The sequence below is a fragment of the Chenopodium album genome, chromosome 5 (genome assembly GCF_948465745.1).
Source record: "Chenopodium album chromosome 5, dcCheAlbu1.1, whole genome shotgun sequence".
Lineage (NCBI taxonomy): Eukaryota > Viridiplantae > Streptophyta > Magnoliopsida > Caryophyllales > Amaranthaceae > Chenopodium > Chenopodium album.
In genome coordinates, this window is record NC_137838.1 from 45,824,825 (window position 1) to 45,896,913 (window position 72,089).

A 72,089-nucleotide genomic window follows, 5' to 3' on the forward strand; every position below is an offset into this window, starting at 1 on the left:
TAATTATCGTTTTCGAAACTTGCGTTTCTCCAAACTCAGTCAAAGTGGGGGCTTCTGTAGACACCTATTTGTGTCTCCTCAAAACCAAACCCAGTGATGAATATCTTTCATGTCATTTGATTATCGAACAAAGCGAAAGTGTGAAAATCCTAGTGATGAGGATGTTTTTATTACCTTATTTCTGTTTTTGAAAATATTTCTTTTCTTACCTTATTTATGAAAAACGTGCATTCCAGTTTAGTTTGGTCCATAATAAGGGTCCAATAATAGTGTATTTGGATGGGGCTTGAAAAGAACTTTCTAACGATATATTATAAGCCCAATTGCAAAGAATAATGAGGAAGTTATGGCCAAAATACTAAACTGGGCCCGGTTTGGTTTTTATATGCTGCCCAATGATCTAGAGGAGGGCCTATTACTAATTATCATTCCTAAAGCTATTAGGATTGATTATAGTCTTCTAGAATATTCTAGAAGGTTCTTTTAAATCCTAATGGAGTTAGGATTGATAATTATGTTTCAAAGAGTTTGAAATTAAATAAAACTACTCCTTTTCAGAATCCTTGTTTTGTACGAAGTGGAATATATTCAGATTTTATTTTTGTGCTGCATAATATTTATCCAAATTTTATATGGTTGGATAGATCTTGAAATTATATTTCCAATGATATATTATAATATTAAATCCGAGCTATAACGAAAAAGATATGAATTAGATATGAAACTCTATCCAAAACTGACACCCTTCCACTATTTCGACCATATCTTTTTATCTACAATAGATTATTATCTGATTTTAATTGCGTTGGAAATAAGATTTTCATAGCTTTTCAACGCCATATTATATGCCTTATTTGGACTTCCGGATCAAAAGATATGATAAAAACAAAAACGCGTGAAACTGATTATAAGCGCCTGGTGCTAAGGCGTGGCGCCTGGCGCTAACCTTCAGCGCTTGGCGCTAAGGTCCAGCGTCTGGGGCTAATCGAGTTTTATTCTCGTTGAAACTCTGATTCGTTTTTTATCCATTCGACTAATTTTCTCTATAAATAGCCTCCTAAAACCTCCGTTTTCAATCATCAATTTTCATCAATTATCATCAATTCTTCTCATCAACTCTCATCATGAATTTCTTGATTTTCTCTCTCTCTTTCTAGCCAACCCTTTTACAAAAACAATTCCTCATACATTAGCACGAGACATACCTAGCCAAGTTCAAAGTTGCCTTCGCCCTAGACGTTAAAGGTTTAATTTCTGAGGGTTTGGTCCCAAATCTCTCTTTCAATTATTTAATTTAATTGTTTTGTTTATTATTTTCCTTGAAGTTACTAACGCGTGTATTTTGTTATTAGAAAGAGATACGAGGCATCCAAGTAAGTTCTTTAATTGTTTACATTTTTATTATGATATAGAAATCATGTCTAGGTTGTTATTATGATTCCTAGTGTCATGTTAGGGCGTTTTGAACTTCCTAGTATCATGTTTAGGGTAATAACTATAATTTCTAATATCAAATATGACAATTATGATTGTTATGATGCTTCCTATTTTCTTTCCTAATATTCATGTTAGTATCATGTTAGGGTTAAAGCTTTGATTTTTATTGCTTAGTGACATGCTAGGGTTTGTTATTAATATTGTTAGTATCATACCTAGGATCTTGCTATTATTATGCTTTAACATGATTATGATGATTATAGTTATTATTATGTTGCTTGATTATAATTATTTGTTATTGCTTGATCACGCCTTTTATGCATGTTTAAAGGGAATTGGTACTTGTAATCACACTTAATAAGATAATTGATAATCTTATTTAGGGTTAATTTGATTATAATTCAAGTGATCGCCAATAATAGTTTTATTTATGCATTAATATTCAACCAACATAGATGAACAGGTTTAGTGTTAAACCTATTGATTGCATGTTAGTCAGAAAGCGCACATGAATACGATCAGAATAAAGTAGAGGCCTATTTTTAGGGCAGGTTCAATCTCTTTTAGGTTGGATTTGTACCTTCATCCCCGAACTACTAGTCATGGTTCCAGACCTATTGGAGTTGACAATCTCCTGGATCGTTAAGGGGTGTAACCTTCACCTCGTGAATGGTTTACAAGTTCCTAAAACTTGTTGGCGACTCTTTTGCTTTATCTTCTTTCCCTTTGGACGCCACCGTACTTTAGTGTATGATCACAGTGTGGTTCAAGCTAGGGATAATGCTTGAAATATTCCCTACAGTACCGACTTTCTCCCGAAAAATAAAGACACAAAAGGAAGAAGTTTTTTGATGGTGCATTTTGAATGAGTTTAGTCAGATGTTGTTTTATATTATCTCTCAAGGTGCAAGGATTAATTCATCCTAGGCTATCTCTATTGTTGACTCAATGATGAAAGTATTTGGGTAACTTAGGCACGGAGGCTAAGCACTTCATACTTTGTGATGCAATGATGAGTGATGAGTGATTTTATTATGACAAGTATGCTTCAACGTTGTGTTAAGATTTCATGACAAAGGGTTCCTAAGGGAAGTATATTTGGTCATGTATCTGTGATGTGTGTGAAAGTGATATATTGAAAAGAGTCAAATGGTAGTGACTCTTAGGCTGGGTAGGCTAATAATGTAGGGATTAATCCCCCAAGTCTAGCTCTAAGTATATAGGGATGAACATTGGAGATCCCTTGATATGATCATGATGAATATAAATATGAATGAATGAATGCATTTTTATTACGACCGCACCCCTTTGTGAGGTTACATACGTATCCGTTAGGAATTGGGCCAAACGTAGCTCTAGCCGAACCTCGCACAAGTGTGTATACATGTAAGGAGGGTGTTCCCATCGTAAGGAGATCCTTCCTTAGATGCCCATTAACCCTTTAAAAGCCTATGACTTTACACTTGTTAGGGTGTATTAGGATTTGAATTCCTGACTGTTTGGGGGACCTTGAATTAGAATTGATCTTGTCATCACGCTTTTTTACAAGAAACAAGTAGGGAGTCGCCAATGAGTTTAAGGAAAACTCATAAACCTAGTTCACGCCTTTCTCCCATGTGGAGTTCATGGGATAATTAGCACGAATCGTAAGTTTACCCATGCCCAAATTGGTCTACATAAACCAGAAATGAGTTCGGGAGCGAGGGTACTAAAATAACGTTCCTTTTAGGGAGGAATCGCTATTCTAGCCCTAGTACGACCTCTACTAGCTCTTCCTTTTTCTCAATTTCATCACCAAACAATATTTGCAACGCGATACCAAAAACTAAGTTAGTTGATTTTATTTACACGCATTAATCATGTAGGAATTACATTGCAAAAATCGTTATTCTTATTTAATCAATATTCGTGAAAGAACAATAAATAAACAATATTCGCCTTGTCTTAAGTGATAAAACAACAATTAATTATTCAAATTCTAGTCTTGATTAACGAAAGAGTACAATGTGAATTAGTTAATTAAAAGTTTGTTTAAAGTGATCAAACAACACTAATTAATCAATTAAAGTTATTTAAACAATAAAGGAAAAGTGATTTATCTACGTGCTCAGGAAACTAACCGTTTTTCTTTTATATTAAATCTCCGTTTAATGTGTTTATGGACTTTGTTTCTTCTTCGTACCTCCAAGGAATTCAATGGATTCAATTAGGGTTGGAAAGTATTTGGGAAGAGAGAATAAAAAGTAGTATGATAGTAAGAGAAGTTGAGAGATTAGGGTTTTGAGAATACTAGGGTTTTAATTTTGAATTTTCGATCCTCATAATGCTGAATGAAGACCCCTATTTATCGGTGTAGAGATATAGGTTTAGGGTTTTAGAGCCGCACCGTCAAGTGAAGCGCGCAACTTTCCGAGTCGCGTTGCGGTTTGCCTTATACGAAAGCGCGTTTTTAAAACTTCCATAACTTTTGATTGCGGAGTTGTATTAAGGAATGTGAGATATCATTGGAAAGCTCTGAATTTATAATTTCCAATTCCATTAGAATTATGTTAAAATACATTATTGATCAAAAGTTATGGCCGTTAGAGTGCAAGGGTGTCGGTTTTAGGGCCCTGTTTAGTGTTTTGATCAAAACTTCTTCGTTTTGGCTCGGAATTGGGATTATAATATATCGTTGGAAATCTCTTTGAAAGGGCTGTACATTTGTATAGGCCTTTCATGGGAATTTGATATTCAGTTCATCTATTTGGCTCAATTTTTCAAAAATGTAGGTTCCATTGGATCCAACTATTGTATTTGACGCATTTGGGTCCGTTATTAATCAAGTTTAAACATGTATAACATTTTTTAGGCTTAATTAGTAATCGGACAAGGCTCTAAGATAAATTGGTCTCAAATATGGGTTTTAACTTACTTCATAGTGCTTTTCGTACTCCATAAACACTTCAACTTTGATCTAGCATGAAGACCGAGTTTTTGTAACATCATCGCACTTCCTTTTCGGGACAAGAGGCCAAAAGTAGGTGTCTACAGTTAGCCCCCACTTTGATCGAGTCTAGAAAAGACGATGATCAAAGTAGTCAAGGAAATAAATCCAAGACTCATTCTGCGAAGTTCTCTCAGGATAGAGAATCTTTCAGTAATGTTAAGGATGTCGAAACGATCCTTGCACTACAAGAAAATCTCTTTTTGTAGCGATTATTTCGTAGCGATTGTACATTTGCTACAATATGCAAGTATATTTGTGAAATAATTAAGGATGTCGTATCATTTTTACAATCGCCATGGTTTTCCCATATAAAATCTATACGGAAAATATAATAATACATATTAACACTATTTTTACACATTTATATAATTTTGAGAAATCGTAACATTTACAATCGCCACTAAATCCTAAAAATCGATACGAAAAACCTTTTCAACACTAGATATATAAATATTGTTTGACAAAGAATACAAAAAATATGTCATAGATTATTGGTGAAACATTTAATATAAGAGTTTGAGGTTGCATGTTCGAATCTTGTAAAGATCATACGCATGTTTTTTTTTTTTTTTTTTTTTTTGAAGAAAATGAGTTAAACATTTATAGCGATTGTAATCGCTACAATAATCAACACGATTGGATGTAGTTTTTCGTATCGATTATTGAGGCCAACCCCAGCGATATTGAAAACCACTACTAAAGGCTAAGGCAACGGGGGATATTGTATCGAATGACCATTCGTTGTGAAAGCTTTTTGTTGCAATTACAATCGATACTAAAGGTTAAAATAATCACTACGAAAAGGTTATTTTCTTGTAGTGTTGGTTTGCTAAGTGTTTGAAACAAGTAGCTATTAAGGCTACAAAAGTTTATTATAGTCTTAACGCACTAAAGAATCTAGATTGATCATTTGCAATTGTAGAACGCTTTTACAAGTAAAGGTGTTCTGGGTGATGTCAGGTCATGAGAAGAGATTGGTTTTAAAAAAAAAGATAAAAGGGGATGATTTCCTCTCAATCGTGTCATCGTTGGTCTAAAGTCCCTCGATATGTCATTGAAACTTTAGCCTGACTTTAACAAAGTAAAAAGATGAAAAAGGTGTTTTCGGTATTCGAGCCGAAATGGTCCGGTATTCGAGCCGGATGTCCAGCAGATAGAAATACATGTCTCAGGACGATTGGAGGCATATATCCAAATCCAGTGAGAGGGAAGAAATTCAACAACTCTCTCAGCAGTTTTGTCCACAAGATGAGTACACGTGTCTCAGGACTGGGGGCACGTGACTACATAGGCGTGACATCATCTCGTCGCTTCTGTATACAGGGGGTGGACGGACACCCTAACTGTCCAGTAAGCTAGTAAGCTCACTAACTACCGTATTTGCTTCCAATCAAGAAGTGTCTGTTCCTAATGGTTCGGTGCGCCTGTCGACTCGTGAACTAACGCCTAAAGTAATCCTCTACCTTTTAGTTCCGAGAGGTAGATCTCGCAAAGCTTGGGCTGAAGTGAAATTTTACGCAACACTTACGCCGTACAATTTTGCGTCGTACGATACGCCTTTTGCATTTTTACGGTGCATGACAACGCCTTCCTTTTTGCTTCGGACGTGAAAAAAGATGAAAAGCCGGACATTTATCACGTCAGTACAGTAAAATGTCAAACCTGTCTATAGGTGATTTTACGTAAAGCACCACCACGGAACGTCTTAAGACACTCTTACGAGAAAACGTTCAAAACGTATGCTTAGGGAAGGCACAAAGCACGGTGTGCATGCAAAATGATGCAAAAAACTATCAAAGAAGAAAAGAAACTTCTGGATGCAAAGCAATTTTAAAAGATTTTGATAATTCGCGCATTATTACGTCTAACAACGTACAAAATCGTTGAGAAAGATTCAAAACGGATCGAAATCTGAGTACTGGTTTTTTTTAAGTGACCAGTGTCTACGCACAACTCAGTAGGTCGCGCTGGCCAAGCGCGCGCAAGAAATTGGGTTGCGCTGGGATGCCACACGCAACTTAATGAGTTGCGCGCAACATTTAAATTAGTAAAAGATTTGGAGAAGCGCGATCTGCAGCTCACTTTCTTCTTCTTATTTGAAGCTAAGGAAAGTAAATCTTTTTCCTTTTATTCTACCAGACTTTGATCTTGGTCAATAAAATGGAGAAATCGAATGAAGAATCCTAACAAAATTTGGGGTTTTCGATTCGATTTGTTGTCATGAATTTGTTTGTTTGTTGTTGTGACATGTTTAAGCAATATATTGCAACAAATTTCATGTGAAGTGATAAAGTATTGATCTTGTATGAGCATGTCAAGCATATATGTGTTTTTTTCTTGTTCATTCTTATTTTGACTTTGTGCTTTATCTTTATTTCTCTCTTTTTTTGCTCACATAGACTACACTTGTTAATTTTAATGTATATTGAAGTGTTTAGAACAACAATTATGCATTAAAATTATAAATGGAATTTTGAACTTTTATAATAACATGAATTTGTTCTTGAGACTCATTATATATATATATATATATATATATATATATATATATATATATATATATATATATATATATATATATATATATATATATAGCCCCCATTTTACATTTTCGAATGTTGTAGCCCCCAGTGTTGGGTGACTTTGATGATTTGCTTGTTGTCAATAATTAGACCCTTCCATGTTACTTAAAAATGGGTTTATAAATCCCGTGTTTCGTCTTATTATGATAACAACTAGGATCTTGGAAACAATTAAACTAGTGTGTTTAAATCGTTTTTTGACCGTTCATAGTTTTAACAGAGAAACTTTCTAAGTCTAGTAATATTGGTCATTCATTAGAACAAGTAAGGGGAAAAATGAAATGTTGTTCAAAATTTTCGTCTATTCTTGCTACTTTTGAATTCTTTCTTTTGAGTTCAAATTTTGTCACTATTTTGAAGCTCAAGAAAGTAGATGTTATCCCCCTTGCAAAATTCCAATGTGTGCGACAATGGAGAATAATTTAGAATGAAGACTCCTTAATTTCAAATTTAGGAGTCTTTTGTTTACATTCTAACTCATGAAATTGTTTGTCTTATGTTAATAATGTGTCTTGATACAATTTTCATGATGAATTATTGAGTACTAAACTTTCGTATGAGCAAGTATCATGATTTTGTTGCTCTATACTAGTCATACTCTCTAATCTCTAGAGTAAATTGAAGTATTGAAACAACAATTATGCACTAAGATTAGTTCTTGAAGTTGAACTTGAAAATGGCTCGAATATGTAACTTGTTTCATGGCCAAGTTCAGTTGAAAACTTAGTTTTCAAAGGAACAAAATGATTATTAAATCATTGTAATGCATTTGAAAATTGTAAGGCTCGAGATCTACGTAAACCATTTGTAGCTTAGGCGATTCTCGAAAGTAGCTCGAATGACATGAATGTCTCATTTTGTTTTATGTTGATATTAGAGCCCCCATGTGTTGGGTTATGCGCAGTCTTGCTATTTCTTAAGTCTTGGAGCCCCCAATTTGGGGTAGTTCTAATGACTTGCTATTGTTTAGGCCATTCATATAATCATGATATTGAGATGGACCTATGTATATGTATTATTTTTGTTTTGAGATATTTAGGACAATGACATGGCTTTCACATTTTAGTTAAAGTCATGTTCAAGAAAGCAAGTTACTTCTTTGCTTGTTTATAAACCAAAACAATTGTGTTTAAGGTTTATTATATCATACCTAATGTCTAAACGTTTGTAAAGATCATTGTGGTGATTTTATTCTCAAAGTTGATTTAGAACATCAAATATTTTACTTGTTCTTATCAATCATTGATTTTGGTCTTGCAGGTGGTTTGTTTACCATCCCTAAGCCAATGAGAACAAGTTCTAGCCCAGAAGTCGAATCTTAGTTTACGTGTTTTCGAAAGCAAGGATAATTGACTTAATATTTAAATCATCGTGTTGACTTAGCAGTGAGGTATACATGTGATAGCGATAACGATCATTTTTTTCATGTAGCAATCATGGTTAATCAATGTTCCTCGCTTAGAGAAAATGGAGATATCCCACGCAGGCGGACATATTAGTTTCTCATGATAAGTGAGAAGACCAATGTTCAAGAGTTGTAAAAAGACATCTAAAGTTAACGTCAAGGCTGTCGATACATCAAATCAGTTTATTGTGTTAACTCTTTTTCTTTCTAGGCAATGTATATAGAACCTGAATTACCTTGGTAATAAATAGTCCTATTATTAAAAGAAATTAGATGATTTTTTTTAAAGTGATAATCATCTCATTTTTCTTTGGCAAAAGATATGGAAAACGTCGAATTTAGTTTGATTCGATTGATTTACTAACATGATGTAATCAAGCCAATGGCTATCAAATTATCCAAATCATTTGAATTTTTTTATATGATCTTGAAATCATAACTCAACAATTTATGCATTTTATATATGGGCATGACTACTCAATAGTTGGTCCATATGTGCAAAGGCCTAAGATTGGATATATTTTCATGGAATGATGATTATATGGTTATGGTCTACCTCAAGGAGGGCCTTTCCAAGGTTGCTAGGCTTGGGGTTATGAACAATGGACAGGCTCAAGTATACTCTCAAAATCCCTTACTTTTGGTGCTTCTCAAATTTAAACCTTTCTTCTTTGTGTAGCAACTTCCTACATTAGGTGCCTTTTCCTTGTCATCTCTCCTTTGTTTTTTTTTCTTTTTTTTTTGACAAGTTTTTATTTGGGTTTGGAACGATTTTTTGATCTTTTCTTTTGGGTTTAGACTAACTTTGTGTCCTCCTCTTATGTTTCGTTCCCCCAATTTCCTATTTATATCTTTGCACCATTCCCATCCTAAGGTATGGAATAATGTAGGTTGAATAACTAAGGCTCAATTGACGAGGCTCAAAAGGGCTGCCAAAAAGATGGATTTTCTCTAAGGTTAAGAACATGGGATTATATTTTTGGAGTTTCAAGTTGCCTCATGTGTTGATGAAATCATCATATCCTTTCTTTGTGGGCCTAAGATGGGCCTCTTTTCATTCAATACATCTTGTAAGCCAAAGCTCATCAAGATTCTTAAAGTGTTGAGTATGTATGCCTTTTGATATTTCCTGTTTGTATGTATGCCTTTTGATATTTCCTGTTTGTATGTATACGTTTTATTTAATTCAAGTCAATAACAATAAAGAGATTGAAAAGAGAACAAGATAGACGTACTTGAAAATATATTTTTTATTCATTAATTAATGAGAGTACAAAATAAGTAGATTCGACAGCATGAATCTCTTAGTCTATCATAAAAAAAAAAAAAACAAAGGAAAGAAACAAAACAAGACCTAGGGTGCTACATTTTGAATTGTTGACAACTTCTTGAGATTGCGTCTTCGAGCTTTGTGTGTTTCCGACATAGGTGAAATCCTCTCTAAAAATCAAGTCCATCTATATGATTCATGGTTTCATTTATCAAGTCCCTTTCAATTAATATTCCCACAGTATAGACTTTTTGAAATGTGTCTAAACCAAGGTATTGTAAATGGTACTTGTATGGTGGAGACATATTGTCTATGAACTTAGGGACAAGTTCATGGTCCGGAGGTCTTTGTGGAATAAGAGCAATATTTTATCGCCACCTAGTAAAGAAGTCAATGAAGCCTTCTTCTTCCCCTTGCTTAAGCAATTCGAGATCGCGTAAGGTAGTTGTGAGCTCGATGTTATCTCCATATTGGGTTAAGAACGCTTTTACAACGTCACTCCAAGTGGAAGTTTGTTTTGCATCGAGGTTATAAAACCATGATCTAGCAGTTGGGTCCAATGAAAGAGGAAAAGTACATGCATATAGGCTTAGATCAACCCCTTTCAATGCTATAATTCCAATAAAGCTCATTAAGTGAGTCCTAGGATTGTCTGTAACCTTAAAGGTTGGAAAATCCGTAGTCAAGAACTTTTCTGGGAGAGTCTTGCCACTAGGTTGTGGTGAAAGCTCATAATTGAAGTACTTATTCCTTGAGTTATCTCGAAGGACAAGTTTCTCCAAGGCATCTACTCTTTCGGCTCTTGCTTTTTCTTGCAGAATGTTTTCTTTTTCTTTTTCTGCTTTTATTTAAGCCCTTTCTGCTTTTTTATGAGCCTTCATTTGGGCTTCTTCTTTTTGTAGGGCCTTTAGGTTTTGGAGTTCCTCTCTAAGTTTCTCCAATTCTGCTTTGTCACCCATGATTGGACTAGTATGCGAATGTGGAAGATGATCTAGTAATGTGTATCACGAGAAATTGAGCGCGTTCACTTAAACCTTTTCTGCCAAGCATTCAAACAATGAACCAAAGTCAAAATGATTGTTTTATTTCTTTTTTTTAATCCTTGTAATACGAATTCACTTTAAGCAAGTTTGTTGATGGAGAATGTCAAAAAATTTACAAACAATCATTAATGGAATGTCGTGATTTGTGTTGACTTGAACAAGGTAATCATCTAAGGATTTTACTGTAAATGAATTGTTTTGAAAAAAGGTAGAAGAGAAAGACAAGAAGGTTGGATTGAAAATGCTCATCAAATTTTAGGAATATTAATCAACCCGAACATACTCTTTAAAATGATCAAATATACTATGGTAATTGTTGATCACTTAGATTGCAATAGAGATATATACATTTTTTTTCAATTATGATTCTCATATTGCTCACCTTTAAAGGATAATATTTTACTATTTACTTAAAAAGAATGATGGACTCCGAATGTAAAATCCAAGAAATAATTAAATCATTTGCTCGGTTTTATCATTCATTATCTTTTTTTTTTTGACAATTAATTTTTTTTTTAAGAACAATTTTTTTTGGTTCTATTTCTCTCTCTTTTCTTTTGTGTGAGGCAAACATCCCAAGTAAGGTTCTCGGGATTTTCTTTTTAAGCCATAGAAGATGTAAATAAATTATACTCTTAAATCAAGGTTGATCAATTACAACTAAAACATGATGAACACGATATAGGCACATTTAAGAATAAACATATTGATGACGTCCTATTAAGGGACGCGAACTTCTAATGACGAACCTCATATGAAGTAATGTCATTAGTTTGATTATAAAGTACGTAAACGAATCATTATAATAAAAAATAATATCGCGCGCAATTTTCCGTCTTGCGCTAAGGTGGAAAGTGCATCTTCAAGAGTAGCATCTACCACATGCATTTTTTTTCCCAAAACACAAAAAGAACGATAAAAAAACATTTTTTTTTTGCGAAAATGTAAAAAGAACGATAAAAACATTTTTTTTTGTGAAAACACAAAAAGAACGATAAAAAAAACATGTTTTTGGATTTAAAAAAAAACGAAAAAGATGATCATAGTAAAAGTTAGACAACGTTGTTTGCCAAAGAGATATTTTTAGCACCTACTTAATGATTAACCTTGAAGATATCGAATCGTTTTCTCCGTATGATATTGCTCGTAACAAGTCAAAGTCAACGTTGAAAAGTGGGCGCGCGCAAGACACAGTGTTGCGCGGAGGTGCGGCGCGCAACTTTTGAACTTGCGCTAGGAAGGCGCGCACAACTTTGACAGTTGCGCGTGCCACCTGGTAGGTACGACATTTTTTTTTCCGAAAAAGCAATAAGAACGATAATTTATTTATATATATATATATATATATATATATATATATATATATATTTGGTTTGAACCATAATTTTTGCGAATTTTTTTTTATTACATCTCTAGGTAACAAGTTTGGAATTAGTTAGATTAGACACGAAGCACATATTCATGTAGTCACATAAGCACATAAAAGGAACTGCCAAAGCATACAATGTCATTCTAAGATCAAGGCTTGGGTGTCCAAAGGTACCATATCTTAAGGGACGATGCATGAATCAATCACTCAACGTGTTGACCCACGACATAGCCTTCCCAACATTTTGTTGGCGATATGGGTGGGATGATTGTTATTGATTTTGGGATAGAAGCCTAGTGTTGGCAACCCCTAGTCAATGAGCTAATCCCCAATGGTTAAATTGTGCTATGATTATGCATGATGCAATGTTGCTTGTTTGATTTTTACTTTTGTGAAAAAGGAAGATATTATGGGTTCGAGTCTCGCTCTCTAACTAGAGATTATCCAAGTTAGTTCTCATTACAATCCATAGGCAACCTAGTGTTGGAAACCTTGAACCATAACTACGAACTAATCTTGTAACCTCTTAGTCCCTAGTGAAGTCGCCACTCTGAGGAGGGTGTTCCCATCGTAAGGGGATCCTTAGATGCCCATTGGCCCTTTAAAATTCTAGGACTTTACACTTGTTAGGGTATATTAGGATTTGAATTCCTGACTGTTTGGGGGACCTTGAATTAGAATTGATCTTGTCATCACGCTTTTTTATAAGAAATAAGTAGGGAGTCGCCAATGAGTTTTAGGAAAAATCATAAACCTCGTTGATGCGGTTCCAAGGCATCAATATTGTTATTATAATTATTTTTATTGTTATTTTTAGTTTATTATTAGATGACCGAATTTATTAGGATATTTTTGTTAGTTTAATTCGGTTAGTATAAGATAAGCTTAACTTTAAAGATCATATTTGCAAAATATTATCTTTACAAGTTAGAGTTAGTTTCCTAGTTAGATTAGAATTTGTTTTACCGATTTTTAGGCTAATTATTTAGCTTATAAATACGTGATGGTGTTTAACGAAAAGTATGATTGATTGATTTGAAATTTATAAAGTTTTATGTAAGCTTGTGCTTGTGTATTCTTGGCCTAGTTTAGGTTTTAAGCTCGTGTTGCTTAGCGTTTCTTGACCGAGACTCAAGATTCCAAACCTTTCAACTGCGATTGAAGGTTATATCAATCAAAATTCATATCACTCGTTCTTGACTTTCTCTCATGTGGAGTTCATGGGATAATTAGCACAAATTGTAAGTTTACCCATGCCCAAATTGGTCTACATTAACCAGAAATGAGTTCGAGAGCGAGGGTACTAAAATAAAAACTAGGGGGGAATCGCTATTAGGGAGGAATTGCTATTTTAGCCCTAGTACGGCCTCTACTAGCTCTTCCTTTATCACAATTTCATCAGCAAACAATATATGCAATGCGATACCTAAAACTAAGTTAGTTGATTTTATTTACACGCATTAATCATGTAGGAATTATGTTTCAAAAATCGTTATTCTTATTTAATCAATAATCGTGAAAGAACAATAAATAAACAATATTCGCCTTGTCTTAAGTGATAAAACAACAATTAATTATTCAAATTCTAGTCTTGATTAACGAAAGAGTAATATGTGAATTAATTAATTAAAAGTTTGTTTAAAGTGATCAAACAACACTAATTAATCAATTAAAGTTATTTAAACAATAAAGGAAAGTGATTTATCTACGTGCTCAGGAAACTAACCGTTCTTCTTTTATGTTAAATCTCCGTTTAAAGTGTTTATGGACTTTCTTTCTTCTTCGTACCTCCAAGGAATTCAATGGATTCAATTAGGGTTGGAAAGTATTTGGGAAGAGAGAAGAAAAAGTAGTATGATAGTAAGAGAAGGTGAGAGATTAGGGTTTTGAGAATACTAGTGTTTTAATTCTGAATTTTCGGTACTCGTAATGCTAAACTAAGACCCCTATTTATAGGCGTAGGGATCTAGGTTTAAGGTTTTAGAGCCGCGCCGTCAGGTGGCGCGCACAACTCTCCGAGTCGCGCTGGGTGCCGCGCGCATCTCAATGTGGCGCGCGCAACTGATTGAGTTGCGCTGGTTTGCGGTTTGCCTTATACAAAAGTGCATTTTTAAAACTTCCATAAATTTTGATTGCGGAGTCGTATTAAGGTGTGTGAGATATCATTGGAAAGATCTGAATGTATAATTTCCAATGCCTTTAAAATTAGGTTAAAATACGTTATGGATCAAAAGTTATGGCCGTTAGAGTGCAAGGGTGTTGGTTTTAGGGCCTGGTTTAGTGTTTTGATCATAACTTCTTCGTTTTGGCTCGGAATTGGGCTTATAATATACCGTTGGAAGGCTCTTTGAAAGTTCTATCCATATGTATAGGCCTTTCATCGGAATGTGATAGTTGGTTCATATGTTTGGATTGGTTTTTCAACAATGTAGGTTCCATTATTGGATCCAATCATTGTATTTGACGCATTTGGGTCTGTTATTAATCAAGTTTAAACGTGTATGAACATGTTTTAGGCCTATTTAGTAATTAGACAAGGCTCTAAGATAAATTGGTCTCAAATATGGGTTTTAACTTACTTCATAATGCTTTTTGTAGTCCATAAACACTTCAACTTTGATCTAGCATGAAGAACGGGTTTTTGTGACATCATCGCACTTCCTTTTCAAGACAAGAGGCCAAAATTAGGTGTCTACAATACCTCAAAAAGATATTTTGAAGGATTGTAACGTTATAAGGTTAAAGGTGTGAAGAAGAAGGGGTTAAAGGCTCAAGACCCTCGATAAGCCCCCATGGTGTGCAACCTTGCTTTTGAAATCTTTATATTTTTATGCTTGAGGCTTTTAACTCTTTTTTAGAACTCTTTTCTTTTTTTTTTCGTTTATATTTTTCTCTCTCTTTTATTTTTTGCATTTGTTTTATTTTTATAAGTGTGGGCAATCCCAATCATGCGGTCTATCACTCACTTGGCATTCATGTTTCTCAGGCACGGTACCGAGCCCTCGATAAGAAACGCAATATGAGACGTGTTCTTATCAAAGATATTTTCATATCAAAGACGTTGGATCACTTGCCCTTTTGTACAATTTTATTGTTTTTGCTATTTTAATCTTTTGATTCACTCAAGATTTTGTTCTATGAAAATTGCATAAGTTACACACCATCCCATCCCATCCCAAGGTTAGGTAGATGTGGGCTGAAGAAAGAAATGTCTATCGTTAGATGAGGCTCAAAGTGGTTTATCAAAAAGGATTGTATATTTGAAAGGTGAAAGGAGATATGATATGGCTACAAGAGGTGCCTCAAATCTAACGATATACCTTGTGCTTAGTTCGACATGGTTTTTTTTTTTTTTTTTTTTTTTTTTTTTTTTTTTTTTTTGTGCAATGCAATGATCATATGCCAGGAAATAAATGCTCATTTTATTAAAAAGGAAAAAAAAAGAAAAAGCCTACAAATTAAATATAAGGAATGAAAAAAAGGTGCCTATGTTAGACTTATTAGGGAAAAAAAGAATGAAAAAGAAATAGAAAAAGAAGTCATGAAATCTTGTCGTTGAAGCTCGTCTTGTGTCGTTTGCTTTATCATCACTCGGTCTTCTTTCCAATTGGAGGTATAGGAAACTTGTTATTATCGATCAACTATTGGATGGCCTCCTTTAGCTTCCAACAGCTCTCAGTAGTATGACCCTTTCCTTGATGGTACATGCAATGTGCATTTGGATTCCAACCAGGCAATCATTGTATTTGACGCATTTGGGTCTGTTATTAATCAAGTTTAAACGTGTATGAACATGTTTTAGGCCTATTTAGTAATTAGACAAGGCTCTAAGATAAATTGGTCTCAAATATGGGTTTTAACTTACTTCATAATGCTTTTTGTAGTCCATAAACACTTCAACTTTGATCTAGCATGAAGAACGGGTTTTTGTGACATCATCGCACTTCCTTTTCAAGACAAGAGGCCAAAATTAGGTGTCTACAATACCTCAAAAAGATATTTTGAAGGATTGTAACGTTATAAGGTTAAAGGTGTGAAGAAGAAGGGGTTAAAGGCTCAAGACCCTCGATAAGCCCCCATGGTGTGCAACCTTGCTTTTGAAATCTTTATATTTTTATGCTTGAGGCTTTTAACTCTTTTTTAGAACTCTTTTCTTTTTTTTTTCGTTTATATTTTTCTCTCTCTTTTATTTTTTGCATTTGTTTTATTTTTATAAGTGTGGGCAATCCCAATCATGCGGTCTATCACTCACTTGGCATTCATGTTTCTCAGGCACGGTACCGAGCCCTCGATAAGAAACGCAATATGAGACGTGTTCTTATCAAAGATATTTTCATATCAAAGACGTTGGAACACTTGCCCTTTTGTACAATTTTATTGTTTTTGCTATTTTAATCTTTTGATTCACTCAAGATTTTGTTCTATGAAAATTGCATAAGTTACACACCATCCCATCCCATCCCAAGGTTAGGTAGATGTGGGCTGAAGAAAGAAATGTCTATCGTTAGATGAGGCTCAAAGTGGTTTATCAAAAAGGATTGTATATTTGAAAGGTGAAAGGAGATATGATATGGCTACAAGAGGTGCCTCAAATCTAACGATATACCTTGTGCTTAGTTCGACATGGTTTTTTTTTTTTTTTTTTTTTTTTTTTTTTTTTTTTTTTGTGCAATGCAATGATCATATGCCAGGAAATAAATGCTCATTTTATTAAAAAGGAAAAAAAATGAAAAAGCCTACAAATTAAATATAAGGAATGAAAAAAAGGTGCCTATGTTAGACTTATTAGGGAAAAAAAGAATGAAAAAGAAATAGAAAAAGAAGTCATGAAATCTTGTCGTTGAAGCTCGTCTTGTGTCGTTTGCTTTATCATCACTCGGTCTTCTTTCCAATTGGAGGTATAGGAAACTTGTTATTATCGATCAACTATTGGATGGCCTCCTTTAGCTTCCAACAGCTCTCAGTAGTATGACCCTTTCCTTGATGGTACATGCAATGTGCATTTGGATTCCAACCAGGCAATCTCTTTTATGGTGCGGGATCTTGAATAGGTCCATTGGGAGTAATGAGTCCCTTAATATGGAGTCGATCGAAGGCAGCATCATAGATCATCCCAATGGGGGTGAAGTCTTTCCTTAGTTGCTTCTTAGATCCTTGCTTATTCATGGCTAAGACTTCACTGAGATCAAAGGTACTAACATTGTTACTAGAGTGGGCGTTTTCGGAAGAAGAAGGATTGTCTTCTTCTTTCCTTTCTAGCCAATGTGGTTACTATTGTTAGTAGCTTTTTGTTTTGCGAGGTCATCTTCGATCTCGATGCCTATGTCATAGACGGCCTTGAAAGTATTCAAGTTGTGCTGATATTTTAAGTGCTTTGAATACTTTTCTTGTAAATTTTTGATGAACATCCTCATAGATTCTTTTTCAGTAGGGACTTCTATCATGTTGGTAGAAGTTTCGTTCCACTTGGTAAAGAAAGCAGTAAAGCCTTCATTCTCTTTTTGTCTTAAGATCTCAAGTTCTCAATAGTCGGTTTCGACTTGAATATTACACTTATATCTATCAATAAAAGCATTTACAATGGCATCCCAAGTAGAGGTTTTCTCTTTGTCAAGGGAAAAGAACCATTGTTAACAAACGGTTTCAAGAGATAAAGAAAATAAGGAATGAAAGACTTTCCTATCAATCCCCTTAATGTTCATTATGGTCTCGAATTCCCTTAAGTGGAAGTAAGGATTATCTATTGCCTTGAACTTAGGGATGTCAGTGGCATAGAACTTCTGCGGAAGAAGTTCCTTGTCCACTAAGACCCCTTGCGAGCTAATGCCCTGGAATCTATAGTAATTGGATATTTTGCTCAAGCTTTCTTGCATGAGCTCCATTTGTTGTTGTTTCACAGGGTCATTGATTTGAAGGGTTAAAGTCTTCAACACCTCAGTCATGTTAGCCATTTCCTTCTTAAGCTCATTAACTTCTTCTTGAGTGGCCATGATTTTCTTAGCTTTTCTCTTTTGACAAATCGGTTTATCAAAAAGTTGAACTTGAACGAAGGTGTTTGTCCTTGATTAATCGCCCTTCTCTCCTTGACCAAGTACAGTGGAAAGGGAAATTAGGGATAAGTTTTATTTTTTATTTTTTATTTTTATTTATTTTGACTCAAGCTCTGTTCAGCATGGAATAGAATGTGGAAGAGAATGGGAATTGATTGGACCCCCTACTCGAATGACGGAAAACGACTCATGCATGAACCTAGACATGATCATGGTGTACATACAAATTAGTGTGTGCTTTATGAGTGAGTGCAAGTGACATGCTTTGACTCTTGTGTATGACCATGGAACTAAGTGCTTATACTCAATTAAGGACTAAATATGGCTACTGCCATTAACAAACTGATCAAACTGATTAATAAATTGTTTAATTGGACTCGTCGTGATGACTCGAGTAATAAACTGAACCGTCGCCAAAATCACAGAACTGTCGCCGCACACTGAAGTGCAGCGCTAGACGACATGGCTGTCGCCCGGCGTTACACAACAGCATTTGGCGACACAACCCAAACCTTTGTGCCATTGCTGGAACATCGATCTGGGACTGTTTTCAGTATTTTTACTATAAAGGGACATGCCTAAAGTCGTACTAAGTTGGTTTGATTAATTTATTAGACTTTAATTAGTTAAGTTAATTAATTAATTAATTAATAAAAGTCCTTTTAGTCATCAATTAGTTTATTTAGACTCAATCACAAGTCAAACAAACGGTTAGTGTAAACACATATAGGTTATGCACAAGGAAAGAATGCACAAGTAGTATAGTAATCAAAATATGATGCAATGAGTTTGCAACCTAACCATGGCTCTAGTTCTCTAAAGTTCAAGGATATAGGTTAGTCAAAGAGGGTCCACGGTTATGAGTCCGGATGCATCGCGCGAAAGCCTTACCTTTGGAAGGGTTGGTGCGTGTGGATGGGACCCCGCGAGTTAAACTCGCTTCCATGGTTTGGTGAATTCAACAATCTCAGATGTACCCTTCGTTGCCAGGAGCATTTGATTGGGTAGATGGAGCATGAATTCCTAAAGGGTTATGTCCATATGTAGAACACATATGGGTTTTAGAAAAGAGAGAAAAACTCAATCAGGAAGTAGAATCGAGCCAACAGTGCTAAACCAGTCAAAACAAGAAGGCAGAGTTCTGGCTCGGTATTGGAAGAACACAACGCGAGACAACAGAGTCTGTCGCCAGGATATAGCCCTATTTCCAAACAACAATGCTGTCGCCAGGCGACAGAGCCATATCATTGGCAACAATCTTTGTTTTCTCAGCGCTAGTTCCTACATGCCTCAGCAGCTTTCTGTGTTCTTAGAATTTTCCAGTTTTCGCAGTATTATTTCGATTCTAGTTGTGAAAGATATTTCTCAAATTTCCTACTTGTAAAAATCCTATGTTTTTTACTCATTACGGATGGTCTTTCCAATGAGAACCTTTTTATTCTTATGCCAATAATGTCAATCAAAATTACGCACATGAAATACTTAGAACTTTTCGAGTCTTATCCACTCATTCTAAATCATTGCGAAAATAAATTTTAGGAATTAAAATAGAAATCCTCCCCAGTGGAGTTGCGAAATAATGTAGGGAATATTTGAAGCATTACCCCAAACTCGAGCCCCACTGTGATCATACACTTAAGCATGGTGGAGTCCAAAGGGAAGGAAGCTAGAGCAAAAGAGTCGCCAACAAGTTTTAGGAACTTGTAAACCGTTCACAGGGTAAAGGTTACACCCCTCAACGATCCAGGAGATCGTAAACTCCAATAGGTCTGGAACCATGACTGGTGTTCGGGGATGAAGGTATGAATCTAATCTAAAAGAGAAAGAACTCGCCATATAAAATAGGCCTCTACTTTATTCTTCTCGCATTAACGTGCGCTTTTGGACTAACATGCAATCAATAGGTTTACCCTAAACCTGTTTAATCTATGTTGGTTGAATATTAATACAAGAATAAAACTATTATTGGCGATCACTTGAATTATAATCATACTAACCCTAAACAAGATTATTAATTATCTTATTATGCGTGATTAGAAGTACAAATTCCCTTTAAACATGCATAAAATGTGTGGTCAAGCAATAACAACAAATATATATCAAGCAACATAATAATCATCATAATAATAACAATCATAATTAAAATAATCATGTTAAAACATAATATTATTAGCAAGATCCTAGGCATGATACTAACAAGATTAATAATAAACCCTAGCATGTCACTAAACATTAAAGATCAAAGCTTTAGCCCTAACATGATACTAACATGATATTAGAAAAGAAATAGGAAACATCATAGAAATCATAATTGATATAAGAAACTTAATTATTACCCTAAACAGGATACTAAGAAGCAATAAAACATCCTAACATGACACTAGGAATTAATAAAATAATCTAAGCATGATTTCTATATCAAAAGATCAATTAAATAATTAAAATACTTACTTCAATGCCTCGTACCTCTTTCTAATAACAAAATACACGTTAGTAACTTCAAGGAAAATATAAAATAATACAATTAAATTAAATAATAATTGAAATAAAGATTTGGGACCAAACCCTCAGAATTATCAAACCTTTTCACGTCTAGGGCGAAGGTAACTTTGATTTTGGCTAGGTGTGTCTAGTGCTAATGAGTGCGGTATTGTGTTTGAGAGGGAAGGTTTAGAAAGAGGGAGAGAGAATAAGCTTTAGCTTAGAGAGAAAGAAGAATTAGAGAATTTTGGATATTGAAAAACGGAGGTCTAAGGACCCTATTTATAAGAAAATAGTCCGGAATCTATAGAAAAGAGTTAGAGTTCGAAAAGGAATAAAACAACATCTTGTCACCAACGACAGAGCTCGTCGCCAGGCAACAAACTTGGGCGCTGTACTGCAGCGCTAGGCGATGAACCTGTCGTCAGGCGGTGCAAGAGGTTTCAACACATTTTCAACGGAGAATCCACTTCTCGATAAAATTGAGTTGTAAAATCCGTATAAAGGCTAAAATTGTATTTTCATATAAAACACTTATTTTATTCCAAGTAAAACTCATATACATAATTATCAATCCTAATCCTACTAGGATAAAAAAGAACCTTCTAGATGATTCTAGAAGACTATAATCAATCCTAATAACTTTAAGAATAATAATTAATAAAAGGCCCTCCTCTAGATCATTAGGCTGATATAAGAACCAAACCGAGACTAGTTTAGTATTATGGCCATAACTTCCTCATTATTCATCGGAATTGGGCTTTTAATATATCATTGATAAGCTTTTTTCGAGCCCCATCCAACTACACCATTATTGGACCCTTGTCATGGACCAAACTAGACTGGCTATTTTAATAAAATAGAGTATGCTTTCAAAAACAGAAAGAAAGATTTTATTTTTATAAAAACTAACCGCAACATTAGACTTTTCACACTTTCACTACATTTGATTATGATTCGACGCGAAATATATTCATCACCGGTCTACAGTTACACCCCTTTCATAATCCATGAGATTATTAACTCCATAAGGTTCGGAATCACGAAAGGAGGACTGGGGATGATGGTACGAAGTGAGTCATGGAGTCACATTCGCCCGTATTGGCCTCTACTTGTTAAAAGTATTTCCTACAATCTCAAAGGCATGCAAACAAAGATTCAATTTGCTCCAAAATTTATAAATAAGCTAAATTGGTTGAATGTTTATGCAACATGTAATTCTAAAATATTGTGATCACTTGATTAAACAACAAGATTAAAAAAGGAACCTAAACCGGTCGTCCAAATTATCTTATTAAGCGTTATTTTCAATTACATATTCTCTTTAAACATGCAATATGGTGATCATAAATAATAATATAATAAACATTAACATTGGAAGCAATTTAACCACAATATCATTAATCAAATCAAATAATAATAAACCTAATCATGATACTAGCAATAAGAATAATAAAAATAGTAATTAAGTGAATTCATTACTCACGTTCCGTGCTTCTTTGAATTGCTACATCATCATCGAATAAATTGTAAGTAACTTCAATAAAAATATAAATCTAATTGAATTTAAACTAAATAAAAAGTAGAGTTGATTTGGTCCAAACCCTCGGTCAATTCTACTTTTCACACCTCGGCTTAAGTATGGAACCTCTGATATTGTATGGAATCTGGGGAGTGCTTAAGGAATGTATGATGATGAGAGAATAGGGAAGGCTAGTATATAGGCTAAAGCATAAGAGAGAAAGAAAGAATGATTTGGTGCCTAAGAGGAAGAGAGAATTATTTAGTGCCTCGAAACTTATGAAATCAACCTCGTATTCATAGAGAAAATACGAGGGGTGAAGCACGGTGATAGGAATGGTGTCCTTCGAACAAGTGTATTATTCTGATATAGTGTTCTGAATTATTAGAAAGCTAATTTTTCAGTGAGGTCAAGTGAACAGAATGCCTAGGTGGAGGCCGCTTTCGATAAGTACTATTAATGAATAATTAATATTACAACTTAATCTTGACTGAACCCTTCAGGTCACACCCAAGCAACTAACGATCCGACACGACGAATTAATTCGGAAGGAATGAGTCGCTCGAGTAATTAATATTTAGACGTCGGAAATCGAGTTTGGAGCGTCGTAAGTCGAGTTGAATTAATTAAAGACGATACAGTAAAATCAACAAGATTACCAAAATACCCCTAGAATCGGAATGTCCCGAGCAAACCGAGTGCTAGGGGCCAACACCACTAAAATACAGCCAAATTGCGACTGTCTCTGACGGTCGTTGAAAATAGTAAAAACGGTCGTTAAAATTAATTGCGATTGTCAACGGTCGTAACTTGGTGGTCGTTATTCACTTGGTCGAAAAAAACGTAATTACGACCGAATGACGGTGTATATTTGCGACCGTTTTTAATATTTTCAACAAATGTTTTCCACACGGTCACATATTATAATATTGCGACCGTTTTAAGCGGCGGTCGCAAATCTGGATATTAGCGATTGCTTATGGCCGTCGCTAATTTATTTAAAAAAAAAAAAAGAAAACAAACACCCCCTTCCTGTACTTCACAGCCAGCCACACCCACTACCCACCCTACAACACCATCAGCCACTCCAAATACACCACCTTCACTCCCATAAATCTCACCCAACCACAACGGATTGCCACCAGCCCACCAAAAAAGCCACCCCATAAAACCTCCACCCGTGAAAATTCACACCACCATCGCCACTTACCACCACCACCGTCGATAAAATGCACAAATTAGACCGTAAAAAACCCACAAATGTCAGCGGCATTCTGATTGTATCCATTGGAATTCGCACCATTGATGCAATTTAGCTAGTGCGTCGGCAAATTGGTTTTCTTCTCTCGGCAAATACGTATATCCCACTTCATCTAGTTGCTCCGTGAGAGTTTCTAAATGAGCTTGATACGTAGCGAGACTTTCACTTCTCACTTTCCATCTCTTGGAGATTTGGTTAATGATTAGTGAAGAATCACCGTAGATTCTGAGCTTCTTAATTCCCAAGACGACAGCTGTTTCTAACCCCAAAATACATGCTTCATATTCTGCGGCATTGTTGGTGACATCAAAGTCGAGCTTCATGGAAATTGGCATGTGCTCTTCATTGGGTGATAGAAGCAAGACTCCTACACCACATCCTTTTTGGTTTGAAGCTCCATCGAAACAGAGCGTCCAGCTATCATCTTCGGTCATGAGTAAATCTTCGTCATGGAAATCGTACTCATCTTCTTCTTTCTCAACTTCTTCTAGCTGAAAGTCTGCTAAGAAGTCAAAAACCGCAGAACCTTTGATGGCTTTTTATGGTACAAATTTCAAGTCAAACTGAGCAAGATTAACTATCCACCTTGATAATCTGCCATTGAGCGTTGCTTTTTCGAACAAGTATTTGAGAGGATCCATCTTGGACGACATGCACTGTATGAGTGAGCATATAATGTCTTAGTTTCTGTGCGACCCACACAAGTGCGAGACACAATTTTTCAAGTGGTGTGTATCGTGTCTCATATCCTTGAAGCTTCTTACTCAAGTAGTAGATTGCATTCTCCTTGCTTTCAATCTCTTGTGCTAGCATTGCCCCCATCGTTTCTCTTGTGACCGTAAGGTAGAGTCGAAGAGGAAAGTCAGGTATTGCTGGTGCTAGCACGGGTGGGTTTGCCAGATACTCTTTGATTTTGTTGAAAGCTTTTTGGAAATTGTCATCCCATGTGACTGGGAAATTTTTCTTAAGCTTCTTGAATATAGGTTCACATATCGCTGTGAGCTTTGATATGAACCTAGTTATATAATGCAGCCTTCCAATGAAACCTCGAATCTCTTTCTCATTCTTGGGCGGTGGCATGGCCATGATCGCTTTTACTTTTGTGGGATCTATTTTAAACCCTCGAGAACTGATCACATATCCAAGTAATTTGCCTGACGTGACTCCGAATGCACACTTTGCTAGATTTAATCTCATGTTGTACTTGCGGAGTCTTTCAAAGAACTTGCGAAGTGCAATGATATGGCCTGGGCGATCTTTAGACTTAACGATCATATCATCAACATAGACCTCCACCTCTTTGTGCATCATGTCATTTAACAATGCCGTAGCTGCTCTTTGGTAGGTGGCACCCGCGTTTTTCAACCCGAATGGCATTACCGTATAGCAATATGTACCCCATTGTGTGATGAATGTGGTTTTCTCCATATCTTCTTCAGCCATCAATACTTGATTATATCCGGCGTAACCGTCCATGAATGATAGGAGTGCATGGTTTGCTGTGTTATCGACCAGAATGTCAATGTGAGGTAGAGGGAACCCATCTTTCGGGCTTGCTTTATTGAGGTCCCTGTAATCAACACACATTCTGACCCTTCCATCCTTCTTTGGAATTGGAACCACATTTGCTATCCATTCTGGATACTTGGATACTTTGATGAAACCTGCGGCCAACTGCTTTCTGATTTCTTCTTTGATTTTGAGAGCCACATCTGGTTTCATACGGCGCAGCTTTTGTTTGACAGGCTTCATACCTGGAATGAGTGGTATCGTATGCTGAGCTATATCCCTGTCAATCCCTGGCATATATTGGTATGACTAAGCAAATACATCAACAAATTCACTAAGCAAGTTAATTAGCTCTTTGCGTTCATCTTGACTTAGTGTTAATCCATTTTTTACTTCTTTAACAGTCGTATCATTGGAAATGTTAACTGTTTCTGTATCTTCGATAACTGCCGTTTTATTTTCGTGTTCTTCCATTGCTTTTATTATTTCTTTGTAATTTTTTTCATTAGCAAAGCAATATTGATCAGGATTAGGGGAATTACACGCATCGTAAGCAAAGGTACTCATTTTATTGAATTCATTGGCTAATACATCAAGAGGGGCAAGGTGAGCTGCGACCTCACCGGAAAGAGAAGACTCAACAAGAGACTCAGGATTTGGCACTATAACAGAAACATGGTCGGCCTCAGACTCTAAGGACTCGTCTACAGACTTAGACTTAGACTCGGACTCGGACCTAGACGACTCAGACTCATCAAACATAGGACCTTCGCCATCGGTTATTTCCAACTTCTCTCCGCTTGGTGTAGTAATCCTTAATGTCTTGCGCCACCCCTTTGAAATATTATCAGCTCGGACGATTAACTCGGAGGGGTCAAAATCCTTGTTTGCTATGACAGCTTGAACGAGCTTAGAGTTATCATTGCAGACGGGCTTAGACTCATTCTTCTCCATTCCAAAAAGCAGGTTGATGCCTAGATCATCAGAGTTTGGGCTAGCTGGTTTCTTCGTTGCGAAGGGCTCTTCGTCTTCATACATAAAGTCACAATCGAGGAACATATCGAATCCTAGTTCACGCTTCCCATCGTGGACGAATGGCTTAGGGAATTCATAACATGGGAAATCTTCCCCCTCTTTAATGTACTGGCCATTGAGGGTGAATGGATATGGATCCATGGCCATTTCCGTCTTCGTGATTCGAGCGTTATTACGAGCCTTCATCTTCAATAGATCTTGTTTCAAATCTTCTTTTGTTGGCTTGAATCCCAAGCCAAAAGTATCCTTCTTGAGTGCGCCAGGATGGCCCAAAAATTCAGCCATTTTCTTTTTGAGTCTGAGGGTCATTCCAGGGAAATGCCCTTGCTTCTTCAGAATGGCATTAATATTGGTGTTTGAATAGGGATCGAAGTCGAGATGACACTTTTCCTCTTCTTCAATCACGAGAACATCATCGAGTTAAAACCCCCAAAGATCTTCGTCTTCTTCGTCATGTTCGACATGGACGATAGGAGTGTTGATAACTTGAATGCGCATAGGAGAGGCATCAATGGTAATTGGAACCCCTCCAAATATGGCTTTCAGTTTCTGGTGCAGCGATGATGGAATCGCCTTTAGCTTATGAAGCCAAGGGTGTCCTAACAACAGATTAAAAGAGGCCTTAATATCTACCACCTAAAACTTGGTGCGACGTTCAATGGCCCAAGTAGTTATGTTTAGTGTGATAGTACCCACGGCTTGACGGCGAGTATTATCATAAGCGCGAATCCCTTGAGTGGAGGGAGTCAGTTCTTTATTCTTTATGCCCAAGTTCTTTGCAGTGCGGGGTGGGCACACATTGATTGCAGAGCCATTATCAACCAGGCTCATAGGAACATTCATCTTCATACACATTACAGTGAGGTGTAAGGCCTTATTATGTTGATCCCCTTCCGGGGGCAGATCCTTGTCAGAAAACGAAATCAGATTGCTAGTACTTGACAACTCAGTAGTGAGAAAGTTAACCAGTCCTTGGGGAGTCATGTCATCATCAACTCCTATTTTCACCAGAGCATTCATCACAGCCTTTCGATGCTCGTGGGAGGTGGCCAAAAGCTTCCATACATTCATCTCCACCTTGGTCTTTTGCAATTGTTTGACCACATCGCTGTTCACAGGGCCGATGGGATCAACTGTCGGATGTGATTGTGGTGGAGGTGGAGGTGGACTAGGTTGTTGCAACCGTCCACTTCTACTGAGAACCTTGACCTCAAAGTCTCCCCAAAAATCTTCACTTGTGCCAAGAGATGAACAGGCTATATCCTTGAGATAGACGTCTTCATCGTCACTATCCCAAATTCCATTCACTTCTTCAGAACTCGAGACAAATACAACTTCCAGCACAGGTTCATTCACATGTTGAATGAGTATTGACGGATCAAAGGAGACTTCATCTCCCATGATAGCCAAAGCATCAAAAAGAGGACCTGTTTGAATGTTAGTCTTCTTGCCCCCTTGAGGGACAGGAAGTTAATTAGCATCAATTAGGTCTTGGATTGCATCCTTCAACCTCCAACACTTCTTAGTATTATGACCCTTGCCTTGATGAATCGTGCAATAAGCATTGGGGTCATAGCTAGCGGTCCTATTCTCTGGTCGAGGTTCTGGAAATGGTCCAATTGGCATAATCAGTCCTTGACCATGAAAACAGTCATTATAAGTCATTCCCAAAGGCGTGTAAACCCTCCTTTGCCTTTGGAATCTTTTAGGAGGAGCATTAAGGGCCAACATATCATTGATATTGATATTGTTGGTAGCATTATTGGGCTTGAAAGACGAAGAAGAAGGATTGTCGTTCTTCTTGTTTTTCCAAGTGCTGTTATTATTGTTGCTACCAGCAGCCTTCATCAGTTCATCTTCGATATTGATCCCAATATCGTATACAGCTTCAAAGGTACTCAGAGGCAGAAACTTCAAGTGTTGCTTGTACTTATGAGTCAGATTTGCAATGAACAAGCGAACCATTTCTTTTTCCTTGGGGGGATCCACCAAGAGCGCGGCTGTTTCCCTCCACCTGCTTAAGTAAGTGGTGAAGCCTTCATTCTCTTTCTGTTTGAGAATGGAGGGTTTACGTTCAGAAGTCTTGGCCTGAATGTTACATTTGTAACGATTCATAAAGCTTTCAGCAACATCCTTCCATGTCGCGACATGTTTGGATTCCAAAGAGTAGAACCACTGTTGACAGGCATGCTCTAAGGAAAGAGGGAACACTGTAGGGAAGAGTGTCACATCTACTCCCTTAAGAGCCATGGTTGTAGAAAAAGCCTTCAAATGGAAAAGCGGATTATCAGTAGGCTTGAATTTGGGAATGTCAGCAGTGGAAAACTTCTCGGGAAGCTTGTCCCTTATGGACGAAAAGGTGACAGGCTGTTCCACATAAGTGAGTTCTTCAGAAATCTTACTCATATGTTCCTTAATCTTGTCCATTGCAGCGGTAGTGACATTGTTTTGATTGTCTTGCTCTACCGTGTTGACTCTAGTGGTGAGTGTCTGCATTATGTTAGACAACATTTCAATTGTCTTGTTGATGTTCTCGATTTCTTCCTTAGTAGCCATTGGTTGAAAGTAGATTGGAGATGGATCTTGTGGAGATGATTGTGGTGGTTTCCTTGTACGCCTCTTTGGTATTAGAGGTTGTTGAGGTATTGACTCGAACCGTAACAATCTACCCCTGCTTCTTCACCAAGTGCTGTGGCACCGAAACAAACACACCTTTAATGACCAAACTTAACCTTAACCCATCCGGATAAAAAAAATGAATTTTAAAAAAAAAATCTATAATTTTGAAATTCTATTTGTTTATTTTAAAAAAAAAATATGGGAGGATACTATCCGACTTACTCCGACACAAAAAAAAACCCTAAAATACCCTAAAATAAAACAAAAAAAAAACACGACACAGAAAAACCCTAAAAAAAAAAACGACACAAAAAACAAGACTACCCTAAAATACGGTCAAAAAGTAGTGCACGATTAAGGAAAAAAGTGTGTGAACACGATATGTGAGTGATTATGTGAGGTTATGGACGCGTGTTTTGACCGTACAAGTAGACATGACAGCAAACTAGACACATCAACCACATACGTACGCACAAAAACCGAAAAATACTGACAGGACACTTTTCCTGGGCACCGTGTCACGGTGCTGACTGTCGTGACACGGTGCAGTCTACCGTCAGACAGTAGAAAGCCCCGTGTCAAGGTACTATTCACTGTGGCGCGGCAGAACATGCCGTGACACGGTGCACAGTTCTAGGTCAGTTTTGTGATTTTTCCAGATTTTAATCGATTTTAGGTCCGTACTAATTACTATGTGAGAATAAAAACCCTCGGTCATGGGTTAAACAAAAGAGTAAACATATGAAGGTTAGCACCAAACAACAACATAGAATTTAGGCACAATGATGTAAAAAAGTTCGCAACCTAGAGTCAAGATCTATATTCAACTATTGGTCAAGCTTTGGGTGTCAAAAGGGTACCATGATTAAGAGTTTGGACGCGTTAGCAAGGCAGCCTCCCTTGAGGGTGTATGCCAACGGGCGGCTCCGCGATTTTGTGATGAAATCGAACTCGACTCCATGGTTTGGGTGGATTTAATAACTCGGATGAATCCTTATTGCCATGAGCGTTTTTGGGTTGATAGAGCTTAAATCCCTCGGGGTAAGACGCATGTAGAACACATACGTTTTTTAAGAAAAATCAAAGGAAGTTGACTGTGAGAAGAGAAAATAAGCCACCGGACTGATTTTAGGACTGCCGTGACATGGCAAAAATTCCCGTGCCACGGTATTGTGCACCATCATACGGTGCACTGTACCGTGACACGGCAGTCAGAAGATCTGACTAGTGCCCTGTTTTCCTTCGTGCGCAACCAAGTTATTCAATTTTTCCTACGGGACAGACCTAAATGCGACGTTAAAACGTCTATGCACATGCAAAAATGCCAAATTAATCACAGGAATATTTTTTCAAGAATATTTCAAGTCTCATCCACTCATCTTAATTAAATATCGATCACTCAAATCGATAAAAAACCAAGAATCCTCCCTAGTGGAGTCGCCAAATTGTAGGCGTCGTTCGAAGTGCGCCTACGTTAGAGCATGTTGTGAATATGCTTGGCACTCATAGGAAGTGGGAAGTGACATAATACGATTAGGGACAAGGAAAGTAGGGAGCCGCCAACAAGTTTTTAAGGAACTTGTAAACCGTTCACGGATCATAAAAAGGAAACAACGATAAAGGGAAAACGATAGGCAACATCGATTGACCCGTGAAGGTTACACCCCATTCATAATCCATGAAAGGACGATCGGGGATGATGGTACGAAGTGAGTCATGGAGTCATATTCGCCCGTATTAGCCTCTACTCGATTCTTATAGTGAAAAGTGATTCCTGCGATCTCAAAGGCATGCAAACAAAATATTCAATTTGCTCCAAACTATTATTAAGCTAAATTAGTTGAATATTAATGCAACATATAATTCTAAAATATTAGTGATCACTTGATTTAATAACAAGATTAAAAGGAACCTAAACCGGTTGTCCAAATTATCTTATTAGGCGTGATTTTCAATTACATATTCCCTTTAAACATGCAATATGGTGATCATAATAACAATAGAATAAACATTAATATTGGAAGCAATTTAGTCATAATTCCAACAATATAAGATCGTTAGAAAAATAATAGAAATAAAAGGAACATAATTCTTACTTTGATTCTGTTTGTTTGCAACTACAAAATAATAAACGAGTTAGTAACTTCAAGGAAATAATAATAAAACAACAATTAAATTAAATTAAATAAAGTAGAGTTGATTTGGGGCCAAACCCTCAAACAGTTCTACCTTTCACGCCCTGGCTTAAGGACAGAACCACGAGTAAAGTATGGACTCCTTGGAGTACTTGAAGAAGGAATTTTGAAATAAGAAGGGTAATCTAGTGTTTAGGCTAAAGCATAGAAGAGAGAAAAATCAACTAGAGAATTAATTGATGCTCCGTACATCAAAAATGAGAGGGTATTTATAGAGAAAATGTGCTGAGGGAGCACACGGAACCCTAAAAAGATAAAAAAAACCTAAAAAAGTATCCCGCGACACGACAAACTGTACCGTGACACGGCAAATCCCACCGTTAGACGGGAAACATTCCCGTGACACGGTGCATTTTTAGTGTGACGCGGGAAATTTTTAGTAAACGGGGAAGAAAACGCATTAAGGGTTTACGTGGAAAAGACACAAAAATTCCCGTGTCACGGCAGATTTCCCGTGTCACAGGAAATCCCATCGTCAGACGGGAATAATTCCCGTGACACAGTGGTTACCTGCCGTGGCGCGGGAATTCCCAGCCCACTTTTCCGTCTAAATACATTTTTAACCTTAATTTCGTTCAGCATTTTAAGTGCCGATTGATAATTTCGGGCATTTTTCTGATTTATTATTGTTTGGGCTAAAATAAGAAAATAATTAAATAAAATAAATAAAAGGTTTGGGCCAAAAATAAATAATAAAAAAATAAAAAAGGTTCGGGCTAAAATTGAATTATAAGTTTGGGCTGAAATTAAAACTATGCTTTTACCAAACATCAAGACTAATCCATGGACTGTTCAAAAATACGATTTTAAGCACTCTCGGGATTAAATACTAAACCCGACCAATAGTGGCGGTGAAAGTTTGTTCATCATCGGGTTTGGTTTTGGGGAGACATTTTTAGGTGTCTACAACCGTTTAATAGGGAAAAAAGGTCGCAAATCTACGACCGCCTTAGAAACGGTCGCAAAATTAAGATTATATCAAAATCAGTTGCAAAATTTTATTTTTTTGCGATCGTTTTAATGTCGGTCGAAAAAAACGGTCCCAATTTGACTGTATTTTAGTAGTGCAATGGTGCTAGCTTGCACACCGCACCAAGGCAATGGTGCTTGGTGTGCATAGCTAGCTACTTGTGGCGCGTAGCTGGCCGAGCTGGCAGCACCATTTGCACGAACGTAAGCAGCATCCCGCATTGATACGTAGCGTGCTATGCGCACATGCGTGCTGGGTGCGCAACATGCTAGCAGCAGCAGCAGCGCGCACCTTGGCCAGCAGCACGCAAGCATGCGCGGCTTGCTGGGCTAAGGGGTAGCAGCAACTAGTTGGGTTGTAGCATCAGCCCACACCCGAGCTGCCTCGCTGCCCAAGGGTGGGAGCCACGTGGTAGTGGATGATTGGGGGTGTTTGGGTGTAGGTGGCCGGTTATGGGGAGTGCTTGGGGATATAGTTTGGTCCCGCCCCTAATCCCTCTTCTAAATGTGCCACTCGTTGATTAATTAGTTGATGCCTATTTAATTTAATTTTTTATTATTAAAAAAGGAAAATATTGATTTTACCAACTTTCCCACATTGATGGGAGAGAGGATTTCACTCATCATGAACTTCCCTATAAATACCCAACTTGGGGTATGGGAAAACTCACTTGAGTAAGAGTTAGCAAAGGCATCTCTATTGAGAAAACCTTTAAACTCATAATTACTCGAGTTGTTTGGTCGGTCTTGGCTATCCTCCAAGCAATAGACCTAGTAGGGGTCGTTTTGCGGGTGGATACCGTAAGAGGTTTTCGCCTGATGCGATATTTAAGCTTTCTCAAGTAAGAGCTCGAGGTACGAGCGAAGCACACTTCAAAGGTATTTTTGTCTTTCCTTAATTCTTGTGAATTATGTCTTTTGATTATATTAATTGTGAGTGTGGTCTTGGGTCGGGTTTTATTTTTCGCGATGAATCGGACTTATCAAAACCCAACAGCGGTATCAGAGCCTTGCTTAATTATTTTTATAATTATATTTTTCAAGGTGTTTTTATGGCTTTATTTTTCTGGTTTAATGTTGCTAATTAGATTAGTAGCTCGGTTTTATTAATTTTAATCCCGTTTTAAAGCTGATTATGGCCCCGAACCCAGATTTTTGCCTAAAAATAGTGAATTTTGGGTGGAAATGGCGTTCTGGAAATGTTTTCACCCTTTCAAAACTGTGTATTAGGCCAAAATCTGACCAGAAATGCCTATTTTGAGGGTTATTTCGTTTTAAAGAAAAATTCTAAGTCTTTCTAACCATGAATCTTACTGGCATATTTATGGTAATTATGTATATAGTTCTTTCCTTAATTTTTGCAATTCTGAACCTCTTTAAGCATGGTAGTAAGTACTTGGTAGTAAGCATTACTTGGTAGTAAGTAGTTCTTGAAAGATTGTTTAAAATTTGCACATAATTGCAAATCTGTTGCATTAAGTGTGAAAAATTATTATTTGAGGCTTCCAAGTACTAAAGATGCAATCTTTAATTATTTTAAGTGATTAAAACTTTGAGTAACTAAATTACATGAATTTTTTGTTGAACTTTTGATTTAATTATGTATTAAGTTGATTGGAATCATAAAGTTTGAATCTTGTGATAGAAATTTCATTTATCTTCAGATTCGAAGATATAATTTTTCAAGGATTCACAAGTTAAAGTTGGAATCTTTATTTGAATATTTGTGTTCGTAATTTCAACTCTCCTTTATTTTAAAATCTCATGATTAATTTAAATTAATAGTGAGTAATTTCCCTTGTTTATTTTATTGCACCAAGTCGAACCAATTTTATTAAAGAATGGTTCTTGGAAATTATTTTGGTTATGTGCACCTTATTGATTTTTATTTAAGTCGGACTTCTAATAATTTTTTATTTTTGATAATTGATTTAATTCTAAAATTAAATTTTGAATTAATTATTTAAGTCACGCAAAATATGGGTTAAATCCCGAGTCTATGGCATGAAGATCGAGGAAAAAACCTCACTTAGCTAGCCTGCTGCATAGCAGCCCTTATGTGGCTGCCAAGGGGGCTGCCTCGTGTGTGTGTGCTGCATTACGTGGCTGCTTGTTAGTTGACACGAACAATACAAGAGGGGGGAAGGAATTATATGTGAGTTTATAGTGACTACTTTTGCGAAATAACAAAACAATGCTTATAGGAACTTGCAAAGACACACAGATTTTACGAGCAAACCTTCCAGGGCCCAACTGGAAGTAAAACCTCGACCCTATCTTAGGTATTTCAACCACAAACAACTTCACTAGCTATAATAGGGGAAACACCAAGTTGCAACCTACTATAATCAGACCTTTACTCACAAGTTTCAGAATGAACTTGCTACATAGTAGGACCCTATCCTACCCAATATAAGTACCACACTTAGATTCACTCGTACTCCCAAAGTACATAAACTCTCAGCTTCACACTAGAAGCTTACACAAACTGTATGTAAATATTAAACACACAAAAACCCAAATAACCCAACCAATACAAGTGATGAAACCTATTATATGATAGGCAAGCTATGCATGAAATTCAAAACTAATATGACAAGGTTAGAAGCTTGACAAACTTACACTATTAAAGCTTTGTTGATTTTTCCACGCATAAACTCACAAAAACCTAAAACAATTCGATCTCTACTATTTATACAAGTACAACTTGTATAGCAAGTAGGTTTTCTAAAAGATAAAAAAGTTAACTTGCCTTATCCTAAAAACACGGTTTAAGTAAATCTTCTTTGGAGAAAATCTTTTCCGGAAAAATAAGATAAAAAGAGAAATATTAAAAAGAATAAAATATTTTTAAAACTTATTTTATGAAACAAATTTTAAACAAAATCTTTTCATAAAATCTATCTTTTTATCTTTTCCAATTTTATCTTTATTTACTAAGCAACTTGTCACGCTTCTAATAAATTTCGTCCATAACCTACTTAACATATTTAACAATAAATCTAGAAGATAAAATCTTAACTAAATAATATTGCTGCGCCATATTATGCATAAGTAGGTTACTTGGGCTTCACGCAGACTAAGTTCCTAAAGGAACTTACTGTCTTCACTCGCAGTCCAGGCTGACTCCTTAGCATGCTGTCTTCAAGTTCTCGTTAGGGAACTTAGTTCTTGTTAGAGAACTCTTCTTCTACTTGGTTTAACTTTTCTTTTTAAAGGCTTCTTTATGTCTTCTTAGCTCAAGTTACTTCTTCCATCACCAAGATCAATTTCACCTAAACTAATCAAACACTTTAAAAAAACCTTTATTAGTTGACTTTGCTTTAGTTTAAGTTCATCATCATCAACACCTTTAAGCCTCAACAATTTCCCCCTTTTTGATGATGACAAACTTAAGCAAACTCTTGAGAAAAGTTAAAAAAATAGAAGGACATATTTTTTTATTTTTGATTTATTGACAAAAAGTAAACACACAACTGAAATTCAAAATACAAAAACAAGAAAAGCATATATAAACAAAATAGAAAGCAGAACATAAATTAAACTAATCTACTTGGCATCATATTAGAAGAAATATCTGTTACTTTCTCAACTGGAACCCTAGACAACTTCAACTTCCAAGTTTGCTTATTCTTTTCCCCCTTTTGGCATTATAAAAAAGTCCTGCTTTTTCAAGTTATTAAGCATCTAGCCACAACCCCACAAGCAATTCATCGAGTGTGGGAAACTGAAGGCAGCGCTGCTAACTTCCCTTAAGCAAGTTCCACTCCCCTGCATAAGTGTTCAAAACATACACATACACACAAGTATAGGCAAAATTCCAACTATTCATTAAAAATCCAAAATATTTAACATCCTGCAGAACAATTTTAAAAATATTACAACCAAAATTAATTGTTCCAAAAACTAAAATAGAAATTGAGATTGTTCATGACTGAGATAGAAAAACATATAATTGGCTAGGCTAGAGATAGGCTAGAAAGGGCTAGGTTGAAAATAGGATAAGCTAGGTGTCAAGGAACTCCAAAATCTTCTTGCCTTTGTTTGTTGTGCAGAAGCTTCCAGGTTGTCTTCAAGGCTCTTCAATTTCTGTTGGAACTCCTCCTTCTGTTCCTTCAGAGCCTTGTCCTGTTCTTACAGAAGCTTCTTTTGCTCTTTTAATTCCTTGTCCTGCTCCTGAACAAATTTCTTGTGCTCTTTAAATTCTTTTCCCTGCTCTTGCACAAGCTTTTCCAGTTTTAACACTTGAAGTTTTCCGATAAATTCCCTCATCTGTTTCTCAACCCTTTCTATCCTATCCACCAGTTCTACAACTTGCCCATCAAGGATTCCTTCCTCAACATCCAGCTCTAGAGGCTGTTCCATGCATGTCTAGGGAACAGAACCAACTGATATCCTCCTTCTAAGGCACCTCTTTCTCTTTTCTTTTTCCTGTTACTTTTTCTTTCCTTTTCTCTCCCTTCTCTATTCTTTAAATTTTTCCTTTCACCACCTCCAAACTCAATCCAGCCAGAGTTTCCTCATTTATCACATTCTCTGGCTTTTCATCTAGAGCACCATACTTACCCTTCAGAACTACACCAACACTTTCAAACACAGTGTAAAAAATAGCTCCATAGCCCACCTTTGTTCTACTCAGAACACAATGTGCTAAGTGCTAATACATTAGTGTAGGAAAATTTACCCTAGACAAATAGAAAATTACAGCCATATCCATCAAACATGCTTCCCCCTTCTTTGCAGTTCTTGGTAAGATGGTTTTCTTAACTAAATTGAACAACAACTTGTTTAATGGGCTTAAGTCATTGTGACTCATTATTTTCTTCCCCCTTTGACCACCAAGGGCTTCAACAATGTCACCACTCAGGTAATTTCCAACTTTAACACTAGCTTTCCCTTTAAAGTAAGTTTCATAACCCTCAGTTGGAGTTTTCAATATTTTACCTGGGGTTTCCTTATTTAATTCAATTTTTATACCATCCACTTCACTCGAAATTACCCCCAATTTTGCTTGAAAATTTTGACAAAACTCAGTTATAGCAATTGGATACAAGTAATTATCATACACTTTAGTCAACAAGTATTCCCAGCCTTGAAACTTAACTAAATCTAGAAACTCTAGGAACCTAGCTTTTCTACACCAATCAAGATCAATACGATGACCAACAACATACCTCCCTGCTTGTGATTCAAGTTTGGCTTGATCATAAACTTCCTCTTCTTCATCATCCTTTTCTGATTCTTCCTTTTATGAGTTGCTGTTTTCTTCTTTCTCTCCCTCACCCTCATTTATTTGTTCTCCTTCTTCATCATCCTCTTTATTTTCCTCAGATTGTTTTCCTCGAGAAAAATTGTCAACTTCTTCCATCTGTTCCTCAAGTAACTTCCCTTTTAATTTCTTTTCTTTCCATTCTTTTAGTATTTGAAGAACACTTGAGACCGATGACTCATCATGTCGTTCTTACTCTCTAATTCTTCTAGTTTGGACGACGAGGTTTTAGGATTTTCAGAGGCTTTGATTGAAGTTGATGAGGATTTGTAGTTAACCTTGGCTAAGGGAGAAGTTTCCTCTTGAATTGTGTTTTCTGAAATTTGAGAGTTTTCTAATCAGACGATTTCAGCAATGATGACCATGGTTTTCAAAAGATGGTTTTAAGATTATATGGGTTTTTACTGAAAAAAGGTTAATATGATTTGACAGTGAGGTGAAAGTGGTGGGTGAAAGATTCCTTTTATAATTAATGAAGCGGTGTGAAGGAATTTAAGGGGTTTTACTATTCAGTCATTAATTGAACAAATTCAATTAATTTTCCAAATTTAATTTAGTAGGATGAATTTGCCAAATTCTTTCTCTTTCCAAATTCATTTAATTTTCAAAACTTTCTAAAAATAAAACACGCAATTGGAACACGCATTCTACACATGTGCAATGTACATAATTACTAACTTATAAAGTTAATTGTTTTAATGAACTTACCTTCAGTAATTAACAACGGTGACACTTCAGCTATGTTTAGCACACCAAGATTGTGCTAAATGCTCTTTTTTCTCTATTTATATTATTTTTGACTTTGCCATATCTTGGAACTTCAGAAGCAATTAATTCAGCTTCATCATCCCAAGTTCCAATCTCAATTTCTTAAATCTTTCTCTGCTCAAGGGCTTGGTTAGAATATCTGTAATTTGATTTTCAGTATGACAAAATTCTAACTTAATATTCCCTTGCTCCACATTATATTTTAGAAAGTGATGCCTAATGTGGATGTGTTTTACCTTTGAGTGTTAATCTGGATCCTTAGAAATACATTTAGCACTTGTATTATCATAGTAAATAGGCACACATTCAAAAAATATACCAAAATCTCTAACCTGTTACTTTATTCAAAGTACTTGTGAACAACATGCTGCTGCTGCCACATACTCAGCTTCGGCTGTAGACAATGCAACTGTGTTTTGCTTCTTGGAACCCCAAGAAACTAAACAAGGTCCTAAAAATTGTACCATACCTGAAGTGCTTTTTCTATTGACCAAATAACCTGCATAGTTAGCATCAGTAAAGCCGTTTAAATCAAAAGAGTCATTTTTAGGATAAAAGAGACTCAATTCATCAGTTCCTTTAAAGTATCTAAGGATTCTCTTTACAGCTTTCAAGTGAGACTCCTTTGGATTTGCTTGGAACCTGGCACACAAACCTACACTAAAAGATATGTCAGGTCTACTAGCTGTTAGATAAAGTAGAGAACCTATCATACCTCTATGCATAGATTGATCAACACAAGTTCTAGTTGGATCTTCATCCAAACTAGTTGCTATACCCATTGGAGTGTTATTGGTCTTAGCATTTTCTAGCTTGTATCTCTTGATCAGTTCCTTGATATATTTTTGTTGATGGATCATGATTCCTTCTTCAATTTGCTAGATTTGCAATCGGAGGAAGAAAATTTAATTCTCCCATCATACTCATTTCAAATTCTCCACTCATTAGGTCAGCAAAATACTTGCACAAAGATTCATTAGTAGCACCAAATAAAATATCATCAACATAAATCTGTACAACTAATATATTAGTTCCATTCGATTTTAAAAACAAAGTTTTATCTATTTTACCTTGTTTAAAACCATTTTTCAATAGGAACTTTAACAATCTTTCATACCATGCTCTAGGAGCTTGCTTCAACCCATAAAGGGCCTTGTCAAGCTTATAGACATGGTTTGGGAATTCTGGATTTTCAAATCCAGGAGGCTGTTCTACATAGACTTCTTCATCAAGAAATCCATTTATAAAAGCACATTTAACGTCCATCTGGTACAACCTAAATCCCATATAAGCAGCAAAAGCAATAAGTAAGCGTATAACTTCTAACCTGGCTACAGAAGCAAATGTTTCTTCATAGTCAATTCCTTCTTGTTGATTGAAACCTTGTACAACAAATCTAGCCTTGTTCCTGACAATAATACCATGCTCATCTAGCGTGTTCCTAAACACCCATTTTAATCCGATTGTCTTCTTCTGTTTGGGTCTAGGTTCCTGATGCCAAACTTTGTTTCTTTCAAACTCATTAAGTTCAGCTTGCATAGCATTAATCCAGTCAGCGTCAGTCAAAGATTCAACATAGTTCTTAGGTTCCATATAAGATAGGAAAACATAGAATGCACAGAAGTTCCTAAACTGAGATCTAGTCTGAGTTCCTTTTGTGATATCACTCATGATTGCATCTACTGGATGAGACTTCTGATGTTTCCAAGGCTTTGGAGCAAAGTCTTTAATTGGATAAAATCTTTCTTCATTGTTGATGACTGGTTCAACTGTAGGAACTACATCTTGATTCTCAGTCTGAGCTTCTTCAAGAACTTCTAAGTTAACATCATTCTGTTCTGGAACTTGTGGAGTTCCTATTGCATTCTCTATTGTAGGTTCTCCATTTGCTTCTGTATTTACTTCATTTTCCACCTGCCGCTTCTACTGTGATATTAATTTCTCATCTTAATTTTGCTTGCGTACAAGTCCAATTTCAAAATCATCATCACAATCCTGTACATCAATAAGTTTTTTCAGTTTCATCAAATATAATATGTACAGATTCCTCAACACACATTGTCCTCTTATTATAAACTCTATAAGCTTTACTATTAGAAGCATATCCTAAAACAGCTTCATCACTTCCTTCATTAAATTTTCCCAAGTTCCTTTTACCATTGTTATGAACAAAACATTTACAACTAAAAGATCTAAAGTAAGAAATGTTAGGTTTTCTCCCTTTGATGAGTTCATAAGGAGTCTTGTTAGTGATGGCTCTAATAAATACTCTGTTTAGAATATAGCAAGTTGTGTTGACTGCTTCTGCCCAGAAGTTCCTAGATAGTACACTTGAGATCAACATTGTTCTAGCCATGTCTTCAAGGCTTCTGTTCTTGCGTTCCACTACTCCATTTTGTTGTGGAGTTCTTGGGGCAGAGAAGTTGTGATCCATTCCATGCTCAGTGCAGAATTCATCAAATCTTGAGTTTTCGAATTCTGTTCCATGATTTGATCTGAGGTGAATAAATGGATTTCCTATTCTTCTCTGTTTTTTCTTTACAAAAGCTACAAATTCATCAAATGTTTCATCTTTTCTAACAAGAAAGAAAACCCAAGTAAACCTTGAAAAATCATCAACAATAACCATTACATATCTCTTACCACTTCTACTCTTGATTCTCATAGGACCACACATATCCATATGAATAAGTTCCAAAGGTCTTTTGGTACTTAACATTTTCTTGGACCTAAAAGAAATCGGAGTCTATTTTCCTCTAACACAAGCATCACACACTTTGTCATACATGAACTTAATGCAAGGAAGTCCTTCCACTAGTTCTTTAGATCTAAGTTTATCGAGTAAAGTAAAGCTTGCATGACCAAATCTCTTATGCCATAAAAGAGGATCATCCTCAATAACACTGAGATACGTTAGACTACTGTTAGGAACCTCGTTAAGATCCACAACATATGTGTTCCCTTTTTGAGTTCCTTCTAAGATTATGTTCCCATTGTCATTGTGTATGATTCGACACTTATTAGAAGTAAAACTAACAGAGTTACCTTTGTCACAGAATTGTGAAATACTTAACAAGTTGTGTTTGAGACCCTCGACTAAAAATACATTATCAATAGCATGGGAAATTGACCTTCATACCTTTCCAATAGCAATTATATCTCCTTTCATATTATCACCAAAGGTCACAGTTCCACCATAATAGGCATCCAGTGAGAGAAATCTAGATTTATCTCCAGTCATGTTCTTAGAACAACCACTATTGAGGTACCAAGTGTTGTTCCCCCTCACTGGAACCTGCATGAAGAATCAAACGTTAGTATCACGAAACTAGGTTTTCTTGGGTTCCTGTGTAACATTAGTGGGATTATTTTTCATAACCCAAATATGTTCAACATAATTTTCGTTTTTCTGTGTGATCTTTTATTTCTTAGGACACTTAACCTGCTTATGTCCTGTATTAACACAGAAATAACAAACAATACTACTAGGTAGGTCAACATACTTCTTTTCATTTTGGAATTTCTTTTTGAAACCCAAACCTTCTGTTCTCTTGGTTTGAGCTTTAGTGATTCAATCAGGAACTCTATACTCTATAGGTTGTTTACCTTTCCTAGCTCTCTCAATTTCCCCGTCAAGTCGTGCCTTATCTGTTCTTAGATCTTCCAAATCAAATTTTAGTTTTTCAAAATTCGGATATTAAGCAAGTGGAGGAACTTTAGAGTTAGGAGCATCAAGATAGAGTTTCATCAAGGACAGTTCCACATTTAACATTATGTTATCATGTTTCAACCTATCTATAGTCTCTTTAAAAATTTTATTATCATCAAACAGACTAAAGAACCAATATTGAATGTCAAACTTCAGGTTATCAACCCACTCACTGTTTTCTTTGTAAGTTATTAAAGCTTCATCGCTTTGCTGTTTGGCTCTATATAATTCCTTTAACTCATCTTGAATATCCAACACAACATATATTAGGTTTTCTTTAGAGAAATGTTTTAAATATTTTTGGGATAACCATACCTCAAATTCCAGTGCCTTCAGTTTTGCATTTTCATCTGTTTTCGCCATCAAACATAGATGGGCAGTTTCTTCTGATGGTTGGTCCTCTTCTTCTTCAGAATCTGTATCTCCCCAGGCAGCTAGCATAGCTTTCTTCACATTGTCCTTTGTGAAGTAAGGCTTATAGACTCTTGACTCCTTGGATTGCTCCTTTCCTTTTGTGTTTCCTTTGTCACCTTCCTTTAATGGACAATCCTTAATGAAGTGATCTTTAGACCCACATTTGAAACAAGTTGTGTCTCTGGAACTTGTGTTCCTCTTGTTCCTATCATACTTCCTGTTGTTCATCATCTTATTAAATCTTCTTAATAGCATTGCCATCTCTTCCTCATTAATTTCTGAATCCTCTGAATCTTGAGCCTTCAGAGCAAGACTCTTGTTCTTGGAAATTTCAGTATTGGAACTCAGATGAAGTTCATGAGTCATCAGTGAACCTACTAGTTGTTCCATTTTGAACTTGGTAAAGTCGTTAGCTTCCTGCATGGCAGTAACCTTTGATCTCAAGCGTTCATCTTGTGGTAGGCTTCTTAAGATCTTTCTTTCTTGTTCATCAATAGGTATGTGTCTGCCAAGGGAATTCAATTCATTAATAATTTCATTAAACCTAGTAAACATTTCCTCTATAGATTCCTTAGATTGCATTTCAAACCTTTCATATCTAGACATCAATAAACCAATGTTAGAACGTTTTACCTCATTAGTACCTTCATGAGTTACCTCTAGTAGATCACAAATCTGTTTAGCAGACTTACATCCCATGATACGGTTATGTTAATGAGGTCCAAGTCCACAATGTAAATACTTTATGGCTAAAGCATTTAACTCAAGTTTTTGATAGTCTTCCTTATCATAGTAAAAAATAAGTTTAGGAACTACTTCGTTTTTATCATTAGTTGCAGTTATTTTAAAATCACCAGATTTAATAATACGCCAAACCTGGTAATTTTCGGCCTTGATAAAGATCTCCATCCTATTCTTCCAGTAGGAATAAAACTTACCATTGAACATAGGTGAACGTTGGGCCAAATACCATTCTTCAAGTTTCTCCTTGTAATTCATCTCTCCAGGAACTTACTCAGCAAAGTTATCTGCTTACACGTGAGAACCTTGCTCTGATACCAATTGTTAGTTGAGACGAACAATATAGGAGTGGGGGTGAACTGTATGTGAGTTCCTAGTGACTACTTTTGCGGAATAATAAAACAATGCTTATAGGAACTTGCAAAGACACACAGATTTTACGAGGAAACCTTCCAGGGCCAAACTGGAAGTAAAACCTCGACCCTATCTTAGGGATTTCAACCACAAACAACTTCACTATAATAGGGCAAACACCAAGTTACAACCTACTATAATCAGACCTTTATTCACAAGTTCCAGAATGAAATTGCTACACAGTAGGACCCTATCCTACCCAATCTAAGCACCACACTTAGATTCACTCGTACTCCCAAAGTACATAAACTCCCAGCTTCACACTAGAAGCTTACACAAACTGTATGTAAATATTAAACACATAAAAACCCAAATAACCCAACCAATACAAGTGATGAAACCTAGTATATGATAGGCAAGCTATGCACGAAATTCAAAACTAATATGACAAGGTTAGAAGCTTGGCAAACTTACACTATTAAAGCTATGTTGATTTCTTCACGCATAAACTCACAAAAACCTAAAACAATTTGATCTCTACTATTTATACAAGTACAACTTGTATAGAAAGTAGGTTTTCTAAAAGATAAAGAAGTTAACTTGCCTTATCCTAAAAACATGGTTTAAGTAAATCTTCTTTGGAGAAAATATTTTCCGGAAAAATAAGATAGAAAGAGAAATATTAAAAAGAATAAAATCTTTTTAAAACTGATTTTAAGAAACAAATTTTAAACAAAATATTTTCATAAAATCTATCTTTTTATCTTTTCCAATTTTATCTTTATTTACCAAGCAACTTGTCACGCTTCTAATAAATTTCGTGCATAACCTACTTAACATATTTAACAACAAATCTAGAAGATAAAATCTTAACTAAATAATATTGCTGCGCCATATTCTGCATAATTAGGTTACTTGGGCTTCACGCAGACTAAGTTCCTAAAGGAACTTACTGTCTTCCCTCGCAGTCCAGGCTGACACCTCAGCATGCTCTCTTCAAGTTCCTGTTAGGGAACTTAGTTCTTGTTAGAGAACTCTTGTTCTACTTGGTTTAACTTTCTGTTTAAAGGCTTCTTTATGTCTTCTTATTTCAAGTTACTTCTTCCATCACCAAGATCAATTTCACCTAAACTAATCAAACACTTAAAAACCTTTATTAGTTGAGTTTGCTTTAGTTTGAGTTCATCATCATCAAAACCTTTAAGCTTCAACACTGCTGCTCGCTGCCAGCAGCATGGTGTGCCAGCCAACAAGCAAGCATTAGCATGGCGCGCAGTAGCATCATGCTGTGCGCGCATTTCTGGGCATGGCATGACTGCTGCGAGCGTGAGTGCTTGTGTGCGTGTGATGCTTGGTGCATGGAAGAGGTTTGGTGTGCGTAGACATTTCTTGTGGAGCAATGTAGTGCAATAAGCTCGCGCAACAAGGCCATCATGGGCCACGACTTGGTGTGTGAAAGTTCGCTGATGTGGTCGGTGTAACACGTAAGAGACATCGTAACCCACTCCCACGTTCATTGAGCATCAATCGATTCTGCGAGTAGTGAGAACTCCAAGTCTGTTACCGTTTTAATTTTTTTAATTAATTATTTTGGTTTTTATTATTTTAATTAATTATTTTGGTTTTAATTTTTTTAGGCTAGGCCTCAATTTTGAGCGGCATTGGCAAAATTTTATTTTGGCAAAATTTTGGGTTTACAGAATTAATTGGATTAATTAAGATGGATGCGGAATTTAGGGGGAGCTTCAATTTTAATTTCGCTAAATTACATAATCGGTTAAACAACTTTGACTAGTTTTACTTAGGGGTGTTAATTGGATTAACGACCTAAATGAGTTACTAGTTTTCACGTGTTTATATTATGTTTTTTATCGTTGTAAAATGCATGGGCCATTCATAAATAGTGAATGGATGAATGGAGTGTAAATTCTCCCGTAGGTTTTATAAAAATGGCAACTAGTGGGGCCCGATTAGGATAGAAAATACGGACTGCGTTGCGTGAAGTATTTTTATAAATCTAAATATAGTCTGCGAACCGTTGAGTATTTTGTACCTTAATATTTAGATTAGTCCTAATCGTAGATACTAGTGCTTTCATAATTATGGTCATGTCTTGAAGACGGAGGTTCTTGGAAGACGAAGCCATGAAATTGCAAAAGACGACCCTTGAAGACTCAAAGGGTCATGCTAGGTGCCAAAGGCATCATTATTTATGTTTACTATATATATTTGTGATTATATATATGTGAATTATATGTTGGATGCATTGTTTAGGATTTCAAATGTTGCGATGATTAATTAAGTTCACTTAAATAATCTAACATAGAAACCCTAGGTCCCTAAAATATTAAGTAAAATTGCCTTTCCAAAACAACACTTATCGACCTATTGATAGTAGTGATGGGCACGCCAAAGCGAGGCATCACTATTACTCCCTAGGATACGTAAGGCATACTGAGTATGGAAGTTGGTTTTGGTTATACTTAACGATATGAGTGATGGAGTCTTAACATGTCGTGGGTAAGTGAATAAGTTGTTGAGAGAGAATTAGATATGACGATTTATCCAACCAATAGTGGCTTGGAGCTATTAGCAAAGATTTGCTTAACTTAGAAGATTGAGTGTTAAGACAAGGCAATGCATACTTAACCACTCATTGTTTCTTTGGATGTTGTAATCGACTTATTCTCACTAAATGCGGACAATTTTAATGTTTGAATAAGACGTTCAAATAAGTTTGATTAATATGCATGGTTTCAATCTTATTTAAGTATTATGAATGGTTTTTCATTTAAAATTCTTTTAATTGTAGAAACCATGTATGCAAATAACCCAAACAACCAATTCTCGTTGCGCTCAATTCTCGACAAGGAAAGTTGAGTGGGCCAAATTTTCTTGTTTGGAAAAGGAACTTGCGTATAATTCTCATGCAAGAGAAAAATGAATATGTCCTTGGTGAGGAAATGCCTGAGACTCCCAATGAGGAGGTGACTCAGGCTGCCCTAACCGATGGCAAATTGCCAATCGGATAGTCAAATGTATCATATTGGCCACAATGTCTCCCGAGCTTTAAAAGAATTTTTTTGAGAAGGAGACAACTTTTGAGATCATTTATGAGCTATAGAACATGTTCCAAGAGCAGGCTAGAACTTAATGGTTTGAATCCCACAGGCAGATCCTTGAGAGCAAGCTCAAGAAAGGAGAGCCAGTTAGCCCACATATACTCAAAATGATAGGATTACTTGAAAACATGGGAAGGCTTTTTTTTTTTTTTTTTTTTTTTTTTTTTTTTGGTAAATAGAAATTTTATTACCAAAAGGGAACAAATTACAGCAAACAAAGTTACTGCCCACAAAGCTAAGCAGCAACACCACCAGACACCACAAGACCAAAATAGGCCAAACGAACACCAAATAGTTCCCAAAGCACTCTTAGCCATCTTCTAGGAAGGGTTATAGGAGAGACCAGGAACAAACTACTGGACTCAGACACCTGGCCACTTTCTTGAAAGGGTTCCAGGAGCCAGGACCAGACAACCAACCTAAAAACCAAACCAAAAACCAACAACCAAAAACAAACAATTGCCAGACGGAAACAGCACCAGCAGAACCAGTTCCATGTCAGCACCAAAACATAGAGCAGACAGGCTTGCAACTGCAACCAGGCACACAAATAGCTAGCAAAAACCAAATAGAAACCTAAGAAGAATACAATAAGTATCTATCAGTGCTATTACATCTGCAAGCAACTAGAAAAGTTATCTCTCTAATAAAATCAGCAACTGATTTATAGTTTCTTGTAAACATTAAAGCATTCCTCTAAAGCCACACATTACAGACAGTTTCAGAAAAACACATCACAATAAGTCTGCTCCTGGCATTAGTTTTCCTACAACATTTTGCAATCCACTGCAGCTCATCAACAAAGCTAAGCACAGGCCTAGTGAAACCCAGATGTTGTAACATTGAAGATCAAATCACCTTTAAGTAACTGCAATCAAAGAACAAATGGTTTAATGTTTCATTAGCACCAGCAGAGAAAAAGCAACAAGGGTCACAAGGAATCTGCCAGACTAACAGTCTGTCCAAAATTGCAAGCCAAGTGATAAAAATACTCTTTGGTGAAGCTTTATTTTTGCAAGTAATTCTCTTCCAGGGAACTTTAGGAGCCTGAGGCTTAATGATACTTACAACTTCTTAATCTGCATCTTGCCATTAACAGTAACATTATCCCATCCACCAATATCATTCACAATATCTCTAAAAGCAAGGATCTTTTTCAAAATCCAGTAACATGGGAAGGCTTGATGCGGGGTATTACCCTGAGATGGCAATTAACATCATTCTCCACTCGCTGCACAAAGGCTATGATCAGTTCAAGATGAACTATAACAAGCACAACATGGAGAAAACCCTCATCGAGCTTCATGGTATGTTGAAGCAAGCCGAGCAAACAATCAAGGATGAGGGGAAGCATGATATGCTCATGATAAAAAACGGTAAGCCTTTCAAATTATCAAGCAAGAAGAAGAAAGGCTTTAAGGGGAAGGGTAAGAAAAAGACCTTTCCGCCTAAGTCTAAGGCTACCAAGGATAACAAGGAAAAGAAGGTAGCATCTTCTAAATCTAATTTCGAATGCTTCTATTGCAAGAAGAAGGGACATTGGAAGAGAGATTGCCTCAAATTCAAGGAAGATAAGAAGAACGGAACCGTTGCATCTGAATCAGGTATATTTGTTATAGACTTAAACTTCACTAGCTAAACATCATGGGTATTAGATTGCTCACACCTTTGTTTTAATTCTCAAGGACAAAGGAACATTAGGAAGCTAAAAAAGGGAGAGGTTGAACTTCGAGTAGGCAATGGAGCCAGAATTGCAGCCGCGTCCGTAGGAACTCACAGTTTGTATTTTCCCTCGGGGATAGTTTTAGAACTTGAAAATTGTTTTTATGTTCCCAAAATTACCAAAAACATTATTTCAATTTCGGCATTGGATGCCAAAGTTTTAGAGTTTCGAGTAAAGGACAATGAAAGTCCGTTTTATCTCGATATTGTTTTATATAATATTAGACATTCTGAAAATGGTCTTTATTTGCTTTTTTTAGACAAACAAATTTATAATGTGAATAACACTACCAAGAAAGCTAAGACCATGGAGTCAAATCAAACTTACATGTGGCATTGTCTTCTTGGCCACATTAACATCAAACGCATCAGGAAACTTGTACAGGAAGGTGTTTATGACTCAATCGATTTGCAATCGTTTGAGAATTGCGAAGGATTTTTTGTAGGATTTTATAGATACTACGCAGCGGAAAAACATGAATCATATTCATACAGTACCTAATCCTAAGATCTAATGCATACTACATAAAGAACATATAATAGTACCTTTTAAGCGTGATTCCACATGCGATCGAGCAAGAACAATGGGAGATAAAGAACCCCAAGCGTGATTCCTCTACTTGGTCCACGGGCACAAGTTAAACCTCCACTAATGCTAGTTAGTTGTGATTGAACACTTTAATCAACCTTCAACGGAGATTCGAGCCACAAACACACCACAACACCACCCACGCGCCACCACACGCGCCACCTGGGGAGGAGGGCCATACGGACAGAAAGAGAGAGAGAGAGGGTTGAGTAATGAGAGAGAGAGTTAGGGTTTTAGGAATATTGGTTGCTTGTGTGACAATTCACTATATGTCAAATTACTGTGTGTTGCAACCCTAGGCATGGTTTATATTTATAGATCATATCCAGAAATAAAACCGTATCAAGTCCAAAACCCATTAAACTCTTTTAACTATCCAAGCCCAACTATCAACATGGTATGTCACAATCTCATGAGGCCCATTAATGGGCCTCTTACTTGTTTAACCTAATACCCTTGTTGTGTGACCTCATAGGATCCATTATATTGGGCTTTGGAATATTTAACTAACCCAAATATCATTTGTCATATCTAGAAACTAACAATGACAACCCAAAAGAATGAAATTATTATCTCCATAATAGTGATCCTTGATACATCTAGTAATTGCACTTATCGAAGACATAACTCCTTCAATCTCCCACTTGTCTTTGACAAGTCCGCAATATTCAAATTCCTTAAGGAAATGTGTGTCGATTTGATAATATGATTGCATATCATGTCGTGATCATATTAGTCTACAAATATTTTCTTGAAAAACTGAGTGAGATTCACAGAACAAATGATTACTATGTAATGCATTTGAGCACGGCCATGCATTTTTCTGAATTCTACCTCTTCAAGGGGCCAAGACACATTCCTAATTGAATAGGTAGACTCAATCCAATCTTGTGGCAACCAAAGCTCTCACTCAACTCATGAAGCAACCGGGAAACACCCTTTATAATCCCAAGTTACGGCTAAACGTTTCTGTGTACCACAGTTAAATCAATCATTCAATGGAATCAATATTCCACTCATGTTAAAAGAATCCACTAAATATATCCGGAAGCTCTATACTTGAACTTCAAAGTAGGTCTATAGTTCGATCATGCATCATATATGCATACCCATGTGATTGACCGAGCTTCACTACGCTCCTATAGCCCATGAAACTGCGCTATCTAATCAATCTTACATGTTAGTCCAATTTATGAAATCATTTATGTCCACTTTAATGATTCCGAACTAGGAACTTAGATAATGTATGAATTTAGTTCACCTGTGGGGTTTCATTCAACAGGTCATCAACCTGATGAGCCCATCAATTCATAATTATTTTGGACATTTTATTTAATCTTGAAACCACGATTAAATAAGATTGAAACTTTGTTACAATGGATAAACATAATTCCGCAAATGAATATATTACACATGTAACTTGTTTTTCTCTAAAAACAAATACAACTTCTAATTACACCATTTGCCTCAATCTAGTTTCATTAGCATGTTTTACATGCTTTTGAAATGGAAGGGGTTTGCTAAGTAGAGTTCATGAGACATTCTCATAAACATGAACTTTTCAATTTATAAATCTTATAATTATTACCATCTCCATACACTAAGAATTTTTCTTCGCCCTTTCGCAAGGAACTCTAGAATTTCTAATTTGTATTCCAACGTTATATTGGATTTTGATTGAAATCTATCATCACTTGTTCTTAAAATGCGTGAATCAAATAGAAGAGTATAGTCCATGACATTCATGATGCATCCTTTGCATATTGCATGAGGATCATCACTAAAAACCTTAATTTTATCAACCTTTCTCAAAGCATTGAATCATTAAGCAATGTGTCATGTTACATGGGATTGAAACTCCTTTCAATATAATGTTGAACCTTATAAGAATCTTATTAATATAAGCTTCTTAACCAAGCTCAAACATCCATCAAAACCTATATCTATAGATTTTGAATCCCAAATGTACTCATCATTCTCTTCAAGGTTTTTCATACAAAATGCATCAGCCATTACTTGATCCTTCAAGCAATGAATAATATCTCTTTATACTAGACTAAGAAGAATTCATAGCTCCCACTAAAACATCTTGTAAACACAAGACCTTTTCTTCATTTTATGAGAACATCAAACGATTTGATTTAACTCACAAAATTAAGAACATTAACTCCATGATGCTAACTTCAATCCATTAAGGATCTTTTATGCATCCATAGGATTATTGTTTCTTCAAAACCATTCTGATTTTATCGTATACAAATATTCTTTCATGAACAATTTCAAGAAAGTGTTTTGAAATCCATCTACCAAATCTCATAAGGTTGTAATCACTAAAATATCTTTAATAGATCTTTGCAACATGACTAATATGAAGTTTTCATCGTAGTCATAATCATACTATAAATTAGTTGAATCCCTTAACAAGTCTTTGCTTTAGTTAGAAAACATTTTTCTTTCTTGCCTGCTTTACTTATAATGGGTCTCACCCAATTAGGCAAATTATTCAAGTGTCATACACTTGCTTACAGACTTTGAATCTATTTCATATTTCTTAGTTTTTAAACCGCTTGGAGTCATAACTTGTCAAATCATCTTTATTACTTGCATAATCATCATGTTCCAAAATGAATATTTTAGAACTCTTAGTCAATATGAAATCATATTTCTTTGGCTAAGTTTTACATATGCTAGTCATCATTGTGGGTTTTTATGCAACAATTGAAACTCATACAACAAATTTGTTTTGTTTTCAATGAGAAACGACAATAGAGGATTTGCACTTGGAATGTACTACCTTCAACACATGGTTATTAATCTCATTGCGCTTAATGAGACCACGCATTGTCAATTGTAACATGAGGTGAATCATGCTCACATTGTTGCTTTGATTCGATTACTTCTCAAATTTCTTCAAGATTTTCGAAATCACTTTTCTTTAACTCTTTCAAGGCTCTTAAACTTTTCAAGATTCTTATACTCCCATTCGCCTTTTGAGGAACCACGTTTGTTTGTTGCTTTTCTCAAACTCTTTCGAGATTTATACTACTCCCACTTGACCTTTTGGAGCAATTACCATAAGGGCACCTACTTGAGCAACAAACATTTTGTGCTAAGTATGATTTGTGTAGTAGTACCCCGTGCTCTGTATAGGAATTGATCGTGCATTAAACGATTTAATTCAACATTTATTCCTTGCTTTGTAGAAAGACTTAATAAGAACTTTTCTTATCTATATCACATGAAGCCTTTGTTTCAATTTGATTTGACCTATGTAGTTTGTTTAGTTTTATAGCTTACCTTAAAAGTATATCCCCAGAATAATGGTTGGAAGATAGGAAATTTTATCCATTATCAAAATATATCTCATATAGATTGATAGCTCCCTTCATAAACACACTTCACAAGGTTTTCTTTCGGAGTTTGTTGTCAAACGATTTCAGAACTCTTGGATGTTTATCAAGGTCTTGGCTTAAATTCTCATTATTTCATATTCAATACTTTGAATGTGTTTCCAAGTATATGTCTTGACTTAAATTTTCACAATTACAATCATATTGTAATGTAATCATTATCTTGTCAAGTTGATACTGAATTTCATACTGAACATTTTTGAACTTTTCAAAATTTTCACTCTTATTCTTCAACTAAGCGCAAGGAGTGATCGTATCACAATGAAGTTTCATTGTCCGTTTCTAGCCTTTGAACCTTTGGTTTTCTTACATCGATATGTATTCGACCTCGAGTTTGCATCATTATTTCTCTAAATGGTGACTTTGTCAATAATTTCAAATTAGAATGATATTTACATATTTCAATGGATTCATAATCCAATGATATTGAAAGTCCATTCCTTTGGATCTTCCGCATGCAATGTTCATTTTCATTCGAATTAATTGACATTTTAGGGACAATTTATATATATAGAAATGGTTTAATTATTTCTATCATATAGAACTTTGAACCTATTTAGCAATCTCAAAACACATTATGACTTAATGAAGCATAGAATAACATTTATTTCACGTTTTTGAATCTTCGATGCTTAGTCATTTCTAACATTGAATGATGTTATGATAATGGCAAAAATGAATAACATTTATTTAATTCTAGCCAATAACTAGGTAAGGTGAAATATAGGTTCTACTTGTAAATTAAAGTTGCAACTTTTGCTTCCAGACTTGTAGATTCTACTTGTGAAGTAGCAACATTTGCTTCTAAACTTGTGGATTAATTCCTCCTTTAGCTAAATCATTTTCTATAATATACTTCTTGATTTGGAACATTTCCATTCTTTTACCTTCCAACTGTTATGAGTTAGTTTCTAATCAATTGGAATTGGTCCATTTAATTTGAAACATTTGTTGTTCATAACAACTTTTAGCATTTAAGTAGTTTTAGGTTTGAGAAGTAGCAACTTGTTTGCATTTCTTGGCTTATAATTTCTTAATGCAATCCTCATATATTCCTAAACCTTTCCCATTTGAGCCACTTAGAACATTTCTATTAGGTTCACAAATGATGTTTTGCTTAACTACTTTAAGCACTTTACATGATTTTGCTAAGTCTATTCAATCATTATTTATAATAGAGTCTAATCAACTATTTAACTGTTATATAAAGTGGATGAAGTATAGCATCATTTGATCAACTTTTGATCATAGAGATTTCCAATCACTTTCTTTTATTCAATCATATTGAAGATAAGAGATTTTATTAGACTTTTATACTTGTCTTTTAGAGGGTTTGTACCTCCCATTTCATTATATCCCTTGAAACACTTTTCAAAATGAAGATGTGTTGGTATTTTACTCAAACATTTTGAATAAAACCAGCCTTAGACATTTGACATGGGTTTAAAATTGCCTTTTAGAACCATCTTAGCAAAATTGGAATAAAGGTTTATGGATTATCTTTTAACATTTTGGGAACGTTTCTCAACTTTACTTTCAATCGAGGAGACTATCTATAATAATAAAATTAGAACGACATGTTACTTATAAGTAAACGCAAAATTCAATTATGTTTAATAAAAATTTAAAGTACCATATGCGAATTAAATTGGTAACATTAAAGCATTTATTCAATTTTAATTTGATCCCTATTGAATAAAATGATTCCAAGATCCTTTATTTGTGTAATAATTAACTGGACTGAGGCCCTACCATCAAGTATTATATTTTAAAGGTGAGTAAACTCTTTACTGATTACAACTCTTTGTAACTCTTGGTTGAATAATTAATCATCACATGTTTAATTATTACCCTTAGCTTCAAGGTTCTAAACTCTTTAGGTAACCTTGTTGAGTATAACCAATCAAAAGCGTAGAACGTGATCTACCCCCACTCCCCAAAGATATAATATTACACCCAGCTGAGGCATGACCCATCATAAATATAAAAGGTTTCATCGGGTTTTTAATTGGAAAAGCAACCTCAATAATACTGGGACCTAGATTTATTATGTTGTGAATAAATAGTGAACTCTAGCGCATCATCACAAAACATCAATAAAATCTAACATGCATAATAAACTGAATGCATAAACAAGACATAGCATGACCCCTAATCCTAAGAAAACTAACAAAGTAAATGTTCCCACTTACATCATCATGGATCTCATCCACCTTACTCCTTTGGGCATTCTCTTCATGGGCTTCTTGGATTAACTGCAACCTGTTATTTTACTCTATCCTATCTACTACTTAAATAAAATGAAATAAAATTACAAAAATACTTTTTCGGTACGTAGACCGTACTAAGATTACAAAAATACATCACGATGCGCAGATCATATTTAGCAATCTAGTTGGCCATACTAGTCATTATATAGCAATAAAGAATATCATATTTTATAAAATTGCCACATAATAAATCACTCATCATGCTTTCCTAAACTACAACATCGAATGTTCACAATTAAGGAAACATGGCACCAAAATATCTCATATTTTTAATTAATGTAATTAGATAATATCATATATTATTCATGACCATCAATAAAATAACATATATTCTAAATTAGTCTTGAGATAGAATCAAATCTTATTTTAATCTTAAAAGATAAATCATATTTATCCTCAAAGATTATCCTAACAATGTTAGGAAATTCTATCCTAATTACTAGCCAATCACAAAATTTTAAATCAATTATATTCAAAAATAATTATGGGATAATCACATTATTTAAATCAATCTTTATCTTTTTGGAATCTTGCTCAACAATCCTTATAATTTTAGAAGATTAAAACAAATTTTAAGATTTGAAATTATCTTAACAAATTTTATCCAAAATAACAACTTTAATTAAGGATAATTATCAAAAATCAACTTTTGAAATTTGATTTTATCCCCAAAATAAAATCAGATTTTTATTTTGAAAATATTTTAAAAACAAAATAATTTTAATAAAAAACAATATATTTTAGTTTTAATATTGCTGGACTCGCAGAGTAGTAGCTGAACCGTGCAAGTGGTGCACATTTTTGCTACTGCCCTTCCCTAGATCCGCCTTCCCTGCTCCCTGCTGCTCACCTGACCACAAGAGAAGCCACCGTGGCCCACCAGCAGGTGGTTTTGGCACCCAGCCGTGGCTGCTCACACTCAATTCTTGATTTTTTTAGTGCATTTAATTCTACAACTTTTGTAAAATTAAATTAATGATCTAATTAATTAAACATAAACACTTTTATGCCTAATTAAAATAAAATTAATCCAAAATCTCTATTTTAATTAATTTGGGGCTTTTCATACAATTTAATCTATAATTCACATAAAACCCTTTTTCATGAATTAACTGATCACACACAACTTTTATGTATGAATAATTAAAATAAATCAAATTATATAAATTGATTATTTAAAATTCGAAAATCATTAGCATTGAAAATACATCAAATTTTGAAAATAATTAAGGCTTAGGGTTTTGCTAGGAAATATTGAGCAATACAAATCACATTTAAACAATTCCAAAAATTAAATCTCATTTAATATAAAGATTAAACCATCATTAAATTATTCTCCCTCCTAATTGAATTAAAATTGTGGACTATCAAAGAATTATAGTCAATATGCGTAAATACAATAAGCTAACTGATTCCACTGTAGGAGTTTATAGATACTACGCAGCAGAAAAACATGAATCATATTCATACAGTACCTAATCCCTAGATATAATGCATAACACATAAAGAACATATAATCATACCTTTGAAGCGTGATTCCACGTGCGATCGAGCAAGAACGATGAGAGATAAAGAACCCCAAGCGTGATTCCTCTACTTGGTCCACGGGCACAACTAATGCTAGTTAGTTGTGACTGAACACTTCAATCAACCTTCAACGGAGATTCGAGCCATGAACACACCACAACACTACCCACGCGCCACCCAGGGAGAAGGGCCGTACGGACAGGGAGGAGAGAGAGAGAGAGGGCCGAGTAGAGAGAGATAGAGTTAGGGTTTTGGGAAAATTGGTTGCTTGTGTGACAATTCACTGTATGTCAAATTACTGTGCGTTGCAACCCAAGGCATGGTTTATATTTATAGATCATATCCAGAAATAAAACCATGTCAAGTCTAAAACCCATTAGACTCTTCCAACTATCCAAGCCCAACTATCAACATGGTATGTCATAATCTCACGAGGCCTCTTACTTGTTTAACCCAATACCCTTGTTATGTGACCTCATAGGATCCATTCTATTGGGCTTTTGACTATTTAACTAGCCCAAAGATCATTTGTCATATCTAGCAACTAACAATGACGACCCAAAAGAATGAACTTATTATCTTCATAATAGTGATCCTTGATATATCTAGTAATTGCACTTATCGAAGACATAACTCCTTCATGTTTATTAGGCAAGATGAAGTAGCCATTCTCCAATTGGGAATAAGGGTAAGAAACTTGTTGGGTCTAATACACACCGATGTATGTGGACTAATGAGCTCCACCACAAGAAACGGACATAGATATTTTATCACCTTCATAGACGATCATAGTAGATATGACTATGTCTACCTCATGTCCTATAAATCTGAATTGTTTGAAAAGTTCAAAGAATTTCAGAGTGAAGTTTAAAATTTGCTTGGAAAGAAAATCAAAGCCCTTCGATCGGATCGAGGTGGTGAATTCTTGAGCTAAGAATTCGATGACCATCTGAAAGAAAAAGGTATACTTTTAGAGTTGACACCTTTAGGAACTCCACAATGGAACAGAGTATCTGAAAGGAGAAATCGAACCTTGTTGGACAAGGTAAGATCACCAATGGATCTTAGTGATCTTCCTATCTCTTTCTAGGGACACGGACTTCTAATTACGACACTAACACTAAACCGTGCTCCATCAAAAGCTGTAGAAAAGACTCCAAACGAGTTATGGACTAAGAAAACTCCTAGGTTGTTTTTTCTAAAGATATAGGGTTGCGAAGCATATATCAAGAAATTGATTTATGACAAACTTTATCCCAAATTTGATAAGGTTTTCTTTGTTGGCTACCCGAAAGAAACCAAAGGGTATTACTTCTACAATAAATACGAGAACAAAGTGTTTGTTGCTCGCGATGGTGTCTTTTTAGAGAAGGAGCACCTTTCCAAAATTACAAGTGGGAGGAAAATTGAACTCGATGAAGTTCGAGAAGACGAGCAACAAAATCAAAATTAACAGTAAAAGTACTCAAACAACCAACATTTGTTGACGCTGGTCAAAATGTGCAAAGTTAAACCGACAATGCAAATGCTCAGTCCGTTACCCTGCGTAGGTCGAAGAGGTCGAAGTCCTAACATGATAGGTATCTTGGTATTGTATTAACTGAGAATAAGGACATCATGGTGATGGATGGAGACAAACCGAAAACCTACAAGTAAGAGATGGCGAGCAGCGACTCTGTTAAATGGCAAGAGAACATGAGATCAAAAATGGATTCCATGTTTTAAAATTAAGTCTGGGACTTGGTTGACTTACTCGAGGGTTACTGTAGACACCCAAATGTGTCTCCCCAAAACCAAACCAATTGAAGAATATCTTTCATGTCATTTGATTATCGAACGAAGTGAAAGTGTGAAAAGTCTAGTGATGTGGTTGTTTTTATTAAAATATATCTTCTCTCTGTTTTTTGATAATATTTCTTTTTTTACCCTATTTATGAAAAAACGTGCATTCCATTTTAGTTTGGTCCATGAAAAGGGTCCAATAATAGTATAGTTGGATGGGGCTTGAAAAGACCTTTCCAACGATATATTATATGCCCAATTCCGATGAATAATGAGGAAGTTATGGCAAAAATACTAAACTGGGCTCGGTTTGGTTCTTACATACGACCCAATGATCTAGAGGAGGGTCTGTTATTAATTATCATTCCTAAAGCTATTAAGATTGAGTATAGTCTTATAGAATACTCTATAAAGTTCTTTTGAATCCTAATGGAGTTAGGATTGATAATTATGTTTCAAAGAGTTTGAAATTGAATAAAACTATTCCTTTTGATAATCCTTGTTTTGTACGAGATGGAATATGTTCAGATATTATTTTTGTTCATAATAATATTTATCCAAATTTTATATAGTTGGATAGATCTTTAAATTATCTTTCCAATGATATATTATAATATAAATTTCGAGCTACAACGAAAAAGGTATGACTGAGATATGAAACTTTATCTAAAACTGACACCCTTCCACTATTTTGGCCATATATTTTTATCTACAAAATATTTTTATCTGATTCTAATTGGTGTAGAAATTAGACTTCAAGAGCTTTCCAACGACATATTATATGTCTTTTTTGAACTTCTGGATCAAAAGATATGATAAAAACAAAATCCGCAAAAACTGTCTTGCAGCGCCGGACGACAGGCCTGTCGCGCGGCGATTGAGGCTGTTGTGGCGACAGCGGCGTGTTTTATTCCTTTGCAAACTCCGATTCTTTTTTATCAAATTTTGACTATTTTAATTAAAAATAGCATCCTTAGACCTCCGTTTTTAATTATCAATTTTCATCAATTCTCCATCTAATTTTCACCAACTCTCATCAAGAATTTCTTGATACCCTCTCTCTCTCTCTTTTTAAACCAACTTTTCACAAATAAAATTCTGCATTCATGAGATCTAGACACACCTAGCATAATTCAAAGTTGTCTTCGCCCTAGACGTGAAAGGTTTGATATTTCTGAGGGTTTAGTCCCAAATTCCTATTTCAATTATTTAATTTAATTGTTGGATTTTTTATTTTCCATGAAGTTACTAGCGTGTGTATTTTGTTATTAGAAAGAGATACAAGGCATCCAAGTAAGTGCTTTATTTGATTTATTGGTATTTTTATATTGAAATCTTGTTTAGGGTAAGAACTAAAAATTTCTAATATCAAGTATGATTAAATGAATGCTTCCTATTTTCTTCCCTTATAGCATGTTAGTATCATGTTAGGGCTAAAGCTTTGATTTTTAATGTTTAGTGACATGCTAAGATTTGTTATTAATCTTGTTAGTATCATGCCTAGGATCTTGCTATTAATATTATGTTTTATGTTAACATGATTATTTTTATTATAAATGTAATTATGATTATAATTATTGTTATTATGATTATTATTATGTTGCTTGATATATTTATTGTTCTTGCTTGATCACGCCTTTTATGCATGTTTAAAGGGAAATTGTACTTGTAATCACGCTTAATAAGATAATTAATAATCTTGTTTAGGGTTAATTTGATTATAATTTAAGTGATCGCCAATAATAATTTTGTTTGTGCATTAATATTCAACCAACATAGATAAGCAGGTTTAGGGTTAACCTATTGATTACATGTTAGTCAGAAAACGCACAAGAATACGAGAAGAATAAAGTAGAGGCCTATTATTAGGGCAGGTTCTTTTTCTTTTAGATTGGATTTGTACCTTCATCCCCGAACTTCAAGTCTTGGATCTAGACCTATTAGAGTTAACGATCTCTTGGATCGTTAAGGGGTGTAACCTTCACCTCGTGAGCGGTTTACAAGTTCCTAAAACTTGTTGGCGACTCGTTTGATCTAGCTTCCTTCCCTTTGGATGCCACCATGCTTAAGTGTATGATCACAGTTTGGTTCAAGTTTTGGGTAATGCTTGAAATATTCCTTACAGTTACACACCTATCGGATGTAAGTGGATTTTCAAATTGAAAACCGACAAAGATGGACATGTATTCATTACGATGAAATCCTTTCTCTAGTTGCAATGCTTAAATCTGTTCGGATCCTCTTAGCGATTACTGCATATTACAACTATGAAATATGGTAGATGGACGTTAAAACTGCCTTCCTCAATAGGATATTGGAAGAAACTGTGTACATGACACAACCTGAAGGTTTTGTCGACCAAAACAATGTTTTGAAAATGTGTAAGCTTAAAAAGTCCATCTACGGGCTAAAGCAAGCTAGCAGAAGTTAGAATATGCGTTTCGATTAAGCCATCTGGAAGTTTGGTTTTATCAAGAATCCAGATGAATCTTGTGTTTACAAGAAGGTCAATGGGAGTAATATTGCCTTCCTAGTCTTATATGTCAATGATATATTGCTTATTGGAAACATCATTATTCTGATATTAGAATTTGTAAAGGCCTGGCTTAGAAAATGTTTTTCAATGAAAGACTTGGGAGAGGCTCAGTACATATTAAGCATCAAGATCTATAGGGATAGACCAAAAAGGATGATTGGATTAAGCCAGAGCACTTATATTATTAAGGTACTGAAACGCTTCAACATGCAGGAGGCCAAGAAAGGTCACCTACCCATGTCACATGGCATAACCCTAAGTAAGAAGCAGTGTCCAAAGATACCTGATGAGCGAGAAAGGATGAATCAGATTCCATATGCTTCGCTAATTGCATCGATTATATATGCCGTGATATGTACTAGGCTAGATGTATCGTATGCCTTAAGTGCTACGAGCTGATGCCAATCAGACCGAGGAGAGGCACATTGAACTGTGGCCAAGAATATCCTTAAGTACCTAAAATGGAACAAAGATAAATTCCTGGTGCATGGTGGCTTAGAAGAATTAGTTGTTGAAGGTTATACCGACGCAAGCTTCAAGACAGACAGAGACGATTTAAAACCACAACATGGATATGTGCTCTGTCTAAATGGAGGAGCGTTTAGTTGGAAGAGTGCCAAGTAGAGCACAACTACAGATTCCAAAACTGAAGCCAAATACTTGGCAGGTGATGAAGCGACTAAGGATGTTGTTTAGATTCGTAAGTTCGTTGGTGAACTTGATGTTTTACCCACTATCAAGGGTCCAATAGCTCTATATTGTGACAATAATGGAGTTATTGCTCAGGTTAATGAGCCAAGGGAACATTTGAAGGTCAAACATGTCAAGCGGTGATTTCACATAATAAGAGAATGAAATTCAGAGGGTGAAATCTGTAAAGAGGGTATTCCCATCACAGGGGATCTTCTCCTTAGATGCCCATTGGCCATTTAGAAGCCTAGGACTTTAAACTTGTTAGGGTGTATTAGGATTTCAATTCCTGTTTGTTTGGGGACCTTGGATTAGAATTGATCTTGTCATCACGCTTTTTTATAAGAAACAAGTAGGGAGTCGCCAATGAGTTTTAGGAAAACTCATAAACCTCGTTCATGCCTTTCTCCCAAGTGGAGTTCATGGGATAATTAGCACGAATCGTAAGTTTACCCATGCCCAAATTGGTTTACATAAACTAGAAATGAGTTCGGGAGCGAGGGTACTAAAATAACGTTCCCTTTAGGGGGGAATCGCTATCCTAGCCCAAATACGGCCTCTACTAGCTCTTCCTTTTTCACAATTTCATCACCAAACAATATATGCAACGCGATACCTAAAACTGTGTTAGTTGATTTCATTTACACACATGAATCATGTAGGAATTACATTGCAAAAGTCGTTATTCTTATTTAATCAATATTCGTGAAAGAACAATAAATAAACAATATTCACCTTGTCTTAAATGGTAAAACAACAATTAATTATTCAAATTCTATTCTTGATTGAAAGAGTACTATGTGAATTAATTAATTAATAGTTTTTTTTTAAAGTGATCAAACAACACTAATTAATCAATTAAAGTTATTTAAACAATAAAAGAAAAGTGATTTATCTAAGTGCTCAGGAAACTAACCGTTCTTCTTTTATGTTAAATCTCCGTTTAATGTGTTTATGCACTTTCTTTCTTCTTTGTACCTCTAAGGATTTCAATGGATTCAATTAGGGTTGGAAAGTATTTGAGAAGAGAGAAGAAAAAGTAGTATGATAATAAGAGAAGTTGAGAGATTAGGGTTTTGAGAATACTAGGGTTTTAATTCTGAATTTTCGGTCCGTTTAGAGTTGAACGAAGACCCCTATTTATAGGCATAGGTGATCGAGGTTAAGATAGTGTCGTTAGTCTACTAACCCTAATCAAATTAACAATTTATAATACCTAAACTACCCTAATACGAGTATAGGGGTAAGTAAAGGGTCGAACCCAAAAGGACTAAGTGTATCAATCTATGCTAATTAGACTACTAGGAAAGCTTGTGAGGTAAGAGAGGTTCAATTAAACACTACTAAGAGCAAATAACTAAAACTAGGGAAAGTGGAATCCAATTACATCAATACATTCAATAACATCATACAATTAGATGAAAATGACCTTGATTAGGAACAATTAACACATTTAACTCACTCTCGCACAATTAAGCATGTTAATTATCCTACTAAACTAATTCACTCTCGTGCAACTAGCCTAGCAAAGGTATGGAAGAATTTAGGGCTCTCAACCAACTCACTCTCGCACAATCGATTGAAAACACAATTAAAAGCATAGAATCAATTAGCTAGAAAGATTCTAATACATAAAAGCATCATCCATACACAATTATCAAGAAACAATTCCACACTAATCACAATCAATCATTCAACTTATTAACATGACCTTCATCCATTTCCCTAGAACAAAACCTAAACTAACATGGTGAACAAAAACAAGGAAAACAAGGTAAAAAATAAAAGCAAGAATCAACAACTAAACTAATTAATCTACTCAAATAAACAAATAAATAAGCAAAAACAATAATAAATGAAAGCAATAAAGGTGAGAGAAAGTTAGGAAGACTCATTGAATTTATGAGAGGAAAAATCCACAAATTTGCTTCTTCAAAATCCCAAAAACTCCATGAAAAATCCAAGCTTTCTCTCTCTAAACTACTCCTAAACTAGAGAGAGAAACTCCTAATCTAACCCTAAGAGTGAGAAGCTCTCCTAAACTAACTAAGAAAATAGCATAATAGATCCCTCCTTTTTTACAAAGAGTCCCGTCTATATATATGTGGCTCCACACAAAAGAAAGAGACTTGGACAACAAGGCGCAAATAAATCGTAAACCCAGTCGTGCGCGCCCGCACATGAGTCCTGTGCGCCCGCACACAATGTGTGTGCGCCCTCTCATCGTAGTGTGCGGCCGCAACTTTGTGGGTACGGGGAAAATAAGCGCGCCCGCACATGAGTCATGCGCGCCCGCGCAAAGGTGTGTGCGCCCGCGCAAAGGTGTGTGCGCCCGCACAGAGGTCGCGCATAGGGTCGCGCAAACTCTCTAGTTTTGCTCTGTTTCTTCAGTCTGGCTGTGCGGGTTCTGACAGGGCTGCGCGCCCGCACAGCCTCACATGTGCGCCCGCGCATAAGCCGCACAGCACCCCGCGCACAACAGATAACTTGGCTTCTTGATATCCTCTTTCTTTCGGCGCATAATTCCTACAAAACCAAAGCATGGAGATCAAAATAAAAACAAAGAAGATAAATTAAATAAATTAAGAAAATAAGCTAAAAACTATTAAAAACCACTTAAATACTCGAAATCAAGATAAAAGACAAGAATAAGTAAATAAAGAAATAAAGGACAAAAAGGGTTAAATTATTGGAAAAATAAGCCGAAAAACGACTCAATAAACACCCTAAAAAGTGGCATAAAAGTCACTTATCAAACTCCCCCAAGCTAACCTTTTGCTCGTCCTCGAGCAAATTAACATGAAACACGAAAGAAGGAGAATGATTTATTCAAGCAAAGCTAGAACACTTAAGGAGACAAGAATGTACACTAACTCACTTTCGTAGGAATCACGGTCACTTTTAGCAACTAATGACAAGCCCTTTAAACCCCTAGATCGCCCTAGAGGACGAGTGTGCTCTCGTGAGGGTGTCCTAAAAGTTTAACCCACAACTCTAAATAAAAACCAAGGCACGGCAATAAAAAAAAGAAAAGAAAAAGAAACATAAAAAAAAGAAAGAAAACACAATTTCATATTTGGACAAGAGATAGGAACAAACACCAATGAATGCGAACCTTTCTAAATAGACAAATGTATGCACGTTCTAAGATGTCAATGGTTGATTGAAACATAACATATGCTAAGCATAGAGAACTAATGAGGACTCAATCCACCCTAGCCCCAACCAATCGGGCCGCGTTCTCTCCACTAGCTTCAAATCAACCCTTAAGCTAGCTTCTCATGATTCCACGAAGGAACCGGAAAAAGATGAAGAAATGAAAAACTTTGAGAAGGTAATCCCGACATCTCAACTATGCATACTCTCTCCATAGGTTTGAGATCTATCTCCCTCCACCGTTCTTTGACCTAACCCCACTAAAGTCTAAGGGACTTTTATTAGGTTGTAACGTAAGGCTAAGGGTTAAGGCGGGGTAAAATTTTGAAAATTTTGGTGATATTTCCTAAGTGAAGCAAAAGAGTGGCCTACTCTCAAAAACAAACTCAAGAATTCACAAAATATCAAAAAAAAAATACCAATAATGCCATCTCCCACAAGCTTACTCAACACTAACACACAATATATACAAAAAAAATGAAGGAACGCTCCCCCCCAAGCTTGAACGAAGCATTGTCCTCAATGCTTAAACAAGGGAAGAAAACGAAACCAAACTAAAATATATTATTTGTGTTTATTTGTTTCTTTTTATTTTTTTTATGTGTCCTTGCCTTTTTCTAACCATGGACGGCTTTTTCTTGAAACTTCATTTGATTTTCTTGAATTGCATCTTTCTTCTCGAACTTTTTGCATATTCTTTTCAAGCTCAACTTTCAAATACCGTACTTAAACCAATTCACAAAGTTTTCTTGCTCATGATCAACACTCTCAACACTCAAACCTCACATGCCTATGCTTCACTAACTAAAAGGGTTGGTAAACATAGGCCATTGGGTTTGTAATGCGGTTTAAACAAGAGCGGGAAACATTAGGCTCAAATTGGTTAATAAGTAGGTTGATGCAAAATAGAAAATCAAATTTGTAACAAAATAAAAAGAAGATAAAGAAAAATGAGAAAAGGTGCCCTTTTCCTCCCCCAGAGAGGCCCGGTCGCGATCTTGGGAGCTAGAGGTCAAAACAAGGATTAAGACATGCATAGTCAAGGATCCTAAATAGCCGCTCAACAAGGTGATGAAGGCTAGAACAAATGAAGCTCACAAGGGATTATAACCAAACAAATACCAACCAAGGGTTTCAAATCCACTATAGAGAGCAACTCCATCTTACCACATTCCCGTGAACTAAGGCTTCATGGACCCCTAAAAGTTCTTAAACCGGCTACCTTAGCATATAGTATCCTAGAGTCAACCAATGACACTCTCAAACCGTGCATACATTTACCACTTAGGAAGAAAAACATTCAAGGATTCAAGTCCCAAAACAAAATGTCCAATATAAGAACAAACAAAAAACATTTTGCCAAAATTACCTTGAAAGTACACAAAAATCTTTTTAGAATTTTCAAAATATAAGAAAAGACATGAAAATGCATATACTCAAGTGCATGGCATAAACGAATCAACATCCCACCAAACATGATAGGATACCCTCCCCCAAGCTTGAATGAGACAATATACTCAAACATAAACCAAATAATCCATGGGAGGGGAAAAGAAAGAAATCAATCCAACAAACCAACACAAGTCCAACGAGTCACCAACCATTAGAGAAAGATCTAGGAAAGATATTACCGGATATTGGTGGGTGTAATTACCCGCAAATGAACCAATTTAACCTTTCAAAGCCGATTTCCTCTTGAATTGAATCTCGATTTCCTTATGCTAGCAAAAATAGGCGTCAAACTTCCTTGGTTCTTGATCCAAACCAATGCATAAGAGTATATCAAGCCATGTACCTAGCAAAAGGCACACAAACATTTCCATGAGAGAAAATCTAATCTAAAAAGGAAAGAAAATGAAAGCAATAAAAACCTCGGGTTACTTCCCGAGAAAGGCTTGTTTAACGTCCAAGCGAGACCGCTCTAGTAAATAAAATTGCAATGAACGCAAGAGCTTATCAAATGCACTACTACACATCTCATATGATAACAAGTAGGCAAATGACGAGAGGAGGACGTGCAACAAGATTATTGCACATAAATGAGGAGGAAGATGCCAAAAGAAAGAAGAAAAATCAAAAAAAGAAGAAGAAAAATAAGGAAGAGAATAAAAAGGCAAAACCTCCTCAAAATCTTTTTGGGTGGCATAATCACCCATTTCCTCAATGATGGGAGGATGAGAAGGAAAAGTCTCATCGAAGAAGAGAGGGTCCTCAATAGGCTTTAAGACAAAAGAGGGGAGGAACATAGGATAGTAGGGGATGTGGTCAAATTTCCTTGAGAAAGGGACATGAGGAAGGGGAGGAGAAACAATGGTCTCACAAAGCCTCACATCACCAATGAGGGCATGAAAATCAATCATTGAATCCTCAAAAGAACACTCTTGACTCTCATCTCCCTCAAACAAAAACTCTCCAATAGAAACAACCTCATCCTCCTCTCTATCACAACGATGAACAACAACTCCCTCAAGATCCTCAAAGCCTAGAGTCTCTAAACCATGCATGAAAGGATAAAGGTTTCTCTCAAATTCATCCCTTTCCCATGAAGCATTGCCAATGAACTCTTTCAAGAGGCTATAATGATTTGTTACACCTTCAATGAACATACTAGCCATAACCTCAAATAAGTCCAAAGACTCATGGATAGAAGGGTCACAAACATGCAAGGTAGACTCATCAAGATGGGGAAGGGGGTTGGAAACCTCAAAATCGATATTTTCTTCATTAAAAACTCTTCCACCATCACTCAAGGGACTTTCAATCTCTCTTGATTGCTCAAACTCATCATCATCATCCTCATGAAATCCCTCATTCAAAATTGAAGATGGCTCACTCACATCCTCACCAAGGGAAGCTCTCAAAGGGGGTGAATAAGGGGAAGGATGACATTCAAGCTCAAATGGGGAATGAAAAGGATCAAAATCCTCAAAAATCCTCTCATCACAAGAACATCTCCCCTCACCTTCACACCCTCGGCCCACATCATTCTCAAAAACACTCTCACACTCCAAATGAGGTGCCTCACATCCATTTACATCAACCAAAGCACTCATCACTTGGGCAAGCCTCACTTCTCTCAATTTTTGTTCCTCTTGAAGCTCTTGGAGTTGTTGGGTGAGATATTGCATTTGAGAAAGAATTTGGGCTTCAATGTTATTGGGTTGAGGTTCATGATCAAATTCAAATTGCACATCATCAAAATTAGCACAAACCTCATCAAAATGAGCATAAGGGGGAAAGGTGTCAATTTGCATACTTGGATTATCACTAGGCACATAAGAAGTATCAAGAGAATTCATGCAAAAATTAAAAGAATCTTGGCATTGAGAATCAAAGTAAGAAACATGAGATTCTCTATCTAAAGAATCCTTAGCAAGCCATGTGAAGAAATCCCACGCATCATGCATAGACAAATGACAAAATCTACCATTATTCATGTCCTCAACCATTCCCCTAGTATACTCATTCATGCCCCAATAAGCTATATCACAAGCATCACTAAGAGAACACCCATGGTAACTAAGAAAACCATCTAGTCTTTCAAAGTAAGCATAAAAGGGTTCACCATCAAATTGAGGAAAAGATAAGCATGCCATTTTTATACAAAGGACAAAGAAAAGCAAACAAAAATCAAATTATATACAAGAACCTAGCTAATCTAATCAACACAAACTAATGAACGCCTTAGTCCCCGGCAACGGCGCCAAAATTTGATCGAGGTTAAGATAGTGTCGTTAGTCTACTAACCCTAATCAAATTAACAATTTATAATACCTAAACTACCCTAATACGAGTATAGGGGTAAGTAAAGGGTCGAACCCAAAAGGACTAAGTGTATCAATCTATGCTAATTAGACTACTAGGAAAGCTTGTGAGGTAAGAGAGGTTCAATTAAACACTACTAAGAGCAAATAACTAAAACTAGGGAAAGTGGAATCCAATTACATCAATACATTCAATAACATCATACAATTAGATGAAAATGACCTTGATTAGGAACAATTAACACATTTAACTCACTCTCGCACAATTAAGCATGTTAATTATCCTACTAAACTAATTCACTCTCGTGCAACTAGCCTAGCAAAGGTATGGAAGAATTTAGGGCTCTCAACCAACTCACTCTCGCACAATCGATTGAAAACACAATTAAAAGCATAGAATCAATTAGCTAGAAAGATTCTAATACATAAAAGCATCATCCATACACAATAATCAAGAAACAATTCCACACTAATCATAATCAATCATTCAACTTATTAACATGACCTTTATCCATTTCCCTAGAACAAAACCTAAACTAACATGGTGAACAAAAACAAGGAAAACAAGGTAAAATAATAATAAAAGCAAGAATCAACCACTAAACTAATTAATCTACTCAAATAAACAAATAAATAAGCAAAAATAATAATAAATGAAAGCAATAAAGGTGAGAGAAAGTTAGGAAGACTCATTGAATTTATGAGAGGAAAAATCCACAAATTTGCTTCTTCAAAATCCCAAAAACTCCATGAAAAATCCAAGCTTTCTCTCTCTAAACTACTCCTAAACTAGAGAGAGAAACTCCTAATCTAACCCTAAGAGTGAGAAGCTCTCCTAAACTAACTAAGAAAATAGCATAATAGATCCCTCCTTTTTTACAAAGAGTCCCGTCTATATATATGTGGCTCCACACAAAAGAAAGAGACTTGGACAACAAGGCGCAAATAAATCGTAAACCCAGTCGTGCGCGCCCGCACATGAGTCCTGTGCGCCCGCACACAATGTGTGTGCGCCCTCTCATCGTAGTGTGCGGCCGCAACTTTGTGGGTACGGGGAAAATAAGCGCGCCCGCACATGAGTCATGCGCGCCCGCGCAAAGGTGTGTGCGCCCGCATAGAGGTCGCGCATAGGGTCGCGCAAACTCTCTGGTTTTGCTCTGTTTCTTCAGTCTGGCTGTGCGGGTTCTGACAGGGCTGCGCGCCCGCACAGCCTCACATGTGCGCCCGCGCATAAGCCGCACAGCACCCCGCGCACAACAGATAACTTGGCTTCTTGATATCCTCTTTCTTTCGGCGCATAATTCCTACAAAACCAAAGCATGGAGATCAAAATAAAAACAAAGAAGATAAATTAAATAAATTAAGAAAATAAGCTAAAAACTATTAAAAACCACTTAAATACTCGAAATCAAGATAAAAGACAAGAATAAGTAAATAAAGAAATAAAGGACAAAAAGGGTTAAATTATTGGAAAAATAAGCCGAAAAACGACTCAATAAACACCCTAAAAAGTGGCATAAAAGTCACTTATCAATAGGGATCTATGTTTAGAGTTTTAGAGTCGCGCCGTCGGGTGGCGCGCGCAACTCTCTGAGTCGTGCTGGGTACCACGTGCATCTCAATGCGCGCGCGCAACTGATAGAGTTGCGCTGGTTTGCGGTTTGTCTTGTACAAAAATGCGTTTTTAAAACTTCCATAACTTTTATTGCGTATTCGGATTAAGGCGTGTGAGATATCATTAGAAAGCTCAGGATTGTTAATTTCCAATGCCATTAGAATTAGGTTAAAATCTGTTACGTATCAAAATATATGGCCGTTGGAGTGCAAGGGTGTTGGTTTTAAGGCCCGATTTAGTGTTTTGATCATAACTTCTTCGTTTTAGCTCAGAATTGTGCTTATAATATATTGTTGGAAATCTATTTGAAAGGGATATCCATATGTATAGACCTTGTACGAGATTTTGATGTTTGGTTCATCTGTTTGGCTCGATGTTTCAATAATGTAGGTTCTATTAGATCCAATCATTGCATTAGATGCATTTGGGTTCGTTATTAATCAAATTTAAACATGTATGAACATGTTTTAGGCCTAATTAGTAATCGAACTAGGCTATAAGATAAATTGGTCTTAAATATGGGTTTTAACTTACTTCATAATTCTTTTCATAGTCCATAAACACTTCAACTTTGATCTAGCATGAAGAACGAATTTTTGTAACATCATCGCACTTCCTTTCGAGACATGAGGTTAAAAGTAGGTGTCTATAGTTAGCCCCCACTTTGATCGAGTCTAGAATAGACGATGATCAAAGTAGTCAAGGAAATAAATATGAGACTCATTCTGTGAAGCTCCCTAAGAATAGAGAATCTTTTAGAAATGTTAAGGATATCGAAACGATCCTTGGTTCTCTATGTGTATGAAGCAAGTAGCTATTAAGGCCAGAAAAAGTTATTTCTAATCTTAACACGCTAAAGAATCTAGATTGATCCTTTGCTTTTGTAGAGCGCTTTTACAAGTAAAGGTGTTCTAGGTGATGTCAAATCATGAGAAGAGATCGATAAAAAGGGAGTAAAGGGGATGATTTCCTCTCAATCATGTCATCGTTGGTCTAAAGTCCCTCTATATGTCATTGAAACTTTAGCTTAACTTTAACAAAGTAAAAAGATGAAAAAGGTGTTTTCGGCATTCGAGCCTAAATGTTTCGACATTCGAGCTGGATGTCCACAAGATAGAAATACATGTCTTAGGACTGTAGGAACATATCCAAATCCAGTGAGAGAGAAGAAAGTCAGCAACTCTCTCAACAATTTTGTCCACAAGATGAGTACACGTGTCTAAGGACTGTGGCACGTGACTACATAGGTGTGACATCGTCTCGTCGCTCTTTATACAAGGGGTGGATGGACACCCTAATTGTACGGTAAGCCAGTAAGCTCACTAACTACTGTATTTGCTTCCAACCAAGAAGTGTCTGTTCTTGATGGTTTGGCGCACCTGTCGACTCGTGAACTAACGTCTAAAGTAATCCTCTACCTTTTTGTTCCGAGAGGTAGATCTCGCAAAACTTGATGAGTTGCGCGCAACATTTGAATTAGTAAAAGATTTGGAGAAGCGCGATCTGCAGCTCACTTTCTTCTTCTCATCTTTCTCCAATCTTGATCTCTTTCCATTTTTGGTTGTCGTTTGAAGCTAAGGAAAGTAAATCTTTCTCCTTTTATTCTACCAGACTTTGATCTTGGTCATTAAAATGGAGAAATCGAATGAAGAATCGTAATAAAAGTTGGGGTTTTCGATTCGATTTGTTGTCATGAATTTGTTTGCTTGTTGTTGTGACATGTTTAAGCAATATATTGCAACAAATTTAATGTTAAGTGATAAAGTATTGATCCTGTATGAGCATATCAAGCATATATGTGTTTTTTTTCTTGTTCATTCTAATTTTGACTTTGTGCTTGATCTTTATTTCTCTCTTTTTTTGCTCACATAGACTACACTTGTTAATTTTAATGTAAATTGAAGTGTTTAGAACAACAATTATGCATTAAAATTATAAATGGAATTTCGAACTTTTATAATAGCATGAATTTGTTCTTGCGACTCATTATATATATATATATATATATATATATATATATATATATATATATATATATATATATATATATATATATATATATATATATATATATATATATATATATATATATATATATATATATATATGTTTTCATGCGTAAGTTGCAAAATTGGCTTTATCAATGATAAAAATAACCAATGGTTAATATTATTCACTTATAAAACAGTGATTTCATGATTTACACAAAACTAGTTAGTTTAGGAAATTCTTGAAGAGATCATTGAACTGGTGTAGCTTGGTTATACTTTGGGTTCGTAAAGCCCCCATTTTACATTTTCGAATGTTGTAGCCCCCAGTGTTGGGTGACTTTGATGATTTGCTTGTTGTCAATAATTAGACCCTTCCATGTTTCTTAAAATGGGTTTATAAATCCCGTGTTTCGTCTTTTCTTGCTACTTTTGAATTCTTTCTTTTGAGTTCAAATTTTTTCACTGTTTTGAAGCTCGAGAAAGTAGATGCTATCCCCCTTGCGAAATTCCAATGTGTGCGAAAATGGAGAATAAATTAGAATGAAGACTCCTTAATTTCAAATTTAGGAGTCTTTTGTTTACATTCTAACTCATGAAATTGTTTTTATTATGTTAATAATGTGTCTTGATACAATTTTCATGATGAATGATTGAGTACTAAACTTTCATATGAGCAAGTATCATGATTTTGTTGCTCTATACTAGTCATACTCTCTAATCTCTAGAGTAAATTGAAGTATTAAAACAACAATTATGCTCAAAGATTAGTTATTGAAGTTGAACTTGAAAATGGCTCGAATATGTAACTTCTTTCATGGCCAAGTTCAGTTGCAAATATAGTTTTCAAAGGAAAAAAATGATTATTAAATCATTGTGATGCATTTGAAAATTGTAAGGCTCGAGATCTACGTAAACCATTTGTAC